This window comes from Condylura cristata, unplaced genomic scaffold (assembly GCF_000260355.1).
Source record: "Condylura cristata isolate star-nosed mole 26May11 unplaced genomic scaffold, ConCri1.0 scaffold00027, whole genome shotgun sequence".
Classification (NCBI taxonomy): Eukaryota; Metazoa; Chordata; class Mammalia; order Eulipotyphla; family Talpidae; genus Condylura; species Condylura cristata.
In genome coordinates, this window is record NW_004567128.1 from 28561073 (window position 1) to 28628229 (window position 67157).

General features: G+C 50.8%; 4 protein-coding genes and 1 long non-coding RNA gene across 9 annotated transcripts in view; 3 read left to right on the top strand and 2 right to left on the bottom strand.

Annotated features, from left to right (window-relative positions):
• The window catches only part of CACNA1F (calcium channel, voltage-dependent, L type, alpha 1F subunit), a 22745-nt gene extending 14273 nt beyond the window's left edge, over window positions 1–8472 (bottom strand). The window contains exons 1-17 of one of the 3 annotated variants that reach the window (XM_004690035.1): window positions 8448–8472; window positions 7016–7265; window positions 6586–6691; window positions 6231–6370; window positions 5855–5997; window positions 5611–5763; window positions 4780–4976; window positions 4571–4674; window positions 3817–3974; window positions 3474–3566; window positions 3273–3363; window positions 3066–3092; window positions 2778–2938; window positions 1693–1918; window positions 693–900; window positions 482–602; window positions 291–372 (exon numbers count right to left, since the gene is read on the bottom strand). In XM_004690035.1, coding sequence (XP_004690092.1) covers window positions 291–372; window positions 482–602; window positions 693–900; window positions 1693–1918; window positions 2778–2938; window positions 3066–3092; window positions 3273–3363; window positions 3474–3566; window positions 3817–3974; window positions 4571–4674; window positions 4780–4976; window positions 5611–5763; window positions 5855–5997; window positions 6231–6370; window positions 6586–6691; window positions 7016–7265; window positions 8448–8472 — 2285 coding nt within the window. Of the gene's footprint in view, window positions 1–290; window positions 373–481; window positions 603–692; window positions 901–1692; window positions 1919–2777; window positions 2939–3065; window positions 3093–3272; window positions 3364–3473; window positions 3567–3783; window positions 3975–4570; window positions 4675–4779; window positions 4977–5610; window positions 5764–5854; window positions 5998–6230; window positions 6371–6585; window positions 6692–7015; window positions 7266–8414 lie in introns of all 3 variants that reach the window. The other 2 variants (XM_004690034.1, XM_004690036.1) reach the window with 2 other exon arrangements.
• A 6333-nt stretch (window positions 8473–14805) lies between these two features.
• Window positions 14806–26873, top strand: CCDC22 (coiled-coil domain containing 22). The gene is made up of 17 exons (XM_004690037.2): window positions 14806–15031; window positions 16034–16211; window positions 20280–20412; window positions 21387–21493; window positions 21645–21711; window positions 21818–21996; window positions 23172–23366; window positions 23875–23937; window positions 24022–24141; window positions 24719–24838; window positions 24918–25034; window positions 25134–25235; window positions 25321–25428; window positions 25685–25780; window positions 25930–25989; window positions 26069–26143; window positions 26494–26873. Exons 1-17 carry the CDS (start codon window positions 14982–14984, stop codon window positions 26605–26607), a joined length of 1884 nt encoding a protein of 627 aa, XP_004690094.1. The 5' UTR covers window positions 14806–14981; the 3' UTR covers window positions 26608–26873.
• Window positions 26874–26948: 75 nt separating this feature from the next.
• FOXP3 (forkhead box P3) lies at window positions 26949–40282 on the bottom strand. 3 transcript variants are annotated; one of them, XM_004690038.2, is made up of 12 exons: window positions 40130–40282; window positions 33506–33728; window positions 32883–32987; window positions 32663–32801; window positions 32176–32263; window positions 31998–32102; window positions 31065–31152; window positions 30803–30883; window positions 29999–30149; window positions 29289–29365; window positions 27977–28078; window positions 26949–27768 (listed from the first exon to the last, which is right to left on the bottom strand). In XM_004690038.2, the coding sequence occupies exons 2-12, from the start codon at window positions 33704–33706 to the stop codon at window positions 27619–27621; spliced, it is 1287 nt and encodes a 428-aa protein (XP_004690095.1). In that variant the 5' UTR covers window positions 33707–33728; window positions 40130–40282; the 3' UTR covers window positions 26949–27618. The 3 variants fall into 3 exon arrangements, with proteins under 3 accessions (XP_004690095.1, XP_012585793.1, XP_004690096.2); XM_012730339.1 differs by lacking the exons at window positions 32883–32987; window positions 40130–40282 and having other exon boundaries at window positions 33506–33954; XM_004690039.2 differs by lacking the exons at window positions 30803–30883; window positions 40130–40282 and having other exon boundaries at window positions 33506–33954.
• On the top strand, window positions 32251–33167 carry LOC105854148. The gene is made up of 3 exons (XR_001145859.1): window positions 32251–32614; window positions 32896–33004; window positions 33107–33167. It is a non-coding gene; the product is annotated as an uncharacterized LOC105854148 (long non-coding RNA).
• A 4757-nt stretch (window positions 40283–45039) lies between the features above and the next one.
• On the top strand, window positions 45040–59688 carry PPP1R3F (protein phosphatase 1, regulatory subunit 3F). Its single transcript, XM_004690135.2, has 4 exons — window positions 45040–46058; window positions 54827–54888; window positions 55116–55198; window positions 57739–59688. The coding sequence occupies exons 1-4, from the start codon at window positions 45058–45060 to the stop codon at window positions 59038–59040; spliced, it is 2448 nt and encodes an 815-aa protein (XP_004690192.1). The 5' UTR covers window positions 45040–45057; the 3' UTR covers window positions 59041–59688.
• The last annotated feature ends 7469 nt before the right edge of the window (window positions 59689–67157 follow it).

Here is a 67157-nt window from a genome sequence, read left to right on the forward strand (position 1 = left end):
AGGTAAATTACATTATTATATATTCATTTGTTTGTGTTTTGCCTGCCTCTTCCACAGAAAATGTCAGCTTCCCGAGATGAGGACTCTGTCTACCCAGATCCTTGCTATTTCCTCAGAGCCTGGCATAAAGTAGGTGCTCAACAAATGCATGTTGAATCAGTGAGGCAGACTGGAGCTGGAGCTGGAGATCACCGGGGGGATGAAGCATCTCTGGTGGTATGTGAATGTGATGGGGGTTCCCCAGTCAGGGATGCCCAGAAGGGATTTCCTTGGGGTGGAGGCAGACTTACCTGCCCTTTTCCTTGCCAGTGCCTGTGTCTCCGCTGGCCAGGTTGTCCACAGCAATGGCGAGAAACACATTCAACAGGATGTCTGGGCTGAGCTCAGGGTGCACAGATGGAGAAGCAGCCTGCCTGTGGACTGCCTAGGTCCCCGTATTCTCCTCCACCCACCCCGGTATTATCCATCCAGCCAAGGATACAGTTGCCGCAGATGAAGAGGATGATGAAATAGACACACACCAGCATCCCTGGGAAGAAGGGGCCACCGTAGGCCATGATACCATCATACATGACGACATTCCAGTCCTCGCCCGTCAGGATCTGGGGGTGGGACGTCGCTTGAAATACTTGGGACTCTTCCCTGACCATAGACCCTACCCATCCCCCCATTCCATGGTATTGAGGCCGCACCTGAAAGACAGTAAGAAGTGCCTGGGGGAAGGTGTCAAAAGTGCTTCGCTTGGTGTGGGTCTGGTCAAAGTTGAACTTGCCCCCAAACAGCTGCATGCCAAGCAGGGAGAAGATGATGATAAAAAGGAAGAGGAGAAGCAGCAGGGATGCAATGGATTTCATTGAATTGAGCAGTGAGGCCACCAAATTGCTCAGAGATGCCCAGTGCCTGTAGCGGAAGGGGAAGGGTTGACACTTCTATTGGCAAGTCAGGGGCTAGGGCAGGGCTCTGGCTTGGGATGCATTGGGGTGTGCTGCATTGAGTGACCTTTGGTGTCAGAGCTGGAAGTGATTTTGGAGTGGGGTGAGGTGAGAATAAGCAATGAAGGCACAGTTGAGTTTGGGGATAGGGTTGTAATGGGAGACTAAATGGAAGTTGTGTGGAAGTTGGGCAAGCCAGAACTGAGCTTCAGGTTGGGCTTAGGGACTGGAGCTGGGGCTGGAGATTATTTAGAGTTGTAGCTGGGGTTGGGGTTTGGGGCAGAGGAGGAGAGGGGATGAGATTGGGCGTGGGAGCAGGTTTTGGATTGGAAACAGGCTGATGGTTAAGAGTCCGGGAGGTGGGGGCGGCGGTGAGTGACGGGGCTGGGGCTGGGAGCTAGGAATGAGGTTGGAGATGGGCTTGGGTGTTGGGGCTGTAAGTGATGGGGGTACTAAGGCTAGAGATGGTGTTGTGGTTTGAGGTTGGGGATGGGATTTGGGCTGGGAATGAGTTCGAGACAGAGTTGAAGGAAGGGGACGGAAATATAGTAGACAGCTTCCCCAGGGGCTTCTAATCTCCATGAAGGAAAGGACTAGACCCTGGTGTTTCCCTAGGAGCTGGAGTGGCGCCTGGTACATACTGGCCACTCAGTGGCCATTTGCTCAGTGAATGGGGGTGCAGATGAAGTTATCACTGGGGCTGGGGTGGGGCTGTTGGGGCTGTGCTTGGGGCTCCAGTCCTCCCCTGCCTCCAACACACCTTGTGACCTTAAAGATCCTGAGGAGGCGCACACATCGAAGCACCGAGATGCCCAGGGGCTGCATGGCACCCACTTCCACCAGGGTGGTCTCCAGAATGCCCCCACAGACCACAAAGCAGTCGAAGCGGTTGAAGAAGGAGGAGACATAGGCAGAGGGTCCCAGACCATACAGCTTGAGAAGCATCTCCACCGTGAACAGACAGAGCAACACTTTGTTGGCATACTCTGCGGGGAGAGTGGTAGGGGCGACTGTGCTGGCCAGTTTTTGCGGCAACAAGTGGGGAAGGAGGGCGGTGGGATGACTTGGGGTGGCTGGTATCCTGAAGCACAGGCTGGGGAGCGGGGATAGGATGAGGCATTGGGTAAGTTTGTAGGTCAGAGCAGGTGACAACTTTCAGGCGCCTGGAGCTGGCAGAAGGGCAGAGTTGGGGTGGAGGCATCAGTCAGCCTCTAAGTCCAGAAAAACTCCAACTCAGGGGAAGAGTTGGAGACTGGGGTTTAGTTGGGACTGGTTGAGGTTAGAAATGTGCTCATTATTCAGGTCAGGGCTGAGGTTGAGAGGAATAATATTAAGAGCTAACATTTATAAAGTGTTAACTTTATATGAGCCAGGCAGTTTTCTAAGCAGTTTTCACTTGAGCTCATTTAATCCTCTCTATCACCCCACGGAGTAGATACTGCTACTACGCACCATTTTGCAGATGGGTAATCAAGGCACAGATAATGGTATTAAGAACTTGGGTTTGCCAGCTGAGTGCTGGGCTTAGGTGATTCACTCTCCAATACTGTGGTACTCTGTGCCTTATATGTAATTCACATAAGGTTGCAGTTGAGAGAATCTGGCTTAGTGCATGTGAAGCGCTGACCTTAGGCACACAGCAAGTGCCACATGATTGTGTAAGCTAACTCCTTTGGGGTTAGGACTCAGTCTTCTGCATTTATTTGGGCAGGCGGGAAGACAGCTTCTGGGGCTCTAAGGTACCTAGAGATCTTAGATTTAAGGTTCTAAGGTGGAGGGAATTGGCAGCTGGTGGAGAGGGCTGGCAGACAGAGTGGGGTAGGGTGGGAGGGGACAGCAGCGTACCCTGGATCTGGGTGAGCCACACTGGCTGTCCGTGGTGCTCGGAGGCAATGGTCAGTGTGTTGAGGAAGACGAGCAGCAGCACGGCCCAGTAGCAGGCATTGGACTTCACAGCCCTTCGGCAGTATGAGCGAAGGCCCCGGTTGGTTCTGCGGAGGCTGCGGCTGGGTGGAAATCAGAGCCCACCAGCTGAGACCTGAGACCCCCTTCCTGAGGCTGCCCTGGTGGGGACTTGGAGGCGGGGCTGGAAAAGTCCTAAGGTCCAGGAGTCACGCAACTTTCCCCACTCACCAGACCCTGGTTCTCATGATCTTGTTTCTGGAAAGTGGAGGATGGGAAGTTCAAGTTATAAGGGGCTGAGGGGTAGTCAGGGGTGGGTTTGGGGTTAGGAACTGAGATTTAAAGTTTGGAGGTTTGAGGTTGAATTAAGGACGGAGTCAGGGTCTGGATTGGGTTCTGGTCTAGGTCAGAGGTCAAGAGCTGGGGGCCCTCCCTCACAGGCAGCGTGTACAGCTGGCCAGAGCCCCCTCTTCTTCCTCATCCCCTGGGGTCTCTGCCATTGAACCGGCATCACTGGCTGGGAGGCTGGCTGGGAGCAGAGTAGAAACAGTGATTAGGACACAAAGACCCCAGGGTTCCACCTTTGGCCTTCTCCCCTTTCTCCCATCTCTCCCTATTCCAGTCAGGCTAGACCCCCACCATGGCTGCTGGTGGAGTGTGTGGAGCGGGTCGAGTGGCTGAACCAGTGCAGACGTGCACGCCTCCTGTTGGTCAGCTCTGCCAGTTGTGGCCCTGAAGGAACAGAGAAGACAATCAGGGGGCATGACTGGGGCCAGGTCAGGCTGTGTGTGAGGTGTTATTTGGAGAAGGGGATCAAAGCCTGGTCTGGTTTCTGTGTGCACAGTGGGGGTTGGGCTTAGAGTATTTTAGGCCAGGACCTGTCTCAGGGGGGCAGACCACATAGGAGACATGTATGGAGCAGGGAATGGGTTAAACTGGGGTTGCCTATGAGGGCCAGCCCAGCCCTCCTCAACCACAGAACCATAGTTGCCAGCAGCTGAGGGGCCCTCGCCGTCCAGTTCCTCTGCCTGTGTGATCCAGTCTAGGTAGCCCCGAAGGTCCTCCTCCATCTGCTGCTTCTCCCGAAGCTTCTGGAAGTCTCCTCGTGCTTTTGCTTTCTCCCTCTCTTTGGAGAACTCCCTGAGGGAGGACAGAGGGCTAATGGGGGAACACCCTGGACTCCTTGCCTTTACCACTGCAGCCACACTGACTTTCTTGCTGTGCTTTGCAAATCCAAGCATGTACTAGCTTTGGGGCCTTTGCTGGCTGCTTCCTATGCTTGGAATACTCTTTCCTCAGATACCCACTTGGTTCGTTCGCTCATGTCTTTCACAGTTTTATTCAGATAACACCTTCTAAAGCCTTATCCTAATTGTTCCTATTTATAATTGCAAGATTTCCTCATATCTATCTTTATCTTTCCTTTCTTCCAATAGCACATATTCAATAGCAAACACTAGGCATATAGGTGTGTGCTTGTTTATGCACACACACACACACAGACTTATTTATGTCACTGCTGTCTGTATCTCTCCACCAGAATGTAATACACAGGAAGGCAGGACTTTTTTCTCTTTTTCATTGTTAAGAGAGTGACTTGCACATGGTAGATAATTAATGTTGTTGAATGAACGAAGGGATATTTCAGATGGGTTTTGAAGGATACCTAGGAGTTTGCTAGGACCTAAAAGGGATAGTGGCTGAGGGGTCCGGTGGGGACTGTCTAGGCTCCTCACCCACTCAGGACGCCAAGTACAAGGTTGAGGACGAAGAAGGACCCAAAGATGACAAGACTCACAAAATACAACCAGGGCAGCTCATACCCCATGGCATCCTGCATCTGGGAAGAAAGAAGGTATGCATCCTTCAGGGTATATGGATGGATACTTCCACCTGAGTTGGGGGAGGAAAAGCAGGTACAATCCCTGCCCATTGACCACCTCACCCAGTAGAGCACATCGGTCCAGCCTTCCATTGTGACACACTGGAAGACTGTCAGCATGGCGAAGAAGAAGTTGTCGAAGTTGGTGATGCCACCGTTGGGTCCTGCCCAGCGACCACGGCATTCAGTCTGGTTCAGCGTGCATACACGCCCTGAGCCCGAAGAAGTGCAGGGTGAGGGGTCCTCCTCTGCTTCCAAGTCTGCTGGAAGACTGAAGTTCTGGGCTCCGAAGCAGGCCCACTGGCAGTCACTGCTGCCCCAGAGTCCCACCCACCTGGGGAATGAGGTTCTAATTTTTTTTTTTCTAAATTAAGGGCAGGCCTTCCCCAGTCTCTGCTGGGTCAGGATTCTGAATCACTGGTAAGCAGCTGTTGAGTCCTCCCACCACCACCCCTCCCTCACCTCGCATCTGGGGACTGGGATTGTAAATTTTGGGGTGGAGTCTTGTGAATAATAGTGACGCAGGCGGCTGGGGGTGGCGCCTTGTGAATTTATGAGGGTCTCTTGATGGGGGGGTGGGGGGTGGGGGTGGGGCAAAGCTTGCTGGGGCTGGAGTCTGGATGAGAGGCCTGAGCGTCTGCAGTGCCTGCAGGGTCTCGCCTGTGGGTGGGCTCTTGTGAAAGGGAGGCGCTATTAGCAAGGAGGAGCGGGTGATTGAAGTCCAGGGTTGAGGGCAGAGCGCTGATTATAGTGTTTGGCTTTGTTCATCCAGGGGTGGAGCCTGAACCTGGGAGCAGAGTCTTGTGAATTTAAGTGGGTTTCCTTGAGAACAAAGCGAGATTTAGGAGCCGCAGAGGGTGTGTGTTCTGTCTCAGGAGGGGTGGGCTGACTGACCAGATCCCAGGAAGTAGCAGGTCTTGTGCATGCGCCCGAGGAACAGCTCGAGCCCGATGATGGCATAAATGATAATGACGAAGAGCACCAGCAGTGCGATGTGCAGCAGCGGCACCAGCGCCTTCATGATGGAATTGAGCACTATGTGCAGGCCTGGGACGGGGGAGGGCGGGCGCTGAGGTAGAGGTGAAGAGCAGCGGCTTAGCCACCAAGCCAGTCCCGGGAAGGGGAGCTTGCCACTCACTCGGGACCCCAGACACCAGCCTCAGTGGCCTCAGCACGCGAAACGCTCTCAGTGCCTTCACATCGAAGCCACCTGGTTTCCCCCCGGTATGTGGGGCGTCCCCAGCTCGTCCGGGCCCCTGCTCCAGTAGCACGCTGAACAGTCTGAAGGGAAGACATGGAACCAAGAGGCTGGGGTCAGGCCTTGGGACCCCCCCATCCCTCCCTTCTCAGAAAAGCATAAGCCCCGCTAATTGCAAAAGCATGAGGGCTTAAGATCACTTGATATTCCTTATGCTGGCTGCCAAAATGGGGGTAGTCTGAAGCAGCCACTTCCCTGAGCCCTGAATTCTGTGGGGAGTTGGCTTAGGGCAGGGATGCTCCCCGCAGAGGCGCACCCAACCACGACGATGATGAAGTCGAGTAGGTTCCAGCCGTTGCGGATGTAGGCGCGGGGATGGAGCACCAAGCCGTAGGCCACAATCTTGAGCACCGTCTCCACAGTGAAAATCACCAGGAACACATACTCCACTTGCTCCTGAGGGCGGAGCCGGGGGCGGGGCAGGAGACAGGGGAGTAGTTTCTAGGGTTTGACCCGCAGGGGGAGGAGAGATAGCCTGGACCGAGGGCAGGGCTGGGCGGGGGGAGGGCCATCTGGGTCAGAGAGGTGCAGGACTTGGCTGGAAGGCATGAAGTGTGGTTCTACCAGGGCTGAATCCGACTCAGGGCTGGGCAGGATGGTCGAATGCTCACCAGGTTGTGGTTGGCTGTGTTTGAGTCGTCCTCTGGGAAAGGGATGTAGACCCCCAGGGCCACACAGTTGGCAAAGATGGTCAGAAGGATGAGGATGTCAAAGGGTCTCAGGTGGGCTCAGTCAAGGACCCAGGCAGAATGACCTTAGAACCTCCACATCTCCTTGGAGTCCTCCCCATCCAGTTCTGATCCTGGACCCCAAGGGGACCAGCCTTGATATTCCCAGGCCCTGACTTTGACCCCCTTCCCCCAAACCGTGTTCATCCTCAACCCCTGACCTTCGTGTTTCTCAACTTCCCCCTCTAATCCTATTCTTGACCCTTAATTCCTGGTGACCTCAGCCCTCCTCCATCCAGACCGGACCCAATCCTTGATCCTCGGTCCCCTGGGGGCCCCTTTCTTGGAGCCCCCTCACAGCCTTCCAGGATGCTTCCACTCCACGATGCTGATGCACCAGCGCCGCAGGGGGTTGGCCAGGGTGAAGCAGAAGAGGGCCCGGGGCGACCGTTGGGTGCTGGTCACTGTCATCGTCTTGTGCTTACTGTGCTGAGTCCTTCGCCTAGGGGTCCCCGAATCCGATGCTACACTGAGTTCACACCCTGATGCTGGAGGTCCTGAGCACAGCCCCCACTTGGGACCAGGGTTTACCCTGTTGACTGGGCCTGACTCTGGAGTGGTATCTGTGTGGAGAGACCAATTCAGGGAGGGACACGCCACTAGGCAACTGAGGCCACCTCCTTCCTGACCTCACTCACCTGAGGGAAGGCGAGGGGAGCAAGTAAAACAAGAGAGAGTGGGGATAGCTGAGGATTGAGGGTAAGAGTTGGTTTGGAATTAGGATTGGGGAAAAGGGCAAGAGTCCATAAGAGGGTGAGGGTGAGAGCACATTTCTAGGTGAAAGTTTGGCGTTAGATTTGTGACTAGAGTTTAAATTGGCATGGGGCAGGACTAAGTTTATAGCTGGAAGCAAATGTAGGGTTCAATCCCAGCAGTGGACTTTGGGTTGGGTTAAAAGACAGTGGAAGTAGAATGTGCTTGAGATAATATTTAGTTTTAGGATTGGATATTGGAATGAGTTGGGGTTAGAATTAGAATCAAAGTTACAATTGAAGTGGAGTTTGGGTGGGATCTGAGTTTTGTATTAGGGTTTTCAGCTAAGCCTGGTCTCAACTCCCATGACCTTTTTTCAGACCCAGCTTTGGAGGAAACAAGCTTCTGAATTTAAATCCTTATTCTACCACTAGGGAGCTATGCGTGCCTTTGAGCAAATGATGAAACCTCTCTGAGCCTCGATTTTCTTATCTGTATGGAATGATAAGAATGCCTATATTTTTGGGTTGTGACTAAATGCGTTCAACATTCAGAAAAATGCTCTCGCCCCCTCTTCTTTCTGGAAAGTCAGAGACTCCCTCACTAATGGTATTGACATTCAGGGCCTTGGGTTAAGATTAGTTGACCTTAGTAAGAGGTCTGTATCTGAATTGGGGTTTGGACTCTAACGGAGGTTTACCCTCTGGTTGGCAGGATTTTCGCCAAGATTACCTTTGGGGCTGGTTTTAGAGTTGGAGTGGGGCTGGGCCTTAAGACAAGGCTAGGGGCCAGGATTGGGGTTGGGTTTCAGCTGGGAAATAAGGCAGGGGGCTGGGGGACAGAGTGGGGGTCAGGCTGAGCATCAGGGTGCAGGCGGAGGTGTGGCTTGTGTTTGGTGCTGGTTGGGATGAGAACAGAATGGCATGGTTCCAGTCCCCCAGAGGCTCTCTGAGGGTGGAGACCTGGTGGGTGGTGGGTGAGTCAGAGGGGCTGAGGGGGAAGCAGAGCATAAACTTGCTCCAAGGTTCTTTGGGGTGGAGGGCTGCTCTTACCTTTTCTGCCTTCAGATGCCGACATCCTAGCTTCCTTCTGAGGCTGAAGAGCCATCTGTGCACAGCTCCCCTCTCTTACCAGCTTTGGAGGGATTAAGGTCATAGGGAGGGACCATAACAGGGGTGGGTGGGAGGGTGAGCAGGGATAAAGATTGGACCTTTGTGAGCCAGAGCTTGGCAATGGAAAAGGCACTGATTAAAGAAATATATATATATATATATATATATATATATATATATATATATATATATACACAAAATACATACAAGCACCAAAATTCAGAAACTAAAATAAGAAAAATGATATCATTTCCCAGAAACACCAGAAATTTGAAGTACAAGGAATAGATCCAAGATAACATATGTACAAGATCTTCATGAGAAAACGATCAAGTATTATGCAGTAAAGGGGACCTTAAAAAAAGGAAACATATATTAAATTTATTAGCTGAAACAATCAATATTGTGAAGGTGTCAATTCTTTCCAAAGCAATGGAGCAATTTCTTGCAGGCCCAAACAAAATCTCAAAACATTCTGTAATCTGACAAACTGATTATTATATTGATATACAAAGGGCCTAGAAAGGCCAATGTCCTTTATAAAAGAACAAGATGGCAGAACTGACCAGAGCAGCTATCAAGGCTTGTTATAAAGCTATAGTCACTAAGGTCACAGTGAGTTCAGGAATTGATCCCCACATATATACATACACATGATTTATGAAAAACCTTGGCAGTAGAGACTGGTTTTCTTGGTTTTTGTTTTAGGGGAAAAACCCAAAAAGCAAATAGGGCCTCTCATGTGGCACAGTAATAAAGCCTTAGCTATCAAACTATTGGCAGCCATTGTGGCATGAGTCCAATCCTTGGCCAGGGAGCTGACCCTTAGGCACAACAGACTTCTCCTGCCGTGCCTGCTGCTCCCCTCAGCAGTGTGTTTTAGTAGATATGACTGTTCTGTTCCCCACTCTGTCTCTGGTGAATCTTCTCACCCCCACCCCATACCTCTGGCCTACACCCCAGCTCTTGTATGCATAAATAAAAAAAAATTAAAGTGCAAATATTTACATAATATTTAAGCAAGACCATATACAGGTATTTCATTTAAAGTGCATGTCTTTTTTTCTGCTACAATCATTTATTTCAAGAGATGTTTCATTATGTATCTTCTTCAGAGCTCTAAACCTAAATAGGCAACCTATTCAAAGAAATCCCAAGGCATGGGGTACTTCAGAACAGTTCTTCATGAGAAGCCCCCCTCTGGGAACCCTGGAGACCAACACAGTTGTTCAGGTATGTGAGTTGGGGGAAGAAGGGGTGGTGGCTGGCTCTAGCAGTCTCACCTGCTTAGTAGAGCAAAGAAAACAGATTTGGGAGTTCTGAGAGGCACAGGGCCATCTAAACTTGGGGGGGGGGGTGGAACTGAGTGAGCTGTGGTGGTAACTGAGTTTCAGTTACCTGCAGAGAGGTGAAGTGAAGTTGTAACTTCATCACCTGGGAAAGGTGAGAGGTGTCCTTGGCATCACTCCCAGTGAAATTCATCTCCCTTTTACTGTGTTGGGTGATGGCAGTCATACTGCTTTTCCTAGCGACAGGCAGGGTGTATCCTGTTAGGCAGCACCAGTGTGCTAGTAAAACTTTTCCAGCAGATCTGTTTGTCTTCCAGGGCACCGTATCTTCTGTCGGGGGAAGTGGCACCATTAAAAATTTTTAACAGCCAGCAGCAGCCATCACCCAAACTCAAAAGAGTTTTTGAAAGGCAAAGAGAGGCCGATTTCCTTCCTGTCCAACCCCAATTTGCAACCATCTTCATGTCACTTTTTGTGGGTCTATACCTTTTGTGGTGGGGAGCATATCTTTACCTGAGTCAGGATTTCAGCTCTGTGCCTTCATGCAAGACCACGGTCCTCACAGTGGTCTGGTACAGCCTATTAATGAGACGAAACATTTCCTGCTCAACGTTTTCAGGCAGTAGCTGATTCACCTCTAATTTCAAGGCTTTTGAGAGTATTATCTGAGTGGTAAATGTCTCAGTTTGGGGATCTCTTCAGAGTTCCACAGAAGGTTTCTCCAAAGGTCATTCAGCAGAAGCTCTCCACTCAGGGTAAACTTCTCTAGAAAGACAAGCCACCTCTGAATCTGAATGTTGACACATCTTGTTCATAGCGTCACCTGTTCTTGTTGATTTTAAGGCTTCCCTGGAGGGTAGTTTCTTCTTTCGTTCTCATTAGACTTCAGCTAGATTCCATCTCTTTATGTGTTCTACAACCACAACTTTCTTCTGAGATTCATTTGTGGCCTGATTGTATATCTTCCCTTTGGGAGCTTCTGAGGACTATTCTGGATTCTAGCACTGGATTGACACTTATCCATGGCTAGGCGACTCCAGTTACCTTTTTCACAGCAAGCCCAGGAAAGCAGCCCTGGCAGCAGCTGCACACCCCAGAGTGCCTCCCCGGAGGCCTCCAAGCCTGGATTTCTGACGTGGGAATTAATAAGATGCTTCCTTTGAGGGCAGTAGTTTCTGGGAAGAGGCAGAGTATGCTTCCAAAGTGGGCTTAAAAAAATAAATTTCTATTGAAATGACTTTGGTTTATAGGTTATATAAGTTTCAGGTGTACAGCATTGGAATTGACATCTGTATACATTGCATCGTGATTGTTATGGAGCAAATGAGCCCTCTGTGTGATGTGCCTAGACCAGATGATGCCACTTGGCCATTTGAGAAGTGAAAGAAGCTTTATTGCTAATTGCTTGTAAAGGAGGTAGGAGATAAACTCAAACCTACCTCCCCCATTAGAAAGGAAATTAGATTACATGGGTTTTGGAGACCAGGGTTGAGAACAAAGGAACTAAATTTTACTGACTGAAAAATGGGTTTATTAGCAGACACAATGAAGAGCACATCAGTATTCCCAAACCTGCCTGCTCTAAATGGGTTCTGCCATCTGCTGCATAAAGACAAAATCTGTTCCAGTGCTTAACACCTTTAATTGAAAATAACTTTAATACAATTAGTGCGCAATAGAGAGAAGAAAAGAGAAAAAAATAGAGTTAAAATGAAGCATCCAAAGGTACCCATCCCTTGTGGGCAAATGCCCAGCCAAACAGGGCCGGCCCAAAGCAGGGCCACTGAGGCCCCAAAGCCCACCACAGGTCTAAGGCACCTCCTGGTGGGGACCCATAGGGAAGCGGGGCCAGTCTGGAAGGAAAGGAGCAAATTCAAAATTCAAGTCAAGATGAAGGCTGCCACTGTTAGTCCCCCTGCAAGTTGCCCACCCACATCTGTCAGGTGTCTCCTTCCCTGTCTCTCAACTCCCCAGTACAAGTTCAAGGCAAAGAAGCAAGCGAGGCTTCCTCATATGTCTCTCTACTCCATGTGCCTCCTCCAAGTCTCTTTTCCGCTTCTTTTTTTCTTGCTAAAACACTTTCCCCAGTCCTTTTCTAACTCTCCTGCTGCTCAGCAAAACCCTTCCTTGGGTGGGAGGGAACCCGGAGCCACCCCTTTTTATGGGGATTACACGGTTACAGGATAGGGCAAACATACTGGACTTGGCTGAAGTGCATTGGCTACATGGGCTTCCATGAAGGTCATCCATGAAGATGTATGAAGAGGTTTATTTTCTCCAGATAGCTGGAGCTTTGCATTTCTGGTGGTGCCCCCTCACCTCTAGCTAGGCTCTCGTAGGCCTTGGAGCTCAACCCATGGTTAGTAGATAAGCCTCCATGAAGGCTCTGCTGAGTCTGTAAAAGCAAGTCTCAGAGGGTCATTTATATACGCTTTCTCTGTCTCTCTCTTTCTCCCCCTCTCCCTTAGCATCTGGGGCCAATTTAACCACTTAGCCTTGGTTTCATGATCACCCTAAAAGTCTACTTTCCATGAATCTCTGTGCAATTGACCCACTTTACGCATTTCACTCCTTCCTCTTCCCCTGTGGTAATCACCAATCTGTTGTCTGTATCTAAGAACTGCCTTTTGTTTTGTTTGATTGCATTGTTTTTATATCCCATTTCTTTATATTTATTGCCTTTCTCTTCTTCCATTTGACTTAGTTCATTTAGATCTACCCATATCTGTGTGTATGTAAGAACTCACCAGAGACAAAATGGGGAACAGAAAATGTGGGTACATTGAAATGTGTACTGCCGGTGGTGCAACAGGTTAAAGCAGCACAGCACTGTGAAGCTGGCCACAGCTGAGAATGAGTTCAATACCAGGTCATGACGCACGTGGCACAGCAAACCTCTCTAGTCTCGCCTGCTGTTGCCCGCTGCTGCCCTCAGCAGTGCACTTTGTGGATCTGCCTGTTCTGCACCCCATGCTATCTCTGGTGAATCCTCTCACCGCTCCAGTGTCTCTGACCTGTACCCCAGTTCTGTATGCATAAATAATCTTAAAAAAAAAAGAAATGTACTACTAACAGAAGCAGCAGGCAAGACAGGAGAGGTCTGCTGCTCACAGAGAGAGGGTCCCAAGATTCTATTTATACTCCAAGCATCATTGATTAGTTAGGGTAACTGGTATTGGGTGTGTCCTGGATAATGACTGGGATCAGCTTACCTGATCAACTTATTGGCCAAGGTCCCACTCCCTTTATCTTATTCAAGCCTCCCAAACTTGCTTGCTGGGCAAGGAGTGGGGATTTAGTTTTTGAGGTTAGTGATAATACCACAACACTAACAATAAGTGATGATGAACATCTATTCATGTGCCTGTTGGCCATCTGTATGTCTTTCTTTGCAGCAATGTCTATTCAGATCCTCTGCCCATTTTCTAGTCAGGTCATTTGTTTTTTGCTGAGTTGTATGAGGTTTTTTTTTTTTTTTTTTACTATTAAACCCATATAAATGTATGATTTGCAATTATCTTCTCTCTGCTGGTTGCCTTTTTATTTTGATGATGGTTTCTTTTGCTGTACAGATGTTTTTAGTTTGATGTAGTCCCATTTGTCAATTTTGCTTTTGTTTCTCTACCATTGACATTAAATCCACAGACATCATTAAGGCCAATGTTGGGGAGCTTACTGTACTTTTTTTCTATGTATTTTATAGTTTCAGGTCTTACATTAAGTTTTTAAAAAAGATTTATTCATTATTTATGCATACAAGAACTGGGTAACAGGTCAGAGATGTAGGGGGTGAGAGGATTCACCAGAGACAGACTGGGGAATATAACAAGCAGTTTGACAGAAATACACTCCCGAGAGGAGAAGTGGGTGAGAACAGGAGAGGTCTGCTGCGCCTTGTGGGTCACCTCCCTGGCCAGGAATCGAACTTGTGCTGCAGTGGCTGCAGATAGCTTCATAGCATTGCACTTTAACCCTTTGCACCAACAGGGAGGCCCCATGGTCTTACATTAAGTTTTCAATCCACCTTGAATTAATTTTTGTATATGATGTGAGTGGTCTAGTTTCATTTTCATTTTTTTCTGTGCAGTTTCCCCAACACAACTTATTGAAGAGACTTTCCTTTCTCCATTGTATATTCTTGACTCCTTTGTCATAAATTAGCTGCCCATATATGTGTGGGTTGCTTTCTGGCTCTCGCTTCTGTTCCAATGATCTATGTGCCTGTGTTTATTACAACACCCTGCTGTTTTTAGTACTATAGGTTTTTTTTTTTTTTAAAGATTTATTTATTTGTACATACAGAACTGGGGTACAGGCCAGAGGCTCAGGGGCGGTGAGAGGCTTCACCAGAGACAGAGTGGGGAGCAGAACAAACAGACAGAGGAAATACACTGCTGAGGAGAGCAGCGGGCAAGACAGGAGAGGTCTGCCACGCCATGTGGCTCACCTCCGGGGCTGGGGGCTGAACTCACACTGATGAGGCTGCAGCCAGCTTGCAGTGCTGCATCCTAACCCACTGTGCCATCAGGGAGGGCCTCACTGTACTATTAATAGTTTCATTTTACAGATGAAGAAACTAAGAACAGGGAAGTTATGCAACGTGCCCAGGGGTGGCACACTTATCACGTTGCAGATCTGAGACTGAAATTTAGTCGTTTTGTGCTAAAGCTCCTGCTCTTAATTTGTACATTTTTACAATCTGGAAGATAAATGCAGCTTTAAGCAGATGAATCAAGAAATCACTATTCTTCTGGTTGTCCTTCCACTCCTTCCCCTCCCCTAGAAACACCATCCCACCCCCACACCAATACGTCTCCCCTACCCCCACACAACCTCACACTACCTCTTTTACCTCCCGTGCACACAGGGTATTTTTCTTTGCCTACAGAGAAAAGCCCACCGAACCGGAAACAGAAGAACTACAACTCCCAGCACCCATTGCGCGCTAAAAGCCCGCCCGCGCGCGCGCGCGCATGCGCGCGCGTACATTCGCATCAGGGCACCAGGACGCCAGGCGTCTGGCGTGCGCCACCGTAGTAACTCTTCGAACTACACTTCCCGGCTTTCCCCCGTGCAGCCCGTGACACTCCTTGGAGCAAGAGCGCGGAGTTGGGTATCTACTGCTGTGCCTCTCTTGCTCGGACCCGGCCCTGGACCCGGCCCCGGACTCCGACAAGGCTCCACCATGGAGGAGGCGGACCGAATCCTCATCCATTCCCTGCGCCAGGCTGGCACGTAAGGACATAGCCCCCGCCCACCCTACAATGCCCACATCCGGGACTCCAAAACTCTAGACCTAGCCTCCCAGGAACCTTAAAACCCCGGACCTTGACGTTCGGAGCTCCAACTTCCAGGACGCCTTTACGCTCTCTCCCCCGTACGTGTACCCCTCCCCCTAACATCAGAGGCCTTCCAAACCCTTTGACCTCAGCACTTGGTAAAACCCAAACCCCACAACCCACACACCTCTAGATCATACAACCTTAGAACCTTGAGATCTGGGACCCTGAAATCTGTGCATCTTGACACCATTACCCTGGGACCATGATATCTGTAGGTCATTAGACAACTGTATCCTGAGAACCAGGGAACCCAAAGGACCCCAAAACCCCTGGGACTGGCTGGACACTTTGCAACCTTCAAACTCGGTGATCTTAACTGGGGATTTTAAAGTCCCAGGATCCTGAAATCTGGCGACCTCAAATACTTGGCGATTCTGGCACTTAAAGACTCCTGCATTTGAGAGCCCTAAAAACCTTAGATGCCAGTATTTTGAATTGCTTGAAACTAAAGATATCTTGCTAGCTTTATATCGTGATATCCAGGTACCCTGACATTTGGAACTCCTGAAAATTCAAGCCTCCTACCGTTTAGCCTCAAACTCTAGTGTTTGACTATCTAGGGACGCCTGACATTTAGGGAGCATATATGGGGACCCAGAAACCATGCCACCTGGTTCCCTTACCTTCTAACATCTAGAAATGTGGGACTTTTTAGCAGGGAAATTTTGAGATTTTCTGAACTCAGATCCCTTCCATTTACCCGGGTCCTTGGATCTGAGAACTTTCTCAGTTCTTAGTTTTCCAAATGAAAGTTGCAGTTACCAACACCCAGGATCCATCTAAATTGTGGCCATCCTTTCCAGTCTAGTACTAGGGCTTCCTAATGGCAACAGGACCCAGCCTGTCCCTGTTTTCCTGGCTACTCCCCCATCGAGCCTGCCCTCTTCTTCTTCAGGGCAGTTCCACCAGATGTGCAGACTCTGCGAGCCTTCACCACTGAGCTGGTTGTAGAAGCTGTGGTCCGTTGCCTGCGTGTGATCAATCCTACTGTGGGCTCTGGCCTCAGTCACCTGCTGCCTCTTGCTATGTCTGCCCGGTTTCGCCTGGCCATGAGCCTGGCTCAGGCCTGCATGGTGAGTGTCCTCCTCCCAATACACACACCATTTTCTTTTTCCTTCACAAAGTCACCAAGCTCCTTTGAAACTCTTGCCTTCCCTCTTTGCCAAGTCTCCCTGTGACTTAAGGTTAAATGGTTCATGCATCAGTGGTTACGAGCTGCAGGCTGTGGTCAAAATGCCTGAGTAGTTCAGACCCTCTCTATGTCACTTGTTAACTCTATAACCCTAACCCTTCTGGGCCAGTTGCCTTATCTGTGAACTCATGGTGATAAATGTAGGGATGTTATGAGCATTAAATGAGTTAATCCAGTTTGCACCTGAGCTACCCCAGGCTCCCACACTTTACGCTTAGTACCAGGAATTTTCCCCCTGTAGTATTTCATTCATTTACTAGTTCCAGAAAAGATCCTACTTGGTTCATACCTCACGCCTAAGTCATCGTATTCTCCGATTGTCCCACCCTGGATCACATGGCCATTCTTACCTGGCACAGCTGTCCTTAAGGAGGACTTGGAGTTGGTGGAAGGCTCACGACCCAAAGGAAGACATGCTGGTTAATTAAAACTGTGCAGCAGTCCCCATGTGGTGGCCTCATATGCCCTGCTTCTCTTGAGAATAATTCCAAAACTTTCTAGCAGACGAAGTGCCTTCTGGCAAAGCACTCATGCCTCCCCAGAACAGAGCTGTGTGCAGTTACTATACGCAGAGGCTCTGAGTCATGTTGCTTTTCCTGACTCACTAGCTCTGTGACTTTGGGTCAGTCTTGTGAACTCGGGAAGAAGTTTCCTTATGTGTTAAATGGGTGTAAGAATTGTAGCTACCACACAGGTTGCTATGGGCATTAAAAATGAAAAAAGCTATAACATGCTTTGTGCAGGTGGCATTACTATTATTGGATAGTTCTGATCTGGCTGCTTGCTTTCTGGCAACCTCTGGCTACAAGATGAGTCAAAACACGTCTAGCACAGTCATTGTAGGGGGTAGAGGGATGATAAACTACCTACTGTGAAAACTTCCATTGAAATCCAGGGGTCAGGTTTCTTGAATTCGGACCTTGCTTGTGCAAATTCTGTCTCTTAGCAATGGACCTGAGAGCTCGGTTTTAGCTCTCCGGTTCACCTAGCTCTTAGGAGTTCTCAGGTTCTTCTGTTGGGCTCTTGGTGGCCTTATGTGTGAGGATGGCATTTTATAACAGGAGGGGGAAGTGATAGCCTCTATTTGGCAAGGAACATGCACAGTGGGAGGGGTTGGGGGGCAGGCTTCCCCCACTTCTCTGTTCCTCTCTTCTCTTAGAACTGGCTTCCACTGGATTTGATGCTGACTTGCTTTTGCTCATACTTCCTTTAGCATGGGACAGAGAGGACGCTTTTTCTTTTTGCCCAGCAGGCACATGGGATTGTCTGGGCCTGAGCCTTGGTGTGTTGGCAGCAGGCAGCAGGGTCTCTCTTAACCCAGTGGGGTGCTGCCTCTGTGGGCCACCTTAGCTCAGCACTAGCGCCTTCTGGAGCCTGCCTCTTTCTGCACCATACTCCTGGAGCCTCTTTCTGCACCCAGCCACCTCCATATTTTGGTGTCTGTCGCTTCACACACCCCACTCCTGGAATGAGTTTCTGTATCAGTCATAACTCTTTGATTGCAGGTCTCAGAAAAAACCCAAAGTAAAGTAGCTTAAAAGACAGTGGTTTTCACACTTTTTTTGACTGTGACCCTCTGAAATAAATGCATCTTACCTTGTGACCCAATGCCCACATATACTTCTAATAATGATGCTTTGTTAAGTGCGTACTCTGTGGTGTTAGCTCATTTTGTTCTCATGGCAACCCTCTGTTGTCTGTTGGTGTCCTCTTTTTCAGAAGAGGAAAATGAAATACTGAGTGGTTAAGTGAGTTATCCAAGGTCACACAGTAGGTAAGAGGCAAAGCTTGTATTTGAATCCAGGACATCTGCTTCGAGGCTCCATGTAGCTTTGGGCCGACAGTGATTCTGGCAGCAAAAGACTCCTTTTCTCTACCCAGAAACCTGGTGGTCCTTTTATCCCTTCAAACAGCCACATAGGGAAAGTACTCTGAGGCCCATTTCACAGCTGGGAAATGGTATTGTTGGCAGTTAAATAATTTGGCCAAGGCCTTATTAACCAGTAAGTAGTATGTGCTGGATTTTAACCCTGACCTTGTGACTGCAAAGCCTGTAGTTTTAACATAAGGAATGGTTAACTAGGTGAAGGTGGCGAACCATTGAAAGGGTGGAAGAGATCTCCAAGGAAGTAGCATACATAGTACCTTGAGAGCTTTTACACTCACACTAAACTATCCGCCCCGTTATCCTGACCTGTCCACTAGAAGGGACATTTCTTTTGACTTGTTTGTAGGGTGTCTTTCCAGTTTTTTAAATGCAAATATAAACAAATGTGAATATTCTCATTTTCCTGCTTTCTTACACAAAGAAAGCATATACCTAGTTTCTTGTGTTGTTTTTTCCCTAACAATAAATCTTGGAAATAGTTTCATATCATACAATAAAGATTGTAATCACTGTTCCTTTTTACAGCTGCATAGTACTGCATTGCATGTCTGTAGCATAGTTTATTAAACCCTCCATGCTTAGACATCTAGGGAGTCCAATATTTTGCAAAGAACGTTGTAATGAATAATCTTCTTTATGTATATACTTGAATTGGTGGAGACATATCTGCATGGCAACTTTTGAGAAGTGGGATTGCTAGGTAGGAAGGTAAATGTATATATGTAGTTAGATTTTGCCAGATTGTCCTCACTGGGACTCTTTCATTTTTGCATTCCCAGCAGCAGTGTATGAGAGAGTGCCTGTTCCTTCAAAATCACACTCTCAGTCTTGTCAGACTTTTGCCCACATAGTAAGGGAGAAATGATAATTCAGTGTCATTTTCTCTACCACCACTCCCCCCAGCTTTATACTTTGGAAAATCACCAAATTTAAAGAAAAGTGCAAATAAAACAATGCATACCTGTATTCCCTTCTCTCAGTTTCCTACATGGTTAGCATTTTGTTCTAGTCTTTTCTGTCTGTATAAACATGCTTACACACACACACACATGTTTTTTTGCTGAGCTGTTTGAAAGTCTAGACTTCATGACACTTGTACTTTAAACTTTGAGCATCCCTCTCCTAAGAAAAAGGACATTCTCTGGCATAACAGCACTACGGTGATCATAGTCATGCCCATGGAATTTGCATGTAATATCTTGTGCATGGTCAGATTTCCCCAACTGCTTGTTGAAAGGACAGAATTCAATCAAGGACCACACATTTTATTTCACTGTTACATCTCTAATCTTAAATATCCAACAGTCCTGCTTTGTTTTTGTTTCTTTGTTTCTTTCACAGTGACAGAGCCCAGACTGGTTGTTTTGTGGAATGCCCCACAATCTGAACTGGTCTGTTTTCACCTGATTTGATTCAGATTTGGGGCAGGAACACTGCACAAGTGATAGTATCTCCCTCCCAGTGCGTACCCCGAGAACATAACTCAGGTTGTTCTGGATTGGTGATGCTTGTGTGAGGTGTCTGTGTGCTTTCAGTTTGTGTCTCTTAAAAGCAAGGCTGGACATATTTTGACATGTTAAAGAGCCTTTTTTCTTTTTCTGTCTTTGCTTGCCTTTCTGTTGCACTGCTGGGTTTTTTTGTTGTTTTTGCTTATTTAGTGCTAGGCACTCTTTATATTATGGGGTAGGTTCATTCTTTGCCAATGTTATGAGCTCCAAATATTTTTTCTCGACCTGTCATTATTCTCTTGACTTTGCTTAATGTATTTTTTCTTTAAAATTGCTATTTTCATATATTCAGAAATGCTCACCTTCTCTGTTTATGGCCTCTGGGTTTTGAGTTACAGGTAGAAAGGCCAGAGCTTGCATCTTCTTTCCTGCTTTCTCTAACATTGACTCTAATCATGTGTGGCTGCCCCCCTAAGGCCTGGAGACTTTGAAGAGCCACAGGGAGGTTCAGGGGTGGTGGTTGGTGAGAGAGTGGGAGTGGTCTAGGGCCAGGAATCTCAGGGCAGGGGTTTTTTGCCAGTCTGACTGATAGCTGCTTCCTGCCCACTGCCAGGACCTGGGCTATCCATTGGAGCTTGGCTATCAGAACTTCCTCTACCCCAGTGAGCCTGACCTCCGGGACCTGCTTCTCTTCTTGGCTGAGCGTCTGCCCACGGATGCCTCTGAGGATGCAGACCAGCCTGCAGGTAGGGGGTGCCTGGTGTGAGGTGGTGTGGGTGGCATTGCCTGGCGGTGTAAGGGCTGCCAGGTGGGTTGGGTATGTACCCTCAGGAGAGCTGAAAGAGCTATGTAGAAGGATTGGACTGGGAGAGGGGACTTCAGGGGAGGCTGGTGGGGCTTGGGTTGTCCCAGGTGATGAGTTGGAGCTATAAGGAACCTCTCTGCTTCCCCTCCTGTCCTGCTCCTTGTTGCACATTACCCTGTTCCCACACTGGCCTGCTTGGTGCCCCTCAGATGCTCCAGGCATGCTCCAAACTCAGAGTCTTTGTATTCTGGATGTCCTCATGGTTTAGTTCCTCGCCTCTTCCCAGTTCCTCACTTCAAGGAGGCCTTGCTCTCACTGTCTGGTTTCAGATGACAAGTCTCTCTCTCTCTCTTTTTAAAGATTTATTTATTTATGCATACAGAACTGGGGTACAGGCCAGAGGTGCAGGGGAGGTGAGAGGCTTAACCAGAGGCAGAGTGGGGAGCAGAACAGGCAGATCAACAAAGCACACTGCTGAGGGGAGCAGCGGGCGGGTCAGGAGAGGTCTGCCGCACCATGTGGGTCAGCTTCCGGGGCAGGGATTGAACTCTTGCTGAAGTGGCTTTAGCTTCTTAGTGCTGTGCTTTAACCTGCTGTGCCACCATGGAAGACCTGACAAATCTCACTAGTACCACCTGAGAGTTTTCTGTATCATCTTCCAGACCGTAGTCACAGTCTCCTCTCCTAGCATGCTGGCTGCGGGAGGCAGGCTCCGTTAGTGCTTTGTTCACTGAGGTTTCCTGAATGTCTAGAACAGTGACTGGTACATAGCAGGTCCTCGCTAAGTGTTGGATGACTGGGTGATAGTTAGACACGCGTCTCTGGAGGGGATCAGAGGGAGATGGTTGCTTTCCTAAGGTACACAGTTTTGGATCTGTGACACTATCACCTGCTTGACACCCCCACTCCCCACAGGTGACTCAGCTATCCTTCTGCGGGCTATTGGGAGCCAGATCCGGGACCAACTGGCTCTGCCCTGGGTCCCACCCCTCCTTCGCACTCCCAAGCTGCAGCAGCTCCAGGTGGGTCTCCCCAGCTCATGTGCATCTTTGCTTTTCCCTGCCTGGCCCCTTGCCTTCCTTCTTCTCAACTGGGTGCTCAGGATTTTGCTCCCCAACTTGGTGACTTGAGGCACAGTTCACCCAGAAGGCTCCAATTCTGCTTTCCCATCAGGGCTCCACCTCCCAGAAACCTTTCCACACTAGTAGGCTGGTCATGCCAGAGTTGACTTCCAGAGGAGGTGAGCACAGGGCTGTGGGGCGGGCTGGGGAGTAGGGTAGAGTGGGCCAGATACCTGGCCTGCAGGAGGGCTGCAGGATTCCTGCTGACTCTCTTCATCCTCCCAGAATCCCGGGAGTTCCAGGCCAGTCCCTTGCTACTGCCAGCCCCCACCCAGGTGTCCCAGCCTGCTGAGAGGGTAGCCTCACTCCTCGAACGCCACGCCGTCCAGCTTTGCCAGCACGCGGGCCGGGAGCGCCCTGGTGATGAGGACTGGGTCCACCGGGCAGCCCGGCTCCCTGCCCAGGTACTGTCCTGAGTTGGGCTCCCTGCTGCAGAGCTCCTACTCGCCGCCGCGCCCATCTTGTGTCCTGTCAACCCTCTGCTCCCTCCTTTCCCTACTCTGTGCCCCCCTCCTGTCATCCCCCACTGATTCGTGGATCCCCAAACCAGTCAGTACCTCCTCAGAGCCCCAGCTTCCTGCTCTGAGCCGCGGGGCGCTACCAGGTGCTCTGCTCCGAGTAGCAGTCACCACACAACAGCCACGAGGTTCTGGCAGCTCCAGCCTTAGCGCCTGCTCCCTTCCTCCTGCCTCCACTGCCTCCTGCCCTGCTCCTTTGTCTCTGCCTCTGGGCCTCTGCGCAGTGCTCTCAGGTCACACTGCGCCGTGGCTTTCCTGCTGTTTTCTTGCCCTGTTCCCTCACTCCTGCACCACCTGTCCTGCTGCCCACCTCCGGCCTCTGCTTCTGTCTGCCCCGCCTCTTCCACGTCATTGCTAGCTGCTGTCTTTACCTCTGTTTCTCTTTTCTTAACCTTATGGGAATTTTCAGACACAGAGGTGGAAAGCGTATTCAGATGAGTCCTCTAATGCCTGTCATCCTCCTTCAAGCACTTTGCCTATCATTCTTCATCTCTTTCCCCCCAACTTATTTTTTCTACATTATTTTTAAGTAAATCACACGCATGTCATTTCAACTCGGAATACTTGAGCATCCATCTCTTGCCTTGTAAGGACAATGTAAGTGCTGGGCCGTTTCCATACTTAACAAAATTAATTAACATGATCTCTTATTACCCTCTAATACTGAATTCCTAATCGGGCCTCCCCAGTTGTTCCAAAACTGCCTCTCTTCTTGTCTCTGTCAGTTCCACTATCTGCCTCTTCCGCCCCACACCTCTCTGACTCAGCTTTGTCCCCTTATATCTATTTAGTGTTAGTTTCTGGTTTGATGGCTGCGGACCTATTCTCCTTCCTTCTATACTTTTCTTCAGTGTGGAAACGGGAGCCCTTCCCACCCCCGCCTGTCCTCAGGAAAATCTCAGATGGGGGGGTAGGGCAGTGGGGCTGAGGTCCCCTTGGTGCGCGGCTGGGCTGGCGGCTGGGTGTGACTCACTGGCAGCACCTGTCGGGCAGCTCCCTGACAGGGAGGAGCAGGGTCCTGGGGCCCTGCTGGCTTCCATGGCCTCCTGCTCTCTTTCCAGGAGGACACCCGGGCACAGCGGCAGCGTCTGCACAAGATTCTGGCTGAGCAGCTGCGCCAGACCTGGGATCGGCTGGGGGCACCCCCTCCTGCCCGAGACCTGGGAGAGCTGCTGCAGGCCTGGGGTGCTGGGGCCAGGACTGATGCTCCTAAGGGCTCCCGCTTCACGCATTCAGAGAAGTTCACCTTCCATCTGGTGGGTAGGCCTGCGTGGCTGTGGGCGTGCCGATGGGGCCGAGGCCGGCTCGGAGGGCTGCTTTTTATACAGATGCCACACTTTATCTACGCGGGTTCCTGTATTCCCACTGGGTGTTCCCAGAGGGGTCCCCTGGCCTCTTGGGGACTTCAGTGGAGAAAGGGTGGAGGGGTGGGACCCATGTAAGGGTGGAGGGTGCTGTTTGTGCAAGCCCCAGCATTTTCCAGGCAGCTTTCTCTGGCCTTATCTTCTCTCCTCAGATGGGCACCCAGCAGGGCCCTCATCCTTCTCCTGGGCAGTTGGGCTTCAGCGATGGGGCAGGTTGGCAGGAGCTGTGTCAGGTTCAGGGAGCAGATGGTGTAGTCTGAGGTTGTAGGAAGTACCATGATCGTCACATTGTCCCAGTGGGTTGAGCAGGTGTGGCTGTGATGCTGGGAGGGTGCTTGAGGGGGCTGGGGGGTGGCAGGGCCTTTCCTCACAGTGGGATGCCCCCTGCTCACTCCCGCAGGAGCCCGAGGTGCAGGCACCCCAGGTGTCAGATGTGCCAGCTCCCTCCCAGCGGCCTGAACTGGTGAGCAGCGCATTGGGAGGTGCCCTGGGCCTCTGCCTGCCTGCCAGGCCTGACGCTCCCACCCCAACTGGTCTGTGCCCCTAGGACATGCGGGCCGCTCAAGAGCAGGAGCTGGAGTCCCTTCGGGAGCAGCTGGAGGGCGTAAACCACAATATTGAAGAGGTTGAGGCCGACATGAAGACGCTGGGGATCAGCCTCATGCAGGTGGAGTGGGGATGCACCGCCCGCCTGGGGCCAGGTCACCAGTCAGGCCCAAGAGCTTAGTGGGACTTAAGGGGGCTGAGAGATACTCTGTAGACGTCTGTCTGGAGATGCCAGAGGGGTTCATGGTGGGTACAGAGGACCTGTGGAACTTGGGAGGGTTCAGAAGAATCAGTGGTGGTGAGAAGGGGATGCAGGGGTGGAGGGCAGGGGTGAGGGCCTGTAGGGAGGTGAGGACACCTGTGGGCATCCATCAGACTTTGCAGGTGTCTGAGAATCAGGAGGGGTTTGAGTGTCTGAAGGCTTCAGTGGGGGAAAGATGGGTCTGTACGGGCATGGGCTTGTGGAATTCCTTAGGGCTCCTCGGGGCCAGTGTGGAGGTAGCAGGGTGCGAGAGCCCCATGGGTACCTGTCACTGCTTTCAGGTCTTTATCCTTTGGGGGTAGAGGTGGGGGATCTGTGGGGGCTAGAGGAGTGTGTTGTCCTGTGTGGGAGCTAGCCCTAGGTCGGGACTTTCCAGGCCCAGGCGGCTAGGGCTGTGGTCTTCTCTAGTCACTGAGAGTGGGTCACGTGGTGCCAGGTGGAGACTGAGCGTCGTCAGAGCGAGCTCAGCACGGCAGAGCACGAGCAGGCCCTGCGTCTGAAGAGCCGGGCGGTAGAGCTGCTGCCCGATGGGGCTGCCAACCTCGCCAAACTACAGGTAGGGCTGGTGCTGGCCCTGGAGGGTAGGAGTTGCAAGGACCCTGCCTGTATGACATGTCCCCCTTACTGCCCCCTAGCTCGTGGTAGAGAGTAGTGCCCAGCGGGTCATCCACTTGGCGGGTCAGTGGGAAAAGCACCGGGTCCCACTCCTTGCTGAGTACCGCCACCTTCGGAAGCTCCAGGATTGCAGAGAGGTAGGTAGTGGGGTCCTGCGCTGTGGGTGGCCTAGGTTCAGTTCCTATCTAGGGGGCCAGTCCTCTTCTCACTGTGCTTTGCTCATGGGGTCCCGGCAGCTGGAATCTTCTCGACGGCTGGCAGAGATCCAAGAGCTGCACCAGAGCGTCCGGGCAGCTGCTGAAGAGGCTCGCAGGAAGGAGGAGGTCTACAAGCAGTTGGTAAGGCTGGTATGGGGGCCCCAGATGGCTTGAAGTGGGTGGGGGTGGGTCCTGGGGGAGGAGTGCCTGCCATGTCCCTTCTTAGGTGTCAGAGCTTGAGACCCTGCCCAGAGATGTGTCCCGGCTGGCCTATACCCAGCGCATCCTGGAGATTGTGGGCAACATCCGGAAGCAGAAGGAAGAGATCACTAAGGTGTGTGCCTGTGTGACCTGGAGGGTGGGTGATGCAGGCTGCAAGCTTAGGGGACAGTGTGTGTGGCATGGCTGTGTGGAACCCCATACCCTCAGATAGGCAGAGCTGTCTGGCCACCCCCCACATAGAATAGTTGCACATAGTCCCCCAACACAGTGCCGCGCTCCCTGACTGGATGTGAGTGTGTGTGAGCACCCTCGATTGGCCTGCTGCCCTGTCGCAGATGTGGGCTCATGGCCTCCCTGGTCTCTGCCAGATCTTGTCTGACACAAAGGAACTTCAGAAGGAAATCAATTCCCTGTCTGGAAAGCTGGACCGGACATTTGCAGTGACTGATGAACTCGTGTTCAAGGTGTGGGGCAGGCAGTGCCTGGGGGAGGGTTGGGATGGGGCTGGCCTGCTCGGGCTTGGCTTTGCTCACAGGGGTGATGGAGGTAGTGCGGTGGGAAGGGCAGGTCAGTGCAGCCCACTGACGCCTTGGCGGTGCCCTCTGTCGGTCAGGATGCCAAGAAGGATGATGCTGTTCGGAAGGCCTACAAGTATCTAGCTGCCTTGCATGAGGTAAGGGGAGATGCATGTCTGGGGGGCTGGTTGGGGTGGAGCCGGGTTGAGGTGCAAGCTTCTGCTCTTCTTGTCCCAGAACTGTAGTCAGCTCATCCAGACCATTGAGGACACAGGCACCATCATGCGGGAGGTTCGGGACTTGGAGGAGCAGGTGAGGTCTGGGGGCCCGTGGAAGGCCTGAGACAGCCCCTGGGTAGACGCAGAGGTGGCAACATAAGGCTGGACTTCTGGCCCTGCCCCTTTACAGCTATGTGCATAAATGACAGGCTGGCACCCTACTCTGATCCCCAGCTTCTCCCCGGGCAGAGGCTGCAGCTTGAGTGTGTGGTGGTGGCTCATCCTGCCACTTAGTAAGGATTGCTTTTGGTGGCCTCGTGGCACGTATCAAGGCCTGGTGGTGGGAGGTGCCTGGGAGGGCCCGGGTCTGTAGCAGAGAGGGTGGCAAGCAGGAGCTGTGCAAGGGCCCTGTGTGCTGAAAGAACTTGATTGGTGTTGCCATAGATTGAGACGGAGATGGGCAAGAAGACCCTCAGCAATCTGGAGAAGATCCAAGAGGACTACCGAGCCCTTCGCCAGGAGAATGCTGGCCTCCTGGGGCGGGTCCGTGAGGCCTGAGGACTCCCCAGCAGAGGTCTCTCCCCGGCCTTAGGCAGGAATTTGGGGTGTTGAAGACACTAGCCAACGCTTGCCGTAACCATTCCCTCGTTTGCTGTCCAGTTTTGCCTCCTGTGGCCTTAGACCCGGACCCCTGCCCACCTGCCCACAACCCTTCTCTGGGGTGACCGTCCAGAGTGTGGGAACTTGGATGTAGTTTATTGGGGAGGGCAATGGGGATTGGGGCTTTGGATCCCAAATAAATGAGGGCTCTGTATGCAGTCTAAGCTGAGGCATGGATGGGGGCACAGGGCTCAGGGCTCAGAGGGGTGGGTGGCAGGGACACATGCTGCCCCGTCAGTGTGTGTGTGTCCAGGCATGTCTGAGCAGGACTCAGGGCGCACTGGGGTTCTGCATAGGAGCATGTGCACACCGGATGTCTAGGCGAATTTTAATGGGCGGTGTGACCGGGCGTGCATTGGAAACTATATGATGCTGCGTGACCACTGTGTGTCTGCTTTGCTGGGACTTGCCATCCTGAGGGTACCAAGGCTACTTCTGCGTGGGTGTCTGGGTGCAGCCTGTGTGCATCTCTGGGTCCAGAGGCTGCTGTGGGTGTGGGTTGATGGGCCTGTGCTTCTTGGGGCTGATGGTGTGACTGCAGGTTTGGGTGTGCTGAGACAGGCTTTTGTGTTTGGGGGTTTGTGTGGCATCCAAGGGCAGGGTTGTGACTGCCTGTGACTGACTGTGGGGCTTCTCCAGCCCCGAGGCTGCCTGTGAGAGTGACTGAGGCAGGCTGGGTACGTTTGGGTGTGGAGGCTCAGTTTGGCTGGAGACCCCCCCACCTGGGTGGGGGTTCGGGGCTGGGCCCCTTGGAGCACCTTGGTGTAGGGCATGTGATCCAGGAGCGCCGTCAGCTGGGGAGTAGGGTCACCGGCAGGCCAGACTGCACACCTCATGTCCAGGGCTGGGCACCCCTCCCCCTGACTTTGTCCCATCCTTCCTTCCTTCCTTCTTTCCTGGGGTTTGAGGTCAGGGACCAGGTGTGGGGTCGGAACACCTGCTGGGCCGCTGGCTCCTCTTCTTGCGGAACTCGAACTCATCCACGGTCCACACCGCCCCCTTCTCACTCTCCACCCGCACAAAGCACTTGTGCAGGCTCAGGTTGTGTCGGATGGCATTCTGTGGAAGGCGGGCCAGCCAGCCAGGCCCGGGCAGGGGGCGGCAGGCAGTTAGCCTCTAAGGCCAGTGGTCCCCCCCCCACAAGCCCACCACCTGCTCCTCCCCAGCAACCCTGCAACCCCAGCCGCAGGCCTGCCTGCTCCTCAGCTTGGCCCAGCCCTTGGCAGTGTTGTGACTCCCCAGCCACCGCTACCACAGAGGAGCTCACCTTCCAGGTGGCAGGGTGGTTTCGGAAGAAGGCAAACATGCGTGTAAACCAGTGATAGATCTCGTTGAGTGTCCGCTGCTTCTCAGGAGACTCCAGGATGGCCTGGAGATTGGGGGTGTGGGGTAAGGGGAGCTGCTCCCCTAGAGTTGTCGCTGAGAGAGGCAGTAACCCACCCTAGGCCATCTGACATGGGGTGGAATTGGTGTGGGGCGACAGGTCAGAGACAGGGTAAAGGGGTGAGTATGGTAGAGGAGCAAAGCTGAGCTTGAGCAGGCCCGAGTCAGGGTTAGGGCTGGAGTTAGTCTACAGGGCTCTGGAGTGGAGCTGGAGTTGGGGTCTCTGGGGGGTGAGATTTCAGGGTTTGGGAAAGTTAAAGACCAGGAGTGGGATCAGATTGAGGATTTGGAAGGGGCAAAGACCTGCAGAATTAAAGGTCGGGGGAGGGGCTGGTGATGGGGGTCTGGTGAGAGGTGGGATGAAGTCAACAGTCAGAGGGGTCTAGTTTTCTAGCTCTTTTTGTGTGTCAGGGATGCATTAGATTCAGGGCTAAGAACGAAGGTAGTTCTGGGGAATTGAGGTTAGTCATGCAAGGTTGTTAAGGAGCAGGGCTAGAGTTAGGTGTGGGGTGAGATGGGGTCAGGATTTGATGTTTGGATTTAGGATGGGGCTAAGTAAAAGGTCAGGTTACAGTAGCACTGAGGTTCTGGGCAGGACTGGGCTAAGTGGTAAAAGGTGTAGCATGGTGTGGCCTAGGATGATGGTCCCCTGGACTGTGCGTCAGGTTCTGAGGCGCTGTTGGGGAGGTTCAGATGAAAGTGTGGGGACTAGGGTTCAGAGGCTGAGTCAGATAGCTGTTCCCAGGCTGCTCTACCAAACCCCACCACAGTTCCATCTGTACCCCTCCCCTTACCCTGCCTCTGACCTGTCACCCCATGTCCAGGGAGGTGAAGGTTAGGATGGGGTCCAGTGGGGGATGTTGGGACTGGGAAAGGAGTTAGGGGAATCCCTGGGATGGATTTAAGCCAAGAGACAGAGATTTGGTTAGTTCTGGGGCTACGTATAGGCTGAGAATGGATTAGGCGTGGGGTTGAAGGGGCCAACAGGACGGGTTGGCGTTAGGGCCAGAATTTGGCTTGTACTGGTCTGGATGGTAGTTAAGGTTTGGGTTCTGGGGTGAAGCCAGCATGGGGGATCACCTCTGAGGCATGGGTTCATACAGCATCCTGCTCAGGGGGTGTGGGGGGGAGTGGGGGAGGCAGGTCCCCATGCCCTCTTTCTCTTTCTTCTCCTTGGGCCTGAGCTGCTTGCTTACCCAGCGGATGAGGGTGGCGTAGGTGAAAGGGGGCCGCATGTTGTGGAACTTGAAGTAGTCCATGTTGTGGAAGAACTCTGGGGGTGGAGAATCAGGCCTTGTCAGGGAGCCCCGTTCCCTCTCCCGCCTCTGCTCTACCGTTCAGAATCTACAGGTCAACACCAGTGTCCATGAGCACAGCTGGTTGGCAGAGCACTTGATGGAAATGGTATATTTAATTTTTGCTCCATTCCTGATCCCTGATACAGGGCTTATTTTCCCTGAGGTTTGAGATAGTGAAGGAACTTGCATGCCAAAAGGATGTGACTAGGTTAAGTGGCAGAGCCAGGGTGACATTCAAGGGCTCTGATCATTAGCCCATAGCCTAGACCTTGTGGGGAGTAAGTAAGTGAGCTGGGGCCAGTTACCCACTTTTCCTTGGAGAACATAAAGGAAGGGAGAGTCACTAGGAACTACTTAGAGCCCCCCCCCATCTGATGACCAAAGGGAGGAGCTGAAGCCTAGAGTGAGTGAGCTCCAATCCCTCTGGGGGACAGGGCAAAACATTAGGAACCATCACAGGGGCTTGTGGGACATGGGAAGCCTGAATGAAAGCTTCGGCAACAAAATCTGGGGGTGGGGGTCTGGGGATGAGCAGTACCTAGCCCCTTTTTGTACCCCTTGCAGTGCCAGTCGGGCTTAGGGCCACTGTGTAGGGAAAGCCACCCTACCTGGGAAAGTGCTGTGTCCATGACTGCCCCAGAGGTGCCTCCGTACAGCAAACAGGCCTTCGGGGGCCTCCTGGGGGCCAGGCCAGACTGGGACGGCAGTGCCCTGGGTGCCAGCAGCTACGATGCAGCAGGAGCCCTTATCAGATGAAGCCTGGGGGAGGAGGGAGAGGCTGGTGACCACTGGCTTCAACTTTCAACTTGGCTTTTATGACAGGGATGTGCTACGGCTGCACTTCCAAGGCAGGTCCACTTGACCTTTCCACTTGACCACAGCTTGAGCTGTGGCCTGGACGCCTGAGTGTAGGGCGCACCGATGCCGAGGCCACAAGCAGGGCTTGAACTGGGCTCCTCCACCCAGCTGCGACTGGGGAGAGCACCGGCCTCGATTTTCCTTGCCCGTGAGTTGGAGATGGTCATCGTAGCCACTTCACAGTGGCCTTGTAAGGGCTGAGTAAGCAGCAGCAGCAGTGCCTGGCAGCCAGGGCAGGCTTCAGGGGTGTGTGAGCTGGGCAGGACTCCCCACTGTGGTCACCATCTTGAAATTTGACCTCAACACTGTCATTTTGCAATGCGGGTTACATAGGTGCTCCTGCCACGGCTTGCGGTCTACATTCGGTGTTTTGGCTATTTGCTGTTGCTTTGAAAATTGAAGGTCATGATGTTTCAGTATCAGAGTCGGAGGGTTTGCAGCTGAGGGGAGAGTCCCAGGTCTGGGTGCGTTTAGAGCCGGAGACAGGGCCCAAAGAGTGCAGAGTCCCTCCTCTTCCGCCCAGCATGTGTGTACCTGAGCTGGGGGTGACTCACCACAGATGGCGCCTTGGTCAGGGCTACCTTCCCGGCCAGGTGGGCCTGCATCGCACCCAGCTTCTCCTTCTCCAGCACCAACTGTGAGAACACAAAGTGAGGCCTCAGTCTGGCCTGTCACTGTCATGGTGTTGCCCAGGCTGTGGTCTTCCCCACGAGTGCCCGAACCCCTTTCTCCCCTTAGGCCAACCCCATCCTGGGTGTTTGGGTCCTGGCACAGGGTGAATGCAAGGCTTGCCTACCCCCCACCCACCCACATCACCTGCTGCTCCAGAGACTGTACCACCTCCTTCTGGAGGAGACACTGTGCCCTGCCTGTCTCATCCAGGAGATGGTCCGCCTGGCAGTGCCTGGGTAGGGGGAGAAAGTGCAGGTGAGCATGGTGGGGCTGTCCTCTTGCCTCAGTGTTCCAAGTCGAGAGGGCCCAGACCTCCGAGTGCTGTCTCAGCCGCAGCTCCCCACCCCTCTCTACCTCGGTCTCCCCCCATACACCTGTCTTTCCTTTAACCTAAGCTGCTTGGTGTCTACTGCATGACCTTGATATGTCTGAGCTTGTCACTTGAGCCTGGCCATGGAGTTGAGCCTGGCCATGGTGCGGGAGATGACACTGGGAGGGTGGTGAGCCAAGAGTGGGCCAGGCCGATGCTCGATGCTCGCAGGACAGGCATTCCGGGGGGGGGGGGCAGGTTGTGGGAAAGACTGGTGGGCGAGAGGATAGGGTACATCGAGTTGCTACATGCAGTTGGGTTGGAGAAGGTGGGGGGGAACCTAGGGGAGGTAGCATCAGCCATTGTGAGGAACTGGAATTTAGAGGGTTAATAGAATCAGGCTTGTGTGGTAGCAGGACAAAACAGTTAGCATGGATTCTGAAGCCTGGTTATCTGGGCTCACATCCCAGCTTCATCACTCAGGAACTAGGTGATCTTGATCAATATACATTGCCTCTCTGGCCTCAGTTTCTTTGTGAAATGGAGGTAAATAGTAGCATATGTCGCTATTAATATGCCCCATTATACAAATGAGGAAATCGGGCCCCGAGAAGCTAAGTAACTTGCCCAAGGTTGCATAGCCACAGTTTCAGCTTCTGCCTCTTTCATCTTAATACCTATGGGGATGAGGCCTGAGCTGACACCTGCATCCCAGACCTCCTCCCACAAACGTTCCTCCTGGACTGGAATGGATCAGGGCTGCTCACTTGAGGAAGTCTTCCGGCTCCTTGAAGACCTTCTCGCATCCAGGCCACTTGCAGACACCATTGGCCAGCAGTGAGTAGGAGCCCGGGGGCGCGGTTGAGAGGGTGCTGGGGGGCGGGGGATAGGGTGTCAGGGGTGGGGATGGCAGGGAGAAGGTCCTTCCCAGCCCCGCCAACTGACCTGTCCTTCCTGGGTGCACTGGGGCCTGGAAAGGTGCAGAGCAGTGCTGGCTCCCTGGACACCCACTCCAGGCTGGCCACGTTGATCCCTGTGGAGTGGGATGGAGCACCTCTGAGGCTGCAGCCAGGCCAAAGAACCTGGCCCACAAATTGTCTTCTGAGCTCCCCACCTCCTGAGTCCTAACTCCCAGGGACCCGACTCCCAGGCCCTTGTTGTCTCTGATGTCCTCGGCTTCTGGTGTGGCAGCTCAGACTGCCACTTACAAGCGCTGACATTTTGACTAACTTTCCAAAGATCTGTGGTTCTGTGATTTTGACATTCTGCATCTCTAAGGTTCTGAGCCTGACATTTTTTGGAGGTTGGAATTTCCAAGATGATGAGACCTGACACCTCCGACCTCCTGATGCTGCCCTTCAGCAGCTTGCACAGCTACGCTCAAGTACTTGGGGGCCGTGGGGCTCTGGGGAGCTGCAGGGTGTGGTGTTACCAGGTGGCAGGCCAGGCCGGGCCTTGAGGGAGAAGACGCCGGTGGCAGCAGTGGGTGGTGGGAGGCTGATCATAGTCGGGCTGTCCAGCGGGTGTACCTGCAGCACCGGGGTCCGGGCGTGGGCATCCACTGTTGAGATCTGGGGGTAAAAGTGGGCATGGTTCGGACTGCCCCCTCCAGTTTTCCCACCTGCTCCCTCACTGCCGTTTACGGTCTGTACCTGGTGCATGTAGTGAGGCCTGTCCTGGAGGAGTGCCTGCAAGTGGGGTGACGGGCCCAGCCGGGCTCCGGAGGGTGCCACCATCACCAGGGGCACTGTGGGCAGCTGCAGGGAGAAGGCAGGTAGGTGAGATGCCATCCCCATCCGTGCTGTCAAATGTGTCTAATTCGTAACCTATCCACCACAACTGCACATGCTCATGCTGTGCCATCCTCATTTTACAGATGTGGAAACAGGCTCTGGGAGATGGAGGGACTTTTTCGAGATCAAAAAATAATAATAAGCGGCAGAGCTGGTCTTCACGGTGTCACCCCCTACCTCTCTGGGCCTCAGCCCTTGCCTGTCACATGGGTGTGGGCACACATGGCAAGGCCGCTGGGATCATGGTAGGGTCTCCTCCTGAGACAAGGATTGGGAGGTTGAGAGCCTCGGATCTCTGAGACCTGCTAAGTGGGGACTTTCTTGGCCCTACGACATCTGCATAAGTCACAGACTTGCCTGGGACCCAGAAAACCACTTCCTGTGCCCCAGCTGGGCCCCCCGCTCAGTGCCACAGTAAAGGTCGGCACCTGTAGGCCCAGGTACCCCACCCTGCCTGCCCCATCCTGGGCCAGGGGCCTCACCTGCAGTTGCGATGGTGGCATGGGGCTCAAGGAGGAGGCATGGGCACCTCGGAGGTCCCGGCCCTGGAACGTTGCCCCGGGGCCTTTCGCCCCCAGCAGGTCTGGGGCCTTGGGTGCAGCCCTCCAGCTGGGCGAGGCTCCTGGGGATGGGCCGAGTGCCAAGGAAGGGGCTGCGGGCTTGGCTGGCCTGGGGTTGGGCATTGGGTCCTTGTCCAAGGGCAGGCTGTGGGGCATAGCAGGAAGGAGTTACATGTGTGCTGGGGGGAGAAGGGTGCAAAGTAGCCAACCACCAGAACCACGTGGTGCCTCCTTGGGTCAGAGCAGCCATTGATGGGGTCGTGTTCTACAGCCAGACCTCCACTCTGGTCACGTGTGCGCATGTGAATCCCCACACTGGTGTTAGGAGCATGTGTCCCCATGTGCGCCCCATGACCACCTGTCCAGCGCACACTTGCCTGTGGGTGCTGGCATAACCTTGGTTTGGATGTGTCTTCCATGAGGATGGTGGGGGATTCTGGAGTCTGTGGGATCTCAGTGAGGGTAGGTCTCAGTTCCTTCCCCTACCACTTGAGCTTTGTCTGCAAGCCTCGACCCTCCAGTTGTCCCCATGTCCTGCCAAAGCCACATAAGCTCAGTGCCCACCATGGCTAGCAGCAGCTGGACTTTCTCCAGGGGGCATTGTTTGATGCCACTGATTCTGGCATATCCATGAGGTATGTGTTGGGGACACAGGTTCAAAAGATCTCTCTGGCTGCCATGAGAGAATAGACTCCAGGAAGGTGATGGTAGAAGCAGGGGGATTAGCGAGGTGGCGACTGCACTAGTCGGGGCAAGCGGGCATGGCTGCACAGACCAGGATGGTGGAAGTGGAGATGATGCAAAGTGGGTGGATTTTGAGTGTGTTTGGGGGGCGCAATCAGGAAAATTTGCTGATAGTTTGGATGTGGTGGGGGAGAGAGGCAGGGGTCCAAGTGATTCTGGGTACTAGTCTGAGCAGCTGGAAGGACAGAGCTGACATTGCCTGAGATTGGGGAGATGGGGGAGCAGAGCTGGGGGTGAGGGACGAGCCAGGTGTAGTGACAGATGTACCTGAAGTCTGACATTAGACATGGGAGTGGAAATGCCGAATGGGCATCTGAGCAGTGGAACCTGGAGCTCAGGCAGGGGTGGAGTCCGATCACCTCTGGGCCCCTGTCCTTCACAAGCTGGCCTAGCAGGTGCCAGAGAAGAGACAGACTCTCTAGTCAGCACCTGTGGGAGCTCCTCAGTTTAACCCCCACTAGAACTTACCCCAATATCTGCTCCCCATGTCTGCCTGCAAGTTAAGCTCATGCTGTTCACACTGCCTGGCCACTTTCTTCCTCCTCTTCTCCTATTTGAGCTCACCCTGCTCAGAAAACCCACCATGATGGCTCCAGGCCCCTCTGTTGAGCCCCAGGGCTTCCCGATCCATGGTGCGCAGGGCCTTGGTTTCTCAGAATCCTGTAGTCCCTGTCTGAGAGGACGTCAGTACTGAAAGGGACGTCACAGCACAATGTGCATAGTACTGAGGGGGACCCCCAGGTACAGTGTTACCAAAGTGATTTGGGACTTCCACTTCTCTCCAGAAGCTGTGTGTGTGTACATGTTACAAGCCCATACTGTGGGAGAAGCTGTGTGTGTGTGTGTGTGTGTGTGTGTGTGTGTCCCTACCCCCATCCCTTAGCACTGGCTGGGCGCAGAGGCTGACAGTAACCCAAGACCGTACAAGGAGTGCTCTGGGAAGGCAGTGCTCCTTTTGCTGTCAGCTGTCAGTGCCGTAGTGCTGAGGGAGAATTCAGACAGGAGGAATTCAGACAGCAAACCTTTAGTCTCTCAGGGATTAGAGCATTAATTAGTATGTGAGAATCAGGAGCCTTGGGGGAAGAGGGCCTGAGAGAACATCAGTGCCCATGAGGAGGTGAGTGAATGGATGAGTGGGATCAAGGTGATTTTCTACAAGTCAAGGAATGCCACAAATAGGTGGCAAGCCACCAGAAGCCAGAGAGGCCCAGATCCTTCCTCCGGCCCCCTGCTCATCTCGGACTTCTGGCCTCCAGACCATGAGATGGTACATTTATGTTTAGGCACCCGTTTGTGCTGCTTTGTTACAGAAGCCGAAGCAAAGAGATTCTGGTTTTGTTTAGTGGATGTTTTTCCACCACCCTGGCTTGGCCCACGCAACCTGTTTATGGTCACGTCTGAAGCTGCCTGGACACCTGGACAGAGCATTTAAGAAATCTCCTCCCCAGGCACATCTGGAACTCAAGGAAGTGTAGAGACAGTACATTCTCAGAAAGGAGATGTGGATATGGACTGTCTGGTGATAGGGTACCGGGAGGGCCAGGCTGGGCAGCTGGCTTCCTGCACAGTCTGTTGGGGCGTCCCTTTCTGACTGTTTCTCAGAAGCTGCATGGAGGATGTTTCTGGGACGCAGGTTGTGTTTTCATATCGGGGTCTGCATCTGGGCCCTGTTGTTACAGCCCCCGACTTCCCCAGATTTTTCCGCCATTGACGTCATGGCGGCCGGATGCGTTGGCCTTCATCAGCACCCAGGAGGAAGAGAAGGGGGTAGATACCCCACCCCATGAGTTTCGTTCCGAGAATTGGCTGCCCATCCTGCAGTTGGCTTGGCGGATGTGGTAGGTGATGTCCATCTGGCCACCGTGACAAGCCCTGTGGACCTGGCCTTTCTTGGGACATGGAGAGGCCCAAGGTTTGATGCTCAGAGGGTGCCCATGGATTTTGGGACCTTTGGGGTCTTCAGATGGCACTATGTCAGAACCTCAATCACTGAACATTACTTGTTAGATTCAAAGGATCCCACAATCTCAACCCGTAGACTATGGGGCCCAAAGGCCTGTCTTCTCAGTACATGAAAGCCAATGTCCCTGGTACCCAAACTCACTGGAACTCCCTGAGGAGTATGAAGCTCATGACTTGATAGGACTTCCCACCTACCAGGTCTGGGGTTGCAGCAAGCCTCTCCTCAGCCTCCTTCCCAAGTTCCATGAAGGTAGGAAGGTCAGAATCACCCCTTCCTTCCCCCCAGCCTGAGGCCAGGTTCTGCCACTAACTAGCTAGCTGTCACGCTTTTCAGGAGCATGTGTGAGTGGGGATGGTAACAGTACCCACCTTCCAAAGTTCATATGCAGGAAATACTTAGCAAGGTATAAGTAGATAGCTGCAGTCTCCCTATCCATGCTGGAACTATGTTCCCCAAATCCCCCCTGCTCTGCTAGAGATGGGGAGGGAAGAAGTAAGAGGGTGGGGGGGTGCCAGTATACCTTTGTCTAGGGTCTCAAGGCAGGGAGCAGGAAAAGCCCCAGCCTTTGCCAGTAAAGAGCCCACTTCTGTGCTCTCTGGAGGGGCCCCCAGGTAGAGGTCCCCAGGAACCAGTACCTGCTCTGGGGTTGCGGCTGAAATTTGTTGGTAGCCAGACCTAGGGCAACTGATGTCCGTCCCTCCGGTACATCACCCTCTGGCCACTTGTCTCCTGCCTATGGGGCTCTGGGGCTCCACAGCCTAGCTCTTGTGTGGCTGGGCTCTGTACTGTGACTGGATCTTCCTGCCTGAAGGACCAATCTGTGAGAAGGCAGAAGGGGCAGTGGCAGCTGCTGGAGGGCATTTCAGGACCTCCTTCCTATCTCACATCATGAGAGCTGAGAAGTAAGCTGAGGCCCACAATGGGGCCTCCTGGGTGCTGATGAAGCCCAACGCATCCGGCCGCCATGACGTCAATGGCGGGAAAATCTGGGGAAGTCGGGGGCTGTAACAACAGCGCCCAGATGCAGACCCCGATATGAAGACACAATCTGCATCCCAGAAACATCCTCCATGCAGCTTCTGAGGGCAAACCAGGGTTCCACCCAGCACCCTGAGAGCTGACTTGGGTTTTGATTCTGCCCCTGCATCTGTGTGAGCCTCGGAAGAGCCCCCTGTATAGCTCAGGGCCTCCACCTGTTGCCCTGTATACTAGGGATGGGAAAGGTGGAGTAGCCGAGGGCAGGGCCCCCTGCTCCGTGGCTAGGTGAGTTAAGTGTGTACAGGGACTCAAGTTGACAATGCCCCTCCATCCAGGGCACTGGCTGAAATGGATACACAGAGGGGAAGAGGACGGAGTGAAGGACAAGGGAGCAGAGACACAGTAGGAGATAGAGGGAGAAATGAACAAAACTGCGGTGGGATAGAGAAACATGGCAGAAGGAGCGGTGGAGGGAGGAGAAAGTCACAGCATACACAGGGAGTGAGAGAACAGAACAGAAAAGAAACAGAGATGCAGAGAGAGAACAGTTGCTGCTCTGGGCTGGAGGAATTGATGCTGACTGAAATAAGGAATAACGGGCAAATGCCAGGGGGAGCTTAGGGCCATTCATGCCTGGTGTTGCAAAGCAACAATCACAGAGATGTGTCACCCTAGGGTAAGAGCAGACAGAAGTGGCAGAATAGAAAGCTCAGACACATATTCACGCAGACTGAATTTGTGATGAATGTGGCATTTTGACTTGGGGGATGGGGGAGACTAGTGAAATGTTTTGGGGGATAATTAGGAGAAAAATAAAGTTACTGGATGGATAATCAGTTCATTTTCCCACCAACCCCTCCCTGGCCAGTATGAAAAGTTACTAGCATCATAGGCCCTAAAAAATTCCTGACCCATGAAAGAGAAATAACATATAATACTGATCTTGGGGTTACTGCATACCAGAGCCTATGCTAAATACTTAATATGATTAAAGGATTTAATTCTCAGGATGGCCTGTTGCAGTAGATATTACTATCATTATCACAGTGCATGAGGAAATGGAGGTACACAGAGGTTAAATGCCCGGCCAAAAATCCCACAGGGGGTTGAGGTAAGGCTGGTTTGTTCCAGACAGTCTGGCTCCAGTACCCACACTCTTAACCTCTACAGTAAATGGAAAATATGAAGCCATAAAAGAACAGCAGCTAACACAGGTGAACATTTACCTCATTTTCAAGTGGGAAAGGACTTTCTAAGCACAAAACCAGAAATAGTAACCACAGAAGGAAAGACTAAACTATTTGATTATATAAAAACATCACAAAGCACTGTAAACCAATAGAAACAAAACATGAATTGGGAGAAAATATTTGCTATGTATGGCTGGTGGAAGGTCAATATCCTTTTCAATAAAGAACTGTGAAAGACCAATTAGAAAATACACACACATGAACCCCCTATTAGGACTAAGAACATGACCAGGCAACTAAAAAAACCCAAAAGTACAAATGATCAATAAATACTATAACTAAAAAATCAAGAACAGTAAGTAATCAAAGAATGCAAATGTTGATCATGGGTTAAATTTCTTTCTGACTTGTTGAGAAAGGATTTTAAAACAATAATACCTCCCCAGGGTCAGCCTGTGTAGAGGGAGCATAAAGCAGGACAACCTTTTGGAAGGATAATTTGCAGAGAGGGCCAGAAACCTTAAAAATGCACATATTCTTTGCTCCAGCAATTCCATTTTCAGAAATTCAAGGATCCAACCAAGGATGGTCATGGGGGAAACTAGAGATCGCACAAATGTCCAGTAATTGGCACCTGGTTGAGCCAATGTGAGGACAGTCTTGACAGTTAGGAAACATCAATATTAAACCAATTTTTAATGATCCACAAAAGGTCTCCAGTTCATTGAATAAGGCAAGTAGTATGATTCTCATTAGATGAACAAAATGACTAATAGGCAACACTGAGTGAGCACTTCCAGTGTGCCTAGCCCTGTGCGAAGCCTGCAGAGACAAGCTCACCCAGCCCTGAATGATGATCTCTGGCCCTGGACGTGGGCTCTGGCCACCCCCCACCCCGGTCCTGAGGTAGGACCCCACAGCTTAAACCATGGCAACGATGGCAGGAAATGTGCCCAGGAGGCCTGCACTCCACGAGTCCAGGGAGGGCTCAGCCTTGCCCGACATCACACGATCCTTCCACTGCGCCACACACAACTGTTGCCCATTCTTGTAAATGTCCTCATTGACATGCTATTATTACAATATGCTATTAGTACAAGCCAAATGTGTGTAAAGCGCTCCGCTGGGTGGCCAGGCAGGTAAGGGGAGGCAGGAAAGGAGAGAGGTGGAGTGCAGTCCAATGGAGGAGCCAGAGAGGGAAGATGGTAAGAGCTAGCAAAAGACAAAAAAGGGAAGCAGCAGAAAGTGGGGCAGAGCCACAGTAGGAGCAAGAAAGGGCAAATAGAGACAGATGGGAGATACTGAGAGAGGTCGTTGAAATTTCCAGTTCTACCTGGATAGTGTTTTAAGTTCAAAGTTCTGAAATACATAGGCTGGCAGTTGACATATTTTAAAAATTCTACCCACCAACATATCAATCCATTTATCTTTACTTCTGCCCAGACATTAAGTACTTTACCTATTAGTTTGAAGGCATTTGTTATTACCATTGTAACTAAAAATACCTTACCTGACTGGGGCCTCAGTGGCAGCTTGCATCTCACCTGTACTGGAGGGTCTCTGACCCCCAACTGCTGACCTCAGGCCCTCTCCTTCATGGCCTCTATGAGGCCCTTTAGAACCCCCACATCTTTGGAGGGGCTGAGGGTGGGGGAGAGCGGGGACACTCACCTTGATGAAGTGGACCGACAGAAAAGGATCAGCCTGGCTTGTGGGAAACTGTCACATATCAAAAACAACTGCTTTTATACCGAGAAGAAAAACCACGGTGTGGAAGCCACAGACCTCTCTCTTCTAATAATCCAATTTTTTTGATGAGTGTGTATGGGGTGGGGGGGGTGTTCTCATAGTTGTCTCTCTCTCTCTCTCTCTCTCTCTCTCTCTTACTCTCTCTCTCTCTTGCTGTGTTTCTCCTCTTGATTATGAGACTTAAACGGAAATTTTGAAATTTTGGGTTTTTTCTTTGCCCTTTACGAGTCATCTGAAAATATGATTTCTTCCCCTTACCACAGAGGTGAGAGGTATCAATGAGATAACAAGGCTCATGAGAAACCACAGTTTAAAAAAAAAAAAAAAAACAAGGGAAAAAGAACTCAAATAAATCACAGGGGCAACCCAGGCTGGCAGAGCTATCATTCTGTGAGAGGACATTTGAGGGTCTCTGGTGAAAGAAAGAGAGGTAGTGAGGCTCTGTGTGCCGACAGGAAATGCCAGGGAAAGAAATGGAATAGACCTGGATTACCAGCAGCCTTGCCCTGCTGCAGGCCTGAGTGTCCCCTTTGGTTGAATTGATAGGGTCATCATCATTCTTACTGCCCAAAGGAGTACTCTGAACACTCCCCTAATCCAGAGGATGAGAGCCATGAAAGTTACTTCATGGAGAAAAAACCAGGGAGTTTAACCTACCCCCCCACCCCTATGCATTCACAGAATCGAAGTCTGAGAATCACTGGCCCCTAGAATCCACTGAGCATCAGTGAGTGAAGACAGGGAGAAAAGTCTTGCCTTATTCACATCTGAGAGCCTGAGAGCTTTGACCCCGAGGCCGCCCTACTGGGAAGGTCCCAACCAGCCCCTCCCCTATTAACACAACCATCCTCGTGAAAGCCCAGGGATCCCTAGGAACCCCAAGCCTTTCAAGGCCACCTTGGCCTGATGTTTCTGAGGTGTTCAGCCTTGGCAACTTTCTTCTCCCCCCAAAAAAATCCCAGTTTTCAAGGATTTAGGATGCCGAATATCCCCATCATCCTGTAGCTGACATTTAAACTCGAATTTTCCATGTGGCAGACACAAGGCTGAACACTTCTCATAATTGATCGAGTTCAGGCCTCACCACGGCTCTTTTGAGGACCATCTTGTTATGATTTCTCTACAGATGGGGAAAACAGAGGCACTGTTTCCTCAGTTGGTGAGTGGGGAGTTTTCCTTGGTTCCAGGCTTCAAAATCCTGCAGCCGGACTAGGATGCAATGATGGGAGATTCTGGGATTTGAAGATTCTTCTTGGGGTTTTAAGCTTGTGAAGATTTAAAGTTGTCCAAGAATTGGTGGTTATGTTTCTTCATCATGGCAGGCAACCCCTCCAGTCACAGGTCAGCAGGGGAGACCAGCCCCAGGGGCTAAAGACCCATGAGAGGCCATGGCTGGTCTTCCCAATCCCTGGCTCCCCAACACCCTGCGTAGTCCAAGGTTCTGTCATTCAACCTCCACTCCACCCCTCTGCAAGACTCGCTTCATGTCTGGGGAAGAGAAATTAGAAAAATTGGAAAGAGAAATTCACACAGTACAAACCCAGTCTCCAGAGACCCCTTTCTCCTTTGTCTCTTTTCCTCACCTCCCAAACCCACAGAAACAGGAGGATCTCTTTCCTTAACTTAGACTCACCTGGAAAAGCCCAGAGGGGTCCTGATGGCCCAGCTTTGTGAAGACAAGAAATAAAGAAGAAAGAAGGGTGAATAGAAAAAAAAAAAAAGACCTTAAAAAAATCAGCCAACAATTAAAGAAAACCCAACCCTCCCCACCATTAGTTGAAAACAAAACTTTCACTGGTTGAGGCTTCTGAGGGTGGGACACATCTGAGACCCAAAGATGGCCTACGTATGGCGGGCAGCCAGGGGAGGTGCCAAGTTAAGGAAGGCCCTCAACTTGGAGGTCTGCAGGAACCCTGTGTACAGCAGGGGTGTCACTAATGTAGCATATAGCTGGGAGCAAGGGATGGTGTGAGGCGTGTGCTTCTCAAGAAGGAGTTGTGGGGAGCTGGTGTTAGGGATGTCTCCAGGATGAATGACCCCTTACTCCCTGTGGACTTGGGTCTGAACTTTTCCCACACCTCTCAAGTGACTAGAAACCAGGTCAGTTTGTAAAGCTGAGGCCTCGTTCCTTGCCCACTTCTGAGGGAGGGGCTGGCTTTGTCTTTCAGGATCAGAGGCATGGGCTATATCCTCCGTATACCCTGCCTAGGATGTCTCTCCTTTACTGTCACTTCATCCATGAAATGAGTGGCCAGAGAAGTAGGAAGAAAACTCTGGGTGGTGACCTCGGGAGTTCCAGGAGGCCACTCAGGTGGTGTTTGGGGTATGGGAGAGGTGACAATGCTGCTACTAAGAGCCAAGACCCTTGCAGAGTGAGGGTTGGGGGTTCACAGTGGACAGAGAAGGGGCAGAGATCCCTACCTCTTCTCTGTATACTGGACTTACCTTCTCACATGGACATCTTCTGGGGGACAGTATGTAGGAATAAGCAGAGGTCAGTGAAAGTTCCCCCAGAGAGGGCTGTTTAACAAGACTTGAGAGTGGTGAGGGAGGGAGCCATGTAGATAGAGACCTGGATCATTCCAGAGGGAAGAGCCAGTGCAAAGGACTTGAGGTAGAAGTGTGCCTGATCTGCTAAGCTCTACCAAGGAGACTGGCGTTGTTACAGAGATATGAGAGGCAGGTAGAAGGTGAGGGAGACCATGTAGAATGTTGTAGGCTAGGTTAATGACTTTGGTTTTTATCCTGAGTGAGGAGGTGGCCACGGAGGGTTGTAAGCAGAAGAAAGATGTGAACGGTGTTAGGGTTTAACAGGACTCCTCATGGCTGAGTGTAGAAAGGGTGACAGGTGTGAGGGTGGAAGCCGACCAGTGAGGGGGGCGGTTACTGCTGCAGGCCAGCTGGCTGATGACTGTGCTGGCAATGGAGTGGGCGAAGAAAGGGCAGATTTGGGAAATAATTTGAATGGAGAGTGGAACAATGAATCTCGGAGCCAGAAAGGACACAGATATAACCTAACTGGGCAAGGAGTCCCTGAACTACTTATCAGCTTGAACCTTTATGTGAGAAAAAAAAATAAGTTCTATTTTAACGACCCCATTATTTCACGAGTTTTCTGTTACTCACAGCTGAACATTCTCCTTCCTGACCCAGGACTCCATTCTGGACACTGATATCTGAAGAGGGGGCACTCATTTTAGAGGAACCATCTCCCTCCTAGGGCTGCTGGGAGTCTGACTCTACCTAGGAGTCAGAACCTCTCACACAGTAAATAGGTTTTCAGTAAATCCAGTATGAAAGGGGGAAACTATTAGTAGACAGGCTCGGTGAACATAAGCTATAATTCTATTCCCACAGGTGAGACCTCAACGGGATAGTGCAAGTTCACTAGATGGGAACGCAGGAGCAGCACTCTTGGGAGAGAGAACAGCAGGAGCAGAGATGAGAGCACAGAGAATGGAGGTGAGACCACCGTAGGGTATATGGAAAGCGTGAGGCAAAAAAGCTAGGGTTCGGACTTGTGATTGCATTAGCCAGTGTCTATTAACATGCCCAACCAATTCCTGATGGTGCACGGCCAGCCTGTTCTGCTGAGCTAAAGTTAGAAAACGCCAATCCTCCCCCAAAGCTCAATTTCTTATTTGACCATTCATTCAAAAACTGCCAAGTTCTGGAGAATGCTGATTATGACAATTAGGTTCATTCTTGGTTAGTAGCACCGCTTAAGCAAAGGCTCACAGGTGGGCAGGGGGACCCAATACTGCCAGAAGAGCCCGTTTTGCTTTCTTACATCCCACACTGGGGTGCAGTCAGTCTTTAGCGGTTCTGGGCATTCACAGATCTAGGCCAGTGGGAGTCACGGAGGGATAGAGAGAAGGCACATTGACCCACGAGAACTTTCTTCTAGTTTTATGCATTCTATAGCTTTGGTGTTCGTTCGCCCTACAGCTCAGACTACCTACGCACCACCCTCTCTCCGGGGTCCTTATTGGCTACTCACCTCTTCCTTCACACCACCTACAAAGCGCCCCTTTGGCTCTTCTCCTTTTTTGTCCCGCCTCCGTGTCCCTCCTGCTACGTTTTCTAGACTCAGCATTGGTTCATCCCATTCTAGCTGCCCTTTGGGGGCGTAACTGCCTTCACTCTGGCTCTCCCATTGGCTACCCACCATCTCTTCCTCGTTGCTACCTTCACCCTCATTTGGCTCTGGCCCTCGAGTCCCGCCTCCGAAACCGCCTCTCGGTCTCCTCCTAACCTCCTATTGGCTAGTTACGCTCTAGCACTGCCCTTTGGCACACTCATAAGACTCCCCATTGGCTCGCTACATCATTATCCCGCCTCTACATCACCCGTGCGTGGCTCCCCATTGGCTGTTAGATGTCGTTCGCTTCCGTCCCACCACCTACGCGACCCACAAGTCTACATTTCGGGCCCCTTCGTTTGCTCCCTGGTGTTCCCATTGCCCGTAGCCGTTCCGTTTTCCCCAAAGCCCACACATAGTTCCAGCTCACATTTGCTCATTTGCTGTCCTACTTCTCTTTTCATCCTGGGCCCTGCACCACCCCCATTCCGGCTTCCCCATTGATTTTCCCGATAGTTCCGCCTCCCACACCGCCCACTCTCTGGCATCCCCATTGGCTGCGTGCTTCTCCAGCACTCCATTCACCGTTACGTCACCCGTGCGTAGCTCCTCATTGGCTCTCTGGTCTACCTGTCTTCATCTCGCCGCCTACGCCCCCCGTGAGCCGTACTCCCCCCGCGCTGGCCATCCCATTGGCTGCCCGCCCCTTCAAGCCCTGCCCCCGCCGGGCCCCGCCGCCGGTGCCGTCGGTGCCGCCGCCGCCGCCGATATGGCGCGCACGGCCCCTGTGGAGCCCCCGCTGCGGCATCCCGCGCCCCCCTCGCCGGCCACGGGCGAGCCCCGCACCTCGGTTGAGGCAGCGGTGGCTCCGCGGAGGGTACTCTTCGCCGACGAGGCCCTGGGGCTGCCGCTGGCGCAGCTGCGCCGCTACCGGCCATGGGGCGGGCCCGGGGCGGGCAAGATGGCGGCGGCGGCCGGGCAAGATGGCGACGGCGGAGGGGCTGAGGAGGACGACGATGGCGAGGATGGGGATGAAGGGGAGGAGGAAGAGGAAGCTTGCTCCGAGCCCTCGCCGCTATGCCCCGTGCCCGCCGGAGGGGGGTTTTACCTGGTGCCCACATTTTCGCTGCCGCCCGCGCTGGGCCGTCTGGAGCGCTTGGGGCGCGTCATGGTGGAGCTGGAGGCACTGCTGCCGCCTCCTGGAGCGGTTCCCGGGGGTGCCGGGGTTTGGGTGCCAGGGGGGCGCCCGCCGGTACTGCGCGGGTTGGTTCGCGTGCTGAACCGCTCCTTCGAGAAGGCGGTGCACGTGCGGGCCTCACACGACGGCTGGGCTTCCTTCTGCGACCACCCAGCGCGCTACGTCCCGCGCAGCCCGCCGGGGGCAGGAGCGGGAGGACCAGGAACAGGAGATCCCATCCTGGATCCGGGCCTTGGCCTGGGCCCTGGCCAGGCGCCCGCCTCCTCGCCCGACGACGGCGGCCACACCGACCGCTTCGCCTTCCAGCTGCCCTTTGCTGAGGGCGCGGGCGATGGGGCGCGCCTGGACTTCGTGGTGCGCTATGAGACCCCCGAGGGCACTTTCTGGGCCAACAACCACGGCCGAAACTACACAGTCCTGCTCCGGATTGCACCCGCTCCCACACCCACTGATGCCGAAGGGCTGCCCCAGCAGCAGCAGCTGCCGCAGCTGGAGCCACAGCCTGAGTGCCAGGGTCCGGTGGAGGCTGAGGCCAGGCAGCTGAAGAGCTGCATGAAGCCGGTGAGGCGCAGGTAATGTGTGCCAGCGCCACCTCCGCCAACACTGGGCTGTGTCTAGGCTAGAGGACAAGCATCCCGACCCGGAACCCCTCAGGCCTGTGCTCCAGGACTGGGAGGAGGGCACATGCAGTCAGTTACATGTACTAGTTCTGTTTTAATGACTGGGGTTTCATTCATTCGTTTATTGAATTCCACTGTAAAGCCCCCAACAAGACAGACATTTTCCCTTCCCTCAAGGATCATACAGGCTCCTTTGGGAGACAGTTTGTAAAAATAATTGCAGGCAAATAGTGATAAGGTTAGTTTTTGAGGGGAAAGTACCATAGAGTAAGGTGATAGTATGGGAGGGCTTTTGAGGGGGTGAGTCCTGGATGATAAAATTGTGCACAGACATGGTGGGGTGTGGGGAGGAGAGTTTGTAGAAAAGGGGGACTTTTCTGAGGCGTTGCCATTTCAGTTGAGTCCTGAATGATGACGAGAAAAGTTATGCACACATGGGTGCTAGGGTGTTCTAGGAAGAGGGAACAGCAAGTGCAAAGGTCCTGAGCTGGGAATGAGCTTGGTGTGAATAATGGACAGTGTGCTGGAATGGAGAAAACTGCAGTGATATGGTAGCGCGGACCAAGGGCCTTGCCATTCAAGGGCAGAGAATCGGATCCCGCTTTGACAGAGCAGGGAAATAGGGTTCCAGAGGGAGAAACTGGTTGAGGAAGTGATGGTGCCTGGCTTTTGCAGTTTGGCCAAGTCTGACCTCGAAACCTGTGCACTCTCTCTTGTTATGCTCTAATCTAGTCTGAGGCCTGTGGAGGTGAGGGTCTGAGCCCGTACTCTCCAGGGAAGCAGTGGTTCTGGCAGGGCAGAACCTGTTGGGCCTGGATATGAAGCTTGGTTTTTGCCATATCGCCATGTAAGAGTCTCCTAGGTGTTTTCCATCAAGCTGTGAGTTATTCAAGTGTAGCAGCTAGGCCTGGTTCTTTTGGGGGCCATCTAAGTCTAGCCTGGGGCGAATAGATTTTCTGTGCATGTGTGGGAAATGTATACATTTCCCTGTTCCTGGGAGGAATGGGAATGGGAAAGTGCTTTTTGGACTTTGTATATGCTTGATGGTAATCCTCTGCCTGCAACAAAATGTTTGTGGTTCTCACCAGGCCTCAGGCTGTGAGTGCTTGAGGCTGGTGGGTAGAGGTGTCTGGGTTAAGTGAGCAAGCACACAAGCACCCACTCACTGACTTGGGAGCCCCATAATAACCTGAGACTTAGTCTAAAGGGGGAGGTAGTATGGCTTTCCTTACAGAGTTAAATTAAGCCTGTGGATCCTAAGAGAGGGCCTGGGTTCAAGCCCAGCCCTGCTGTCATTGGCTTGTGACCTTGGCCAACTCATTTAACTGCACTTTGCATCAATACCCTCATCTGTGAGACAGATAATTTCAGCCCAACTTCACAGCAGATGAGTAAAAAGCACTCCAAACGCAGCCTGGCCAGGTATTAGCATTCCTGTTCACGGAAGCACACAAGTTCCTTGGATTCCCCTTTCCAACTCCTCTGCCTGTCACCGGCTGTGTACCTTGTCTCAGTTTCTTCACCCGTGAACCTTGGTTTTCTCATCTAATAAAGGGGAATGACAGTTACTTTGTGTGGTGGAATTGGACATGGCAAACCTGAGCAAGGTAACTGAAGCATGGTTGTCACTGAACGGCAACAGTGACCAACGTTTACTGATCTCTGTGTTAAGGGTTTCAAATTGATCTGCTCCAAGGCCTGTGCATGCTGTGTGTTATAGATGCTCTGATCACGCCTATTTCATAGAGGTGGGAACAGGTAGCACAGAGAGGTGAGCTAACTTGCTCAAGTTCATTGAGGCTCAGGTAGTGAGTGACAGGACCAGGGTGTGGATGCCAAGGCCATTTTTTCCAGTACTGTTCTTGAAGACCTGACAGGATTCAGGGCAGATCCCGCCTTTTGCTCCTGATGCTCCCAGCATGTCGTGCTTTCCTGGTACCATTTTTTTTTCTTTATTAAGGTACACTGGCATAATGTATATTGATCCGAAGTGTAAGGCTCAGTGGATTTACACATATCTATGCTCATGTGTAGCCATCACCCAGATCAAATGGTTCCCGTGCCATAATCACCTTCATGTCTGTCACTTTTCCCAAGTTGTCATCCCAGCCGGTTTTCGTGGGAGCCCTTTCTGTAAGATGTGACAGTTTGGGTAATAAGGTTTGGTCATTTTAAAGAGTGTGAAAGGAAAGGAACAGGGCCAAGGTGGGTGGAGAGGGTGTTTTTCTTTTAAAATACATGGGTGGTTTTAAGGAGAAATTGAAGCAGCCCGTTCAGACAATTGTTTTGGTATCTGGCCCCGGGTCTGTGGTTCCTAACATGACTTGTGATATTATTTTAAGTGGGCAGATGGCTTTTTGATAGCTTCTTTATCTCCTGATCTCAGCTCTTGCAAAGGGGAGGTTGGTGCTCATTGCAAGATCAGCGATAAGATATTTCTTTGTAGGTCGGTAGCTTTCTTGGCGAGTACATTTCAGCTTATTATTGTTTTAAAACCTGTGTGCTGCTGGTGCCTTGGAGTGCTGTTGAAGAACAGCCACCTCTTGGGAAACAGTAGAGGAGGTCAGGGGCTGCCAGCTTGAATCTGGGGGGACCCATTGCAGAGGGCTCCTGATCCGGAAGTGTTGGCTGCAGGCCCACTGTGTGCTGGGTGCAGCCACATTAGGTGGGGGCATGTGAGAAGTTGGTAGCCATCTGAATACAGCTCAGAGACTGGAAGAGATGAATTCCTGGTATTGCTGAAACAGGCTTTTGATAATGCTTAGATTTTCAGGTGATCCACAGCAAGCATTTATTGAGAGCCTACTATGTGCTGGGCACAGTACTGGTCTCCAACAGGGAAAAAGAGGCAGACTAGAGCTAAGATGGCAAAGGGTTGTGGTAGAACTGGGTGGGAGGGGCAGGTACAGAGGCTTGTATGAGACCTTGCAGAGACTCTGCCCTTTGCTGGGCACTTACATGAGTGTTTTCAGGCAAAAGCTCATCTGACTTTTCCATTTCCCGTGAATAGGTTTTATCCATCTTTCCTGAGTGAGCAAATAGAGGTTCTCAGAGTCCAAAGTCCCAGGGCTGGTTTGGGGGAGGAGCCCTCCTGATTTGCCTTGGGTTAATACCTCAGGAGGTATCCTATTGTTCCTAAAAATAAAGCTCGAGGAAGCCTGGCTAGGACCTTCAAGCACCCCCGCCTGTCCCTCAGTCTGGCAGCCTCGACTGCTAGTCTCACTTGCTTAGGCAATCTTCTGTCTTCAAAGCTCTTGTCACTGTGGTCTTTCCGAGGTGCCTAGCGCCTTAGTGCTGCAGGGCCTCTGCCCATGCTGTTTCTGTTGCATGACCAAGAATGTGAGTTCTGTGCCTTGTGCAGTCTCTTTGTTTTGATCCTTCAGTTCTGAGACTGCTTCCTTGGGGATGTCTGCCCATCCATTCCAGCCTCCTTAGGGCTGGCTTTTCTCATAGCACTGGTTGTTAGAGGCCACCCTGTTAGAGAACATCACCCGGCAGAGCAGATGAACATCACCACAAATTCGGGATCATTTCCCACCCTGCCTGGAAGTGCTTGCCCAGTGGTGTTTTTTTTCCTGATCCACTCTTGTTGCTTCCTGATGATATTCATTCAAATGTTCTTTACCTTCAGACTTCCTGCTTTAAAAAACCAAATAGAGGCTATAAAAATGGTATAGCCCACACCTGGTATAGCCCCAAGCCTACAGACTGATTTCCCTCCCTTGTGTTACAGGGGAGGAGAGGGGCCTCCTCCAGGCCTGTCCCCCCGACCTGCTCCAGCACCTGACAATCAGTTACCCTTCCTCTCCTGACAACTTTTCACTGTCATCCTCACCCGATCCTCTCTTTGGCCGCTATATGTGCTAGCATCTCTACGTGCTAGCATCTCTACCATCTTAACAGTCTGTGCTTTGACCCCTCCTTCTGTGCCTACTGTTTGTGGCCCGCCCCTCATCATCCTCCATCTCATGATTGACCCCTCTAAAGCGTCACCTCCATTGGCTTCAACCCTCCAAGACTACATTGGTGGTTTTATGGTTTTCTTCTCAAAGGCTTGAGTACTCTGCTTAACTTTTTTGCCCAGCCTCGGGACCATGTTCTGCTGCTTTTCCTCTTAACCCACCGGCCCTTCTTTTCCTCCTCGCTCCTTCCTGCAGCCTCATATCCAAACTCGGTGTCTCCCCGGTTCAAGATCAACTGCATTGCTTCCCCTCCCGTCTTTTGAGCCACCTCATGCTCCTCTACCCCTCTCTGCTTGTCTTCCTTCCAGGCATCTGCCTGTAGCTTGACCAAGGACTTGGTTCTAGGGTCTTCTTTACTTTTCTGAAGTCACTGACCTCAGTCAGACTTTCCTGTTGGACCTTCAGGAGAGGATTGGATGACCCTCTCTGCCCTGCTAGACTGTAAGCTCCGTGAGGGCTAGGGACTTGGCCTACTTGTGTTCACTGCTGTGTTCCCACAGGGCCTGCCATGGTGACTGGCCGTATCAGGCGCTTAATAAATGTTTGTTGAAAGAATGAGTGTGAGTATTTTTTTTTTTTAATGTATTCCTCTGCACTAAATCGTAAACTTCCTAGTTGGGTTTGCTCACTGTTGTGTCTCCAGGGTATTGTCACTGAGCTGCTTGCGCAGTAAGACCATAGAGGTTTTTCTTCTCACCTATACCTGAATGGATGGGGACCCCACTTGCTACCCAGAGCTGGCAGGCTTAGGGGAAACCAGAACAATCAAAGTTGAAACGGGAGCCCTCTTAGTTGTCTGGAGAGAGGATTTTGTGTGAAAGTGATCCTCTTCTGTTCCTAGAAAACTGGCAGGGCTGTGTGGATAAGGATGTGGGCCGTAGGCCACACATTGCAAGTGGCAGAGCTGAGAACTGAACTAGTTGGGGTGGGGAGGTCCTGCTGTAGTGCCCTAGTTTTTATCTGCTATGCCAGGCTGCTGGGCAGTGTGGAGCAAGCTGTTTTCCTTTTTTGGAGCCTCAACTTCCCTCAGTGGGAATTTGGAGGAGATTACCATTAAGCACGATCCAAGCAATTTTCAAGTATTTTCTCAAACCCTCCCCTCCATGGTAGAATTAATTATTACTACTGTTCTACCCTTTTCACAGATGAGGAAATTGAGGCATAGAGAGGGTTTAGTAACTTGCTAAGGTCACACAGCTGGTAGGTGGCAGAGCTGGGATTACTCAAAAGTACATGTCATGGCTCTTGATTGAGATGTGAAATCAGTTTACTGGATTCCAACAAGCATTTTCCAAGAATGGGGCCATATAGGAAAGAGAGTGCATCATGACATGTCGCAAGGGCAAGTGTTGTGCCCAGAGCAGCTGCTCTGAGTCATGTATGTTGACACCAGCATGGGTGTGCTGGGTCTACCATGTGAAATGCACCCAACGGCTGAGGTCATGCTGTGACGGAAGGTTCAGGCACAGTAGACTGCTCTCTCTGCGCCTGCTGGCTGGTCTAGAAGCCCAGAGTTGCCGTAGACACTGGACACGGTGTATTCCAGGGGTGCGCAGAGCAGTGCCCTGCAGAACTTGGCTCTTATAGCCACCTTCAGACAGTCCTCAGAGAGCAGATGGCTGAGGGTAACTGGGATTCCAAGTACCCAGCAGCTTTCTGAAACCCCCTGAGCCCCAGAGAGTCAGCGTTGCCTTTGGGCTGACTGCACGGGAGCCAGGCTCTGCTGAGTTTCCCTTTGGGTTTTGGTGTGTGACCCACTTTGGGCTGGCCAAGTTCTTCGAAAACATAAGCATTGGGGTGTTCACCAAGAAGGGGAGGTGGGAGGCGTGGCAGTGGTGGCGATGGCAGGAACGTGGCTGCTCTGAAAGTGCTTTGCTCCTCACGGAGGTTGTCAGTCCTCTCTCTCTGTGCCGAGTCACCTTTTTCTGTCCCTGCTGGCCCAGGCTGGGGCCAGTTGGCACCTCTTTCTGAAAATCTCATGCCCTGGTTCCCCTGGGTGCTACCTGAGGTCAGTGGCCATGGAGCTTCCCGGTGGCAGGAGGAATGTTTCACACCCAGGAGGCTGGCATGTCGGCCAGCCTGGCCCCTTTTAAGTCATACCAGCTTGCCCCAGAGGGTGTGTGCCCGAAATACCCCCAGGTCTGTGTACTAGTGCCCACTGCCCTTGAGACCATGTGGCATTTGTGGGGCTGGTACCAAAAGAACAGGTTTCCTTCTCGAAAGTGTGCAAGCATACTGTGGTACAGTTTTGTTCTGAATCTCTCTCCCCATTTTTCTAAGAACCCCTCTTCTCTGTTATTGATCACAGTCAATATGCATTTGTGTTCCATTTCTCTCACCAGCTGCCTTTTTGTTCAAGTCATAGCTGTCCCGAGTGTTTACCGTAAAAGACACTTCAAGGATGTTTAGTTTTTTTTTTTCTTTTCTTTCTGAAGCCCTCGGTTTCAAACAGTCTTTAAAATGGAGCCCTGTTGGATGTTCTCAGTGTGGTGTGCGGTTAGTGGGTGTAGAGACACAGTTCCTTGAGCCTCAGTTTCCACACTTGTCAAAAGGGAATGGCGTTGCTCTCTGAGGGAAAGATAGGAAGGTTTTCAAATGATTGGTGAATTAATTTAAAGGGCCCACGGAGGGGCTAATAAATGCTGGTCCTCTGGCTTCCACCTCTGATTTGGGAGGTAGGAAGAGTGACCTTTGAGTGTCTCTGTTGACCTTGTTGATCTTGGGATTGGCTCAATTGCTTGTCCTGCTGTTTGGATGGTCCCCCTCCTTGGCTGCAGAAAAGACACTCTGGGGGCTGAGGAATTTATTTTGTATTTGTTTTCTTCTTCCCTTAACCGTGGAATTCTTTTCCTGCTACTTGACTTTGTTCTGAGTTTCCTGTCCCCCCACCTCCCTTCTTGTGTCCATCTAGGACTCTGGAGTGGCTTCTAGAAGCCTGGTTGTGGTTGGCTCTGGCCAGATGGTAGGGAAAGGCTTGCCTAGGCATGCTCCCAGCGGAGGACTGCCTTTCTGTCTTTGTTTCTTCTTGAAGAGGCTTGCTTCAGGAGATCCTTGGAAGGGACTTTCTTTGAAGAAAGACTGCAGCAGCAAAAGAAGTTCACACAAGTCACCTTGGGTCATAAATCTGAAGACCTGGATTTTAGACCCCTCTGAGGGCACTTGGTGCAGGACCAAGCTGGCTTACTCTGTATCCCCCTTTCTTTTCCATGATGTACAGGAATCAGTGGCTGGGCTCCCTGAGTCACTGTCGCCAGGCCCTGTAGTATTCAGATTTACACATCTTTGGTGGGAGAGGTGGACTCTTGTCCATGGAACAAGACAGATAGATGTCCCTTCCAGAGCTCCCAGGCTCTGGTTCCATGTGGGTGGTTCAAGTGTCCTCCCTGAGCATGCTAGAGAAAGCAGTTCTGTATCTGGTGGTCTTGTAGCCAGCGTTCCACAAAAATAGGGAAGCTGGGAATAGGTGTGTGGGCCAAAGGGAGGTATAGAGACAAGTCTGAGTGCAGGAGGGGAATGGTGGTGATCTCGGTGTGTCATTAATGCCTTCCTCTGTGTCCTCTTGGAGCGCACTGGAGAATGGGTTGGGGAAAGAGCCCTGACTTCCTTGTCCAAGAAGCTGAAGTTTGTTGGTTAGGAGCACAGACTTAGGAACTCAAAGACCCAGTTTCAGTCTTTACTACTTGACCTTGAGCTAGTTGCTTGACCTTGTCATCATTTGGAAGATAGAATAGCTGCCTACTTCAGAGTACCTATCTCACAGGGATGTCGTGAGGATTGAGTTAATATCTAGGGTCTACTTACAGTGGTGTCTAGCACCATAGTAAGTATTATATGCAGGTCAGCTCATGAAGGAAGTTATGTGTTTTTGAGAAGTTGCTACCACTTCCAAAAATGTCAACATCATCAGGTTACCTCTTAGGAAGCATAAGGTTTGAACAATTGCCTCAGCTGCTCTCAGGTCTCTGAACTTGTTTCAGTTAATGCTGTCCTCACTCGCCTTAATCTGTAAACATTTGCTGCTCATTTGTGAGGAAGAGAGCAGAAGTTTCTTGCTGCTGCCCATGACCCCACCCCTAACAGGTTCTGGCTAAAATACACTTGGCTTGTGCCACTCAAACCTTGGGGTCTGACTTGCCTGACGAAGGAAGGAGGAACAAACTCCATGAATGCCTACAGTTGGTTCAGCTTCTGCTCTCTGCCAGGCACTGGTGTCTGGTGTGGTGTTTTTATTTCTCTTATCTGATCTTGTGTGCATTGCCCAGTACCCTGTGCTCTGTTTTAAGGTGAGGAGGAGGAGGCTTAGGGAGGCTAACTGGCCTGCCAGGCTGGTTGAGGGATGAGCGGGAGGGTGGTTCTGTGACCCCGGGTTACTTCCTTTTTCTGCTCCCACCTTCCCTTTCTCCTGTCGCTCCCTCCTTCCTTTGTGGCTTCTTGTGTTCCATGGTCCTCACTTAAGTCTTTAGAAAAGATAGTTTTCTCCACAGCCAGGGATATGCCCCAAAGAAATGATCCAAGCTAAATGATCATTTAGCTTGCCCAGTGTTGTCTGCTGAAATCTGTCCTGTGAGAACACACAGGGGAATGACCGAGATGCTCGGTAGGAAAGGAATGGTCACACAGCTTACATGAGCCCATTGCTATGCGTGGTAAACAGCCATTTCAGATGTTTACAGTGTATAGTGCTTCTTCCTGGGAGTGGACAAAGGCAGCTGTGAAATTATGTCCACAGATCCATCTGTTCTCTCTTCTTTCCCACAGGCCTAATGAGGAAGAGCTGAAGATGAAAATGAGGAGCCCGGATGATAATACCACTATTGTGGGTAAGCAGCTGACTGCAGCGGGTAGGAGTTTGTGCTAATATTTACCATTTCTTTCTTCCTCTCCCTTTTCTTTCCATACAAATTAAGAGACACCCTCTGCCTTAGAGTGTCACAGAAGCATCAGAAGCCAAACTGTCAATTGACTTAAGTGAGAAGCAGATTTCCTTAATCAAGGCAGGCATACTTGTGCACTGCCCTGCCCCAGCACTGCCCTTCTCTCTCTCCAGCGGAGCGTCCTGATGTCCAGGAGTCAGTTGGTCCCCTGGTGGCCCCCACTCCTCTTCGTCCATGGCCCCAGATGACACTTCAGGTAAGTGGGCCCTAGCAAATCTGGATGGACAGCTTGCTGGGAGGCTGGGTGGTGCTGGTCATGGACTTGTTCTGCGTTCACCTGAGGTCAGAGAGAGGTCCCCAAATTAGAGCCTCATTGGGGGAGGAGTAGAAAACAGGTTTTCACCTGGGGCTTGAGAAATTCCATTCACTTGGGGCTTGGGAAATATTAGTACTGAGTGTTTGCTCTGTGCCTGGCACTTATGGATGCAGGGAATACTGTAGTGACCAAAATGTTGTCTTTGGAGGGCTTACATTTTAGTGGAGACATCATAAAACAAAATAATAGTTAAAATACATGGTATTTACAGTGGTGATAAGTATTCAGGAAAAAAATTAAGGGAAGAAAGACTTGGGGGGAGAAGAGGAGGAGGAGAGAAAGAGGAGGCGGGCTGTGACAAGGGTGTGTGAAGAGCAGTGCTGGGGAGCTGCAGGGGTGAGGTGGGAGAGGAGGTGGCAGAGACAGACTGCAGAGGGCTATGGGGAGGACTCTGGATGTCACCCTGAGTGACAGGAGTGACCAGATGGTTGAGAGCATAGCGGCACTTTTGTAGGATTTGGTGGGCTCCCTCTGACTGCTGTGAGGGGAACAGGCTGTGGCTGGGTGGGGCACAGTGAGCTGGAGGCGACTGTAGGGGTCCTGGTGAGCAGGGGCCGTTCTTCGAGCTGGCAGAGAGATTCTGAGGTGTGTGTGTGTGCTGACTTTTTAGAACAAACAATTTAAACATAAAAGTAAAGAGACCGGTTTAATGAAGCCACTTACACCTATCACCCAATTGGAACAAATTGCAACACATGTCCAGCTCCACTTTTTCTGTCTCCCCACCTCTTCCCCTTCACTCCCTAGTTTTTGGGATAAATCCAGACATTATCCCATTCTTTAATACTTTAGTTTGAACCTCAGAATTCTAAAAAACAAACAAAAACCCCAAATAGCAGCAACAACAAGCAAAAATCCCATCATCACACTGCAGAAAAGTGACACTAATTCTTTAGTATCATCAAATATTTGGCCACTGTTAAAATTTTCTTTGCTTGTAGTATTTTAGGGTCCAAACAAGGGTAATACTTTGCAATTGGTTAATGGGTCTTTTTGAGATTTTTGAAATTTTCCTCCTTTTCCTTGCAATTTGTTTGTTGAAGAAACCTTGTTTGCCCTGTAGAATTTCCTGCATTCTGAATCTGGCTTATTATATCCAGGTGGAAACATGTTTTTTACTCTATTTTATTAATTTATTCATTCTATTTAATTAATGTCATCTATAGTTAAATTCATGAAGCTATCAATTTTATTACATTTATTAATCTATTACTTTCAATTGAATACTTCTCTTATTCTTTATTTTTTGTTTGTTTGCTTTTTGGTCCTTCTTATTACCTAAAATTCTTGAAAGAAAAGCTTTCACTTCAACTGGTATAGAAAAATCTGTATAAATACTTAATTTTTCCTTTTAAACTTAACACAATTTCATTTAATCTGTTTAGTTTAACCTTCTACTTTATTTACCAGCTTTTAGAAGAAACGGATTTTTCCAAAGGTGACCAATTAAAGAATGTTTACTTTTGTCGTATCATTATGAACACATGAATTGGATGCGTTTCAATCCCGATGCCCTCATTTACTTACTTTGATGCATGCGCGCAATTCCCTGGCCAGTGGGAGCTTGTCTAGCTGGTCTCCGGAGCCTTTTGGGCACTGCCCAGCCATTCTCAGAGTGCCCCTCAAATACTGCTACGACAGTGTGTCCCAGACTCATCTTTTTTTTGAAGATTTATTTATTTATGCATACAGAACTGAGGTACAGGCTAGAGGTGTGGGCGGTGAGAGGATTCACCAGAGGTAGAGTGGGGAGCAGAACAGGCAGATGGAGTGAAATCCACTGCTGAGGGGAGCAGCGGGCGTGTCAGGAGGGGCCTGTCACGCCATGTGGGTCAGCTCCCCGAGATGGAACTCTTGCTGCAGTGGCTGCAGATCGCCTCCCAGTGTTGTGCATTAACCCACTGCACCACCAGGGAGGGCCCTGTCCCAGACTCCTCTTAAGAGTGGAAACAGCCGCTTCTTAAAGGAATCCTGGCTCTTTTTAGAGGAGAATGGTAGTTGGAGATCTCGAGCTGCATGCTAGGCTAGTCTCCAGGCTTTGTCAAAAGATGGAGCTGGGAAATACTTTTTTTAAAAAGAGGGAAGATGTGAATTCTATGGCTTTTCTGGATATGTTTTGAAGGTGAGCCAGCAATGTTTATTGATAATCCTTTACCAGGTCTTGGTGCCCACTGAATTCCTTGCTTTCTCATTAGCAGGAAGCCCACTTTTACACCATCTCATTTTGTATTTGTAATACAAATAACACCATCTTTGGAGTTTACAGAATTATGGAATGTTCTTTGGGGAGTTTTGGTACAAAGGGCTGTAGGGGTGGGGGTGGCTGTCACCACCTCTCAAAATCTCTACTTGTTCCACCCCTTCCTCCTTCATTCCTTTCCCTTTCCCTTCCCACCCCACCTTTCCCACCATGGCTCCAGGTGTCTGAAGTTACAGTGACTGGCAAAACCCCAGAGGAAGGAGATGGCCCTCGAAGCAGTCCACCGGTGGCTTTCACAGAGGTCCCCCAGGCACCAGTCATCAGGATCCCTGCTGCCTCCTCTCTCTGTGGCCTGGGAGGCGCCCCCAGGGACCAGGCCTCAGGGCCCGATGCAAGTGAGGGGCCAGCGGGGCCTCTTCTGGAACCCAGCCAGCACCAGGTGGAGACCACGTGGGAAGTGCTGAGCGAGAATGGAAGGGGCCGAAAGGACCCTATGGTGGGGGCCATTATGGATGAGCCCCCTGGGGGTCTGGAGGCCGTGAGTGGGTTGGAGGAGCTTCTTGGCGAGGACACCGTTGACCAGGAGCTGGAGCAGCTCTACCTGTCCCACCTGAGCCGCCTTCGGGCTGCTGTGGCTGCAGGTGGGGCGGGAGGTGGTGGGGAGGGCCCTGCAGATGGGGGATTGTCCCCCAGCCAGCCCCTGGGCATACTCACGGACCGCGACCTCATCTTGAAGTGGCCTGGCCCCGAGCGGGCCCTGAACAGCGCCCTGGCTGAGGAGATCACCCTGCACTATGCCCGCCTGGGGCGTGGTGTGGAGCTCATCAAGGACACAGAGGACCCTGATGAGGAGGGGGAGGGCGAAGAAGGGCTCTCCGTGATACCCTCCAGTCCTGAAGGGGACACCCCAAAGGAGTCGCCTCCAGAAATACTCTGTGGGGCCCATCCGGTGGTAGCCACTATGGGAGATGTGTGGCTCCCCTGGGCAGAGGGTTCGGGATGTGACAGCCCTGTGGATTTGGGGACAGAGGGTCAGTTTACTGTGGCTTCAGGAAAGGGGATGGACAAGGATACTGATTCTTTGCACATGACTAGGATGATAGCTGGGGTGACAGGGTCCCTGGGAGTGTCTGGGACAGAAGCCCAGATGGAGTTTACCAGTGAGTGGGCAGACAGTTTGGTTCCTATGTCTGGCCAGGAGTTAGCTGCTCCAGCCCCTCAGGGGCAAAATCTCACCCTCCTTGGCCCCTCAGGCACTGAAGTCTGCCCTTCCAGCCTGGCCAAGTCCCACACGAGCTCTCAGGAGGAAGAAGGTTCAGGCCCAAGCCTTGAGTCCCCCAAAAGGTCTCCCACCCCAGGAGCCCCAGCAGAATGTGTGTGTATATTACCTCCCCAGCTCCGGGGACCTTTGACCCAGACTCTGGGGGTCTTGGCTGGGTTGGTGGTGGTCCCTGTGGCTCTGAACAGTGGTATGTCCCTCCTGGTGCTTGCACTGTGCCTCTCCCTGGCCTGGTTCTCGTAGGGGCTGCTGGTGGGATCAGCAACAACAGGCTTTCCTCTCTCTCTGGGGCCCCGGGAGGGGAAGGCCTTGAACCACCGCCAGAGGGATCAGATGGGATATGTGACCTATACAGTGAAGAGACCGTGGTCCTTTGATTCTGAGAATGTTTCCACTGGAGAGAGCCTTCCTTCCTGTCCCTGTCCAAGTCCCCGAGCTCTTGTCTGCATAGGGCTCCCTGCAGTGACACCAGTGGAGAGGAGGAGGGACTGTTGGAAGGTGTGAATGAAAACTTTAGAATGGAACTGGGCATGTCCTCCCCCCCACCCCGAGCCTGTATTTATTTTTGTATAATTCTCTGGATGAGGGAGAGTGGTCGTGAGCTGGTCTTGGGGCACAATTACCCAGAGATATATTTATTAACAGCCAACCTGTGCAACCTGCTGGAGCTTTATTTTTAATTTAATTTATATAGAGTACCTATTATTATATGCCACAATAGAGCTCTATGAGAAACAAAGTGTCCTCCTGTGCAGTGTCTCCTGTTTGAGCATGAGTGGGCAGGGTGGGTAAATGGGCAGGGTGGTCACGTTGTTTTGTGGGAGGGCCGTTGGGAGTGAGGGGTTGGGATGTGGTCATGACTGCTGCTGCTGCTATTTCAAATGTTCTTGTTCCCTCACCTTGTCCTAAACCACATGGTCTGGGTTTTTTTTGGGGGGGGGGAGGAGGAAAGGTCTTTTTGGTCTTTCCCACATTCTGTCGGGGAGAAGGGAATGTGGCCACACAGGGTTTGGTGACACACATGCGGTTACAGTGGTGGATGTGGTCACTTTTGGATGTGGGAATAATGGTTGCACATCAGCCACAAGGTTTTGAGGTTAATGAAAAAAATGCCCATGACACTCAATAGGGAGACGGCCTGCTGCCAAGATGGGCGAGATCTGAGGAAGGACGGAGATCTTAATGTACTGAGAGAAATCAGGCCAGAGTTGCTGTCCATATACAACACATGTCTAACTCAAAACAGGAAACCCAGAGCCCAGACTGTTTGGAAAAGGATAGATACATTTACTGCATGTAAGTGTCGGCTCCACTTAGCAAATTAAAGTGCCACTGATTTGTCTACTTCCCCTTACAGCCAGACTTCTTGAAGGAAATGCTTATGTAAGCTTTCTTCAGTTCTCCAGCATGCCAAAGCTTTTCTGAAAAAGCTTTTTTTCCCCCATCAGATGTTTTGCCCAGCCACTTCAGCAGAAGAGCCAAAGTCACTCAAGATAGATTGTTACATCAATGGTCAAGTCTCAGACCTCACCTTACTTGATCTATTGGCCGCATCTGAAACAGTTGATAACTCAACCTCAATGGCTCTTCACTTGGTTTCTAGGACACTCTGCTCACCTAGTTTCCCTCCTTCCCCACTGGCCACTCTTCTAGAACTACCTGGCATATAATAGATGCTGAATAAATAACGACAAGCAAATGAGGGAGTGGGAGGGGCAGTATTGCCAGGCATGCCTCGAGAACTTAGCTGGCCATTTAGTGGTGACACGCTTAGTTCAGGTCTACAAATATTGTCTGGTCTCCTCTGTTCTGCTCTGGGGACACTGAGGAAGGAGCTCACAGTCTAGTGGGGAAGTCTGATACAGAAAATTTCCATGCTGTGTGGTTATGCAGTAACTGTGATGGTTCCTGTGGGCTCAGATGCTCGGCCCAGTTTGGAAGGCTTTCTGGAGGATATGGTGCCTGAACTGAGTTTTATAAAATGAGGAGTCAGCCAGGTAATAAAGGGGAAGAAAGGGCAGTCTAATGAGAAGGGATAGAATTGCAGACATGTGGAAGTAGCAAAGAGCTAGTGAAAACCAACCCAACACATCCATACTTCACATATCACTCAGTGATGATATTTTGACTTTGGCCAGAAAGGTTGGTGGTCTTCCGTTGATAGGATAATTGGACCAGTATCTAAAAAGGCAACTTTATGCCAATTAGGTTGAAATTTTTGATAAAATGGACAATTACTGCAGACATATATAACTTGCCAAAACTATCTAAAAAAAAAAAAGTAACTTGAGTAGTTCTATAACCATTATCAGAAGCTGTAGCCAAAAGTTTTCCCACACAGGAACTTGGGATTGTGGTGACTTTGCTTATGAGGCACTAGGGGAATAAATAATTCTATTTTTGTGAAAGCAATTTCTGAGTGTTTATAATTTTTTTAAAGAATTATTTATTTACACACACAAAAACTGAAGTACAGGCCACAGGTGTGGGGCTGAGAGGATTCACCAGAGACAGAGTGGGGAGCAGAACAGGCAGGCTGACTGAAATACACTACTGAGGGGAGCAGCAGGCAGGTCAGGAGTGGTCTGCAATGCCATGTGGGTCACCACCCTGGCCGGGGATCAAACTTGTGCTACAGTGGCTGTGGACAGCTTCATAGTGCTGCACTTTAACCCGCCGCACCACCAGGGAGAGTCCAATTTCAGTGTTTAAAAGAGCATTCTTAATTCATTTTATGAGGCTTATAGAACCTTGATTCTGAAACATGATGAGTGAAAAGACAGTATTACAGAACAATCAAAATAGTTGCATCTATCTGAAGTTCACAGCTGCCTATTTTAGTCCATTTTGGCTGCTATTACAAAATAATGTAGATTAGTGACTAATAAACAACCGCCGTTTCTGACATTCTGAAGGCTGGAGAGTCCAAAGTCAAGGAACCAGCAGTTTGGTTTGTTGTGATGAAAAGGTTCCTGTTTCATTGATGGCAGTCTTCTCACTGTGTCCCCACATAGTGAATGGGTGAGGAACTTCCTGGACTCTCATTTATATGGATACCAATCCTATTCATGAGGACTTTACCCTCCTGCCCTAATAACCTCCCTCAAACCCTACCCCTTAATACCATCACATTGGGCATTAGGTGTCAACGTATGAATTCTTAGGGGACACAAACATTCATTTACATGGTACCGCATAAATCTAACTTTTTTTAACTACCAAATTTGATTTATTCCAACTCTGCAATATGGCTTAACATTGAATTCAGTCAGCACACTTTACCCCACTAGCGGTTAAAGGAGAAAACCCACTATCATCTCCGATGAAAAGGATTGGTTAGATAAAATTTGACAGCTATTAATGTTTTAAAATCTTTGCAAGCCCTCTTTTTAAATTTTTTAAAAATAATGTAACAGTGCAAGCCCTCTTAACATAAATAGTATCTGCAAAGATTTACAGTGAATTACATATTTAAAATTAATGAAATATTCAAAGAATGCCTGTGATCTCATCCCTTCTATTTAGCATTGAACCAGAGTTCCTAGCCAGCACAATAAGGTAAGGGAAAGCAATGCAATAATTAAAGGTGGAAAGTGAATGGAATTGTCAAATTTATGGATGATACCACCATGTATGTAGGAAATCCCAAAGAATCCATGATAAGTTACTAGAATTATTAAGAACTTAATTTTTTTTTTTCTGGATACAAAAATCTATGCATACAAGAATGGGTTCAGGCCAGAGGTGTGGGGGTGTGGTGAGAGGTTTCACTGGAGACAGAGTGGGGAACAGAACAGACAGACTGATGTACACTGCTGAGGGGAGCAGCAGGTGAGACAGGAAGTCTGCTGTGCCATGTGCATTACCTTCCTGCCTGGTGATTGAACTTGTGCTGAAGTGGCTACCTTTGTAGTGCTTCACTTTAACCTGTTGTGCCAACAGGGAGGGCCCCACAATCTGTATTTAAAAGTCAATTGCTTTTTATATGTTAACAACAAACGAGAGAATATTTTAATAAAGATTCCACTTGTGGGGCCCTCCCTGGTGGCACAGCGGGTTAAAGCACTGCACTAAGAAGTTAAAGCCACTTCAGCATGAGTTCGATCCCCATCCCGGAGGTGATCCACATGGTGTGGCACACCTCTCCTGACCTGCCTGCTGCTCCCCTCAGCAGTGTACTTCGTCAGTCAGCCTGTTCTGCCCCCGACTCTGTCTCTGGTGAATCCTCTCCCTCCCCACACTGCTGGCCCATATCTTATTTATTCATGTAGAACTGGGGTACAGGCCAGAGATGCGGACGGTGAGAGGATTCACCAGAGACAGAGCAGGGAGCAGAACAGGCAGATCAACGAAGTACACTGCCGAGGGGAGCAGTGGGCGGGTCAGGAGAGCTCTGCCACACCATGTAGTCACCTCCGGGGCAGGCGGGGATCGAACTCATGCGGAAGTGGCTTAAGCTTCTCAGTGCTATGCTTTAACCCACTGCGCCACAAGGGAGGGCCATAGTAAATAAATCTTAAAAAAAAAAAAAAAAGATTCCACTTGTGAACTGCTTAGAAATTAGTGAAATAGGGCAAGAGCTTTTGGGAAGAAAATATAACCTTATTAACAGATATATTAAAAGATTAAGTAGATATACATGTTCTCTGAATGGAAGAATCAATGACATAAACCTGTCAGTTCCCTCTTAAATGTTTTGTGGGCTCAATGAAAATCCACCCTTGATTTCAATAGATGTGTGTTTGTGTGTATATCATGTTAATTCTTAAATTTATATGGAAGTGCCAAACAGTCAAGACACCCATACCCCTGTAGGCTACAACAATTAGACATTGCTGCAAGTGTAGACAAAATAGCCAATGAAAAAACAGCAGTCTCAGAAACAAATGCTCATATGTAGACACAATAGGTGACCAAGGAGGTATGAGATCAAGGGGGAATTGTTGGATTTTCAATGAATGGAATAATTGGTTATCCATATTGGAAAAAAAAAAAAGTGGACTCTCTCTCAACCCAAAAATCTAGGTAGATTCAAAACCTAAATGTGAAAGGTAAAAGCCAAAGAGCTGTAAGAATGGAATATAGAATACCTCTACTCACAGTAGTCTGTGTACAGGGTGGTCCAGAGGAGGGGCTCTGGAGTGTCACTGTCCAAGCCTAAATGGCTGCCATGTTATGTCACATGATGGGAAGTTACTCCAGTGCTCTGTGCCTCCATTTGTTCCTTTGTCATCAGGGTGGGGACAGTCATGGGCCTGCTGATGCATGAGCCCCAGGCCTTGGCATCGCAGAGTCTCCATCTCTGTGTGTGGAGGGCTGTGGTCAGTCCAGGGTCAGCTCTGCCCCTTCCTCTCGGAGAACCCTGTCTTAGTTTAGATTAGGGCTTCTACAGATGTCCTTCCTATCAGAAGCTCATTTCCATGGTTAAAGGGAAGTTGCATGACTTTACTGTCTTTTTCTCCTTGAAAAATTTGCATTTTAGGCAGTTTTGTACAAAGGCTCTGTGGCCTAGATCCCAGGGCAGGTCGGACAATAGCTTGACCTGTCTCAAAGGCACAGCCTGGATCCCAAAGGCATAGGAGCAACCTAAATAGAGCCTGGGGATTCGGGAAATGCCCTCCCATTCCTACTTAAATCCTGGTCAGCTGCCAGCTCTGCCTGCACCCAGTCCCCCATTCTCCTGCCCCAGGGCCCACATGCACCTGGGCTGCTAGTCTGGGGGAGCCCCTCAGAGGAGGAGGCAGCAGACAAGCTCAGTATGGCTTAAGGGGATGTCAGACTGTGGGGTGAGGAACTGCCCACCCAGCCCCTGGCCACAGCCCTGTGGGGCATCCGCCCACCCTGTTCCTGCCCTCCCTGGGCCCCAGTCTCCTCCCTGCACTTAGGGACAGTCACACTCCCCACTCAGGAATGCTCATGATTGCAGGGTCCTGAGCCCATGAGAAAGCAGACCCTGGAGGAGGACAAGCAGTTGACAGCTGGGGGGAGGACTGACTTGGGCTCTTCAGGGGCCTCCGCCCTGGAGGTGGGGGAGCAGCCCACTGGGGGCCCTGAAAGAGACCAGGGCCGGGGACCAGGTCAGGTCGTCTGTCGTGCTCTGGGTGGCCAGCCTCCCGTGTCACTGGGTCCTTCCTGTTTTTCCTCATCTCTGCCCCAGGGAGCCCAAGGGAGCTGAGTGAAGTCACTGCCTCACTGGTTACCAGACCCACCTGCAGGGCTTGGAGCCACAGCAGCTGGGGCAGCAGAGCGCAGCTCATCCAAACTGCAGCAGCTTGATGATGTGTCAGCAGTTACCACAGCCAGAGTTTACTCAGGCATTCTCTAGTCGATGCTGGTTAACTTCTTTGCCACCTATACTAGCTATGGTGAACAATTTTTTAAAAAATATATCAACAGTTAACAGTATTTGTGTACTGAAACTTCTCACCACAGAAAAGTAACTATATGAAGTAGTGGCCTTATTGTGGTGATCATGTCACAATAGATGTGTAAAGCAAGTCATTGCATTATGCCTTACATTTACATAGTGTTGTGGGTCAAATATAGCTCAACAAAAATGGAAAAGCATTTCTTAAATTGGCAAATTTTTCTTAAAGTAATAATTTATTCTTTTGTGTGGTCACATTAGGATTCTCCCCATTAGGTATCGCCACCATAGGGCACCCTCCGTCAGATCACCCGTAGTCTACCACAGTCCATTGTGCTTCCTTCTCTCTTTGTTTGCACCCCAACCCTGCTTTGAACATGCTTGCACATATGTGTTATGGGAAAGTTCACATGCTAGCACTGTTAGTAATAGCAAAAAACTGGAAACAACACAATTATACGTCAACAGGAAAGGTATAAATAGTGTTATATTAGCACCATGCACAGCCATGAGGAGGAATGAAGTCAGATACAAATTAGGGCACACATAGGAATCACTTTATAGAAATTAAAAGCAAACAAAACTAGTGTTTAGGCATAGATACTCCTGTGTTTAAATGTTTTACAGAATGGGCCTTCCCAGATGGTGCAACCAGTTAAAGCACAGAACTGTGAAACTCTCCATGGCCACTGCAACATGAGTTTGATCCCTGGCCAGGGAGCTGACCCACATGGCACAGCAGACCTCTCCTGTCTCACCCGCTGCTCCCCTCAGCAGTGTATTTCAGTGGATCTGCCTGTTCTGCTCCCTGCTCTGTCTCTGGTGAATCCTCTCACTCCCCACACTGCTGGCCCATATCCCAGTTCTTGTATGCATAAATAAATAAATAAATCTTTAAAAAATGTTTACAGAATAGGGCCTGCTCTGGTGGTGCAGTGGGTTAAAGCACAGCACTGAAGCTAAAACCACTTCAGATTGAGTTCGATCCCCGCCCGCTCTGGAGGTGATCCACATGGCTTGGCAGACCTCTCCAGACCTGCCTGCTGCTCCCCTCAGCAATGTGCTTCATCGATCTGCCTGTTCTGCTCCCCACTCTGTCTCTGGTGAATCCTCTCACGGCCCCTGCACCTCTGGCCTGTACGCCAGTTCTGTATGCATAAAATAATAAATCTTTAAAAAAATGATTTACAGAATAAAAAGTATCCTCATTTGCTTGATTGGCAGTTAAAAAATTATCATATAGTAAAATTAAGAGTGGGGGGGTCCTGTGAGCTTTAACACATGCACAGATTCACAGAACTACCACCAAATTCAAGATACTATTTCATCACCCTACAGAATTCCCTCATGCTGCCCTTACATATTTACACCCTCCCCCAAATCCCAAGGCCCTGCGACACTTTACCAATATACTTCTTTAGAATGTCATATCAAAGTAATAATACAGCCGGTAATCTTTTGAGACTGTATCTTCGCTCAGCATAATTTCATGTGTTCCCTCCAAGTTGGTAAGTGTTTCAGTGGTTTATTCTTGTTATTTTTAAGTAATATTCCATTGCATGGATGTAGAACAGTTCATTCAGCTCATGAAGGACATTTGGGTTATTTCCAGTTTTGGGTGATTATGAACCAAACTGCCATAAACACTTGTGTATGTTTTTTTTTTGTGTGTGTGAACAGAAGTTCCCCTTTGTTAATTTAAATATCCTAGGTGTCTGATTGTTTGGATACCATTTGTTGAAAAGACCATCCTTTTCCCATTGAATCGGGCACACAAATATGACCAGAAGTAGTATTGACAGAAGTGTGTCTATCCCTTTGTTAATATTACTCTGTCTTGATTACTGTAGCTCTATAGTAATTATTAAAAATCCATGTTAGGCCCTCCCTGGTGGCGCAGCGGGTTAAAGCACAGCACTGAGAAGCTAAAGCCACTTCCACATGAGTTCGATCCCCGCCTGCCCCGGAGGAGACCACATGGCGTGGCAGACCT

Bases quoted from the DNA above. Each gene is read 5' to 3' on its own strand.
- FOXP3 (XM_004690038.2), bottom strand. From the start codon at position 33,706: ATGCCCAACCCCAGGCCAGCCAAGCCCGCAGCCCCTTCCTTGGCACTC. The intron at 32,988-33,505 runs GTGAGGCCCCTG...TTCTCCCTGCAG, and splicing joins TGCCACCATCGCAACTGCAG to CTGCCCACAGTGCCCCTGGT. The intron at 32,802-32,882 runs GTACAGACCGTA...TTTTACCCCCAG, and splicing joins GGCCTCACTACATGCACCAG to ATCTCAACAGTGGATGCCCA.
- PPP1R3F (XM_004690135.2), top strand. From the start codon at position 45,058: ATGGCGCGCACGGCCCCTGTGGAGCCCCCGCTGCGGCATCCCGCGCCC. The intron at 46,059-54,826 runs GTAATGTGTGCC...TCTTTCCCACAG, and splicing joins ATGAAGCCGGTGAGGCGCAG to GCCTAATGAGGAAGAGCTGA. The intron at 54,889-55,115 runs GTAAGCAGCTGA...CTCTCTCTCCAG, and splicing joins TGATAATACCACTATTGTGG to CGGAGCGTCCTGATGTCCAG.
- CCDC22 (XM_004690037.2), top strand. From the start codon at position 14,982: ATGGAGGAGGCGGACCGAATCCTCATCCATTCCCTGCGCCAGGCTGGC. The intron at 25,236-25,320 runs GTAAGGCTGGTA...GTCCCTTCTTAG, and splicing joins AGGAGGTCTACAAGCAGTTG to GTGTCAGAGCTTGAGACCCT. The intron at 25,429-25,684 runs GTGTGTGCCTGT...GGTCTCTGCCAG, and splicing joins AGAAGGAAGAGATCACTAAG to ATCTTGTCTGACACAAAGGA.